This window comes from Macaca nemestrina, chromosome 9 (genome assembly GCF_043159975.1).
Source record: "Macaca nemestrina isolate mMacNem1 chromosome 9, mMacNem.hap1, whole genome shotgun sequence".
Lineage (NCBI taxonomy): Eukaryota > Metazoa > Chordata > Mammalia > Primates > Cercopithecidae > Macaca > Macaca nemestrina.
Window position 1 is genome coordinate 17,314,228 of NC_092133.1, and position 72,089 is coordinate 17,386,316.

The 72,089-nt window shown below is 35.4% G+C and overlaps 1 protein-coding gene across 5 annotated transcripts; it reads right to left on the reverse strand.

Annotated features, from left to right (window-relative positions):
• Positions 1-800: 800 nt before the first annotated feature.
• On the reverse strand, positions 801-57,493 carry LOC105467319 (coiled-coil domain containing 172). 5 transcript variants are annotated; one of them, XM_071069062.1, is made up of 9 exons: positions 57,238-57,493; positions 56,566-56,709; positions 56,269-56,354; positions 40,209-40,325; positions 38,580-38,745; positions 23,165-23,266; positions 22,707-22,809; positions 2,335-2,422; positions 801-1,515 (listed from the first exon to the last, which is right to left on the reverse strand). In XM_071069062.1, the coding sequence occupies exons 2-9, from the start codon at positions 56,642-56,644 to the stop codon at positions 1,480-1,482; spliced, it is 777 nt and encodes a 258-aa protein (XP_070925163.1). In that variant the 5' UTR covers positions 56,645-56,709; positions 57,238-57,493; the 3' UTR covers positions 801-1,479. The 5 variants fall into 5 exon arrangements, with proteins under 5 accessions (XP_070925163.1, XP_070925162.1, XP_070925164.1 ...); XM_071069061.1 differs by lacking the exon at positions 57,238-57,493 and adding an exon at positions 56,916-57,225; XM_071069063.1 differs by lacking the exon at positions 57,238-57,493 and having other exon boundaries at positions 40,209-40,289; positions 56,566-57,225.
• Between the last annotated feature and the right edge of the window lie 14,596 nt (positions 57,494-72,089).

The following is a 72,089-nucleotide window of genomic DNA, read 5'->3' on the forward strand; positions in this document are numbered from 1 at the left end:
ACTTCACTTAGAATAATATTCTCCAGTCTCATCCAGGTCATTGTGAATGGCATTAATTCATTCCTTTTTAGGCTGAGTAGTATTCCATCATATATATATATATATATATTCCACAGTTTCTTTATCCACTTGTTGACTGATGGGCTGGTTCCACATTTTTGCAATTGCGAATTGTGCTGCTATAAACATGCATGTGCAAGTATCTTTTTCATATAATGACTTCAGGAGTAGCTATTCTTATATCAGTCAATACACTTTTAGACAATAGACTTTCTGTCTAGTCAGAAATGGTAACAGAAGAAAGATAAGTGATGTTGGAAATTTGGTAGCAACACTAAGTATGATCTAACCCTAACTACACTGTTTGCAGTTGCAGTGTTTCATGCGACCAGAGAAAATGAATCCTGATGGCTGTTAAGGAGATTATATACCTCATTATCCACTGGGGATTCATATCTCCATGGATAATTTGTTTCCTTATAACCAACATTGGCATTAACCAGAAAATGGCTTCAGGTGCCCCAGACTTTATGGGCACACAGTGAAAAGTAGGAAAACTTTTACACATGAAGGTCCTCAGAGGAACTCTGTCAACAGACATTTTATGATTAGAGAAGAATTACAATGAAAGCAAGCACCTTTGTTAGTGGAAGAGGCACCAACATAACTGGGCCAATAAACTGAATGTTTCTTCCTATGTGTGTTTCATTGGACCCAAGGTAAGCTACAACAAAAAAATGAAAAGTATAGTGTATCAGTCCGTTCTTGCATTGCTATGAAGAAATATCTGAGACTGGGTGATTTATAAAGAACGCAGGTTTATTTGTCCCATGGTTCCGCAGGCTGTACAGGAAGCATACTGACTTCTACTTTTAGAGAGGCCTCAGGAAGTTTCCAATCATGACTGAAGGCAAAGCGGGTGTGAGACATCTCATATGGTGGCAGCAGGAGCAAAGTGGATTAAGTGCTATACACTAATAACCAGATCTCAGGAGAACTCACTCACTATGGCAAGGACAGTACCAAGAAGAATGGTGCTAAGGTATTCATGAGAAACCCACCCCCGTGATCCAGTCACTTCCTATTAGGGCCCACCTCCAACAGTGGGGATCACAATTCAACGTGAGATTTGGGCGTGGACACAGATCCAAACCAAATCATATAGATTAGAAAGAACAGGACAGCTTGAGGTTCAGGGGCATATAAGAAGCCTGGGAGCACGGTATCTACTTCTTCTCCTTTTCCTTCCTTTTAGAAACAAAATCAAACCACAGAAGAACTCTTAAAATTTGAGTAACAAGACAAAAATTACCTTAAAGGGCTAACACACCATTTCTAGATATTAACAATTTGAATATTTTAAAACTCGTATTTTCCACAAGGATCTGTTGTAACATGTACCATTCACATATGTATCACTAAGATTTGATTCTAAGATATTCTGATCAAATCTCAGATGGCTGATCAATTCTCTGTAAGTTATTTGCTTTCCTGAAGATATTTCTGTGCCAATGTCTGAAAAGAAAACATAGTAATTACTCACGAGGAAAAGTAAATTCTTAATAAAAGAACTACATAAAATGTACCTAAATTTAATATGACAGTAAATTCTGGGCATTTCTTAATTATATTTTTGAATGCTTCTATAAAAAATATAAATTCGAACATAACTTATTGAAACATTTTTGAACAAGAAAATGGTTACATAAAATAAACACGTAACAACATGCAATGTATCAAATTAAAACTACATTTTAAGACAGTTTAAAGCTATTCGTGCCTTTCACTAAAATAGAGTATAGCAAATACTGTGTTCATTTTATAAACAACCAAAGTAAGAGGTTAAAGCAATTTAAAGTGCTCCTACACAATCTGAAAATACGTTTCCAATAATTGAATTCAAGGTTTTTGAGATCATACAAATATGCAATAAGAAAGTTTTAGGATCAAATATAGTAAAAGTATAATTTATGCCTATCAAAAACAAAAAGCTTTTAAGGCATTATGATAGTTAAATTTCCTTCAGTGCATTAATCCTCTAATAACAGTTTCAGTCAAGGAAATGTTATGAGGTCAGATCTGAAGTTTTTTTAACTTAGCTTGAAATCATACATATTCTCTTTGAATATAATTTGCTTCGTGTAGCACCTAACTCTCCAGGAACTCAAAACACTTCATAGATTTATATCCTGATCTTAGTTATCTTCATTACTGCTTTTTTGTTTTTTGTAGCGGGATGAAACACTAGTTCAGTGATTTGTACACCAGTAAAACCAGTCTTACCAGTAGGTAAAAAAATGCTGAACAAAAGTTAAACAATCAATGATAACTTACCAACTCTAAAAATTCTATTTCTGTTTGGAGAGCTTCATAAACACTTTCCATGTCATCTTCCTTATAAAGTTCTAATTCTTTTTTAAGTCTATTTTAAAAGAAAATTTCACCTATTAGTTTAATAATAAACTGTAATTTTATTACTGTACAGAGAGGGACAAGCTTATAGCTTCTATAATCAGAATTTCAAGACTAAATAATTTGCATATTTTAATTGTCTATAATTCCATGAAGACTATATAAAATTTTGTGGTAAAAATTTTCATAAAGAAATTAAGGTAGACTGACTAATAGACATTTAATATTTTTGTTGTTGTTGTTTTTTGAGAGGGAGTCTTGCTCTGTCATCCACACTGGAGTACAGTGGTGTGACCTCTACTCACTGCAACCTCTGCCTCCTGGGTTCAAGCACTTCTCCTGCCTCAGCCTCCCGAGTAGCTAGGATTACAGGCACCTGCCACCACACTCAGCTAATTTTTGTACTTTTAGTAGAGATGGGGTTTTGCCATGTTGGCTAGGCTAGTCTTGAACTCCTGACCACAAGTGATCCACCTGCCTGAACCTCCCAAAGTGCTGGGATTACAAGCATGAGCCACCATGCCCAGCCGACATTTAATAATTTTATCATAACTAAAAGAGCAACATGAGCTGGTGGATAGCAAATATATAGTACTATGTCTTAACATCTGTTTGAGTCCTGGCCACTAGCAAACTGAATAAGCTTAGTTGAAACATTTAGCTTCTCTGAACCTCACCTGAAAACTTTTAAGTGTAGGAAAAAAAATGACCCTTGAGCTTTCTTCTTGATGTAAAATTAAACTATAACTTTATAATATACATGCATAATTAAAATATACCTTAATTTGGGAGTGAGAAAGCAACATCTTTCTTTTCCCCAATTAAGTTTCCTTTCTCCAATTAAGTCTTTAATTTTTTGAGTATTTTGAATTTTTTAACATGAAAAAGCACATAAATTTTATTAACATGCATTGGGAATCACAAAAGAAAAGGTTGGTTAGAACTGAAGAGGTTAGATTCAGGTTTATTACCCTCTTAATGAAGGAAAGAGGGTTTGGAGTTGGTAAAGTTTACGAGAGACTGTCGTTTGACATGATCAAACCAAAATGGAGTTTCTGGAGCTAGGTGCCACGTGATCTATCTTGAAAATGGGTCAGTTTCCCAAAAAATAGGAGATTCATAGCAAACAATCTAAAGGGCTTGAACCAACATAAGGCAGTCTCCTCTGAATTATGACTGTAAGAAATGAACTTTGAAATGATTCTAAAAAAATCCAATTAAATGTTTATACTGTTTTTTTTGTATCTTTGGTTTTTCTTTTTTATCAGACTTTTAAAGGAACTACACTCTATGGAAATATATGGGTATAGTAATGGAAGATAAGGGCTATTTTTATTAAAATCTATTTATGCATACTCATCTTGGTATTGGCTCTGTCTTCAATGGTAACAGTAATTCCTCTCTCTCTGGTATCAGAGTGTCACCCTTCTCATGCCTTACTTTTAAGCAGATAGAGCCTAAAAGGGTAGATAATTTTTCCTGTATTTATTGAATATCAATTGCCAAGATAATCCTTAAGAAAATGTGGCATAATTTCAGGGTGGTATATTCTGGTCCCTTCAAAGCAGCTCCAATAGGCAATAGAAACAATAAGTTTAAACAAAGAGTCAACAATTGTACTAATATCATACAAGTTTGATGAGTACAAATGTGCTCTGGAAATTTATTGCCAAATCAGCATGGACTTTGAGGAATTTTTTAAAAATTATTTTATGCCTGTATTTAATGTGGAAAATAGTAAAAATAAGTCTTCCATTTTTGCCATTATGACTAACGTTTTTTCCTGAAAAGAAAAACATAAAAGCTAGGAGCTGTGATTGAAGAGGTACAAAGCTAGAGGCTGGAATTGGGCAGCGAGGAGGTTAAAGCTGCCCTGAGAGGAGATATGAGGAACATTGCTCTCCCAAACCTAAGCAACTCCTGGGCCAGCAACAAGGTGAGAAATATAGATCGACTTGAACCTTTGCTGAGCCCTGACCCTCAAGGGGAAGCGGAAGGAGTTGTAAGATCAGTGGCATTTCCTGGATACCAGCAGATGCAAAAGAAAAATCTCTATGACTGCACAGTATTCCATGGTGTATATGTGCCACATTTTCTTTATCCAGCCTATCATTGATGGGCATTTGGGTTGGTTCCAAGTCTTTGCTATTGTGAAGAGTGCCGCAATAAACATATGTGTGATGTGTCCTTATAATAGAATTATTTATAATCATTTATAATCCTTTGAGTATATACCCAGTAATGGGATTGCTGGGTCAAATGGTATTTCTAGTTCTAGATCCTTGAGGAATCGCCATACTGTCTTCCACAATGGTTGAACTAATTTACACTCCCACTGACAGTGTAAAAGTGTTCCTATTTCTCCACATCCTCTCCAGCATCTGTTTCCTGACTTTTAATGATCACCATTCTAACTGGTGTGAGATAGTATCCCGTTGTGGTTTTGATTTGCATTTCTGTAATGACCAGTGATAATGAGCTTTTTTTCATATGTTTCTTGGCTGCATAAATGTCTTCTTTTGAAAAGTATCTGTTCATATACTTGGCCCACTTTTTGATGGGGTTGTTTTTTTCTTCTAAATTTAAGTTCTTTATAGATTCTGGATATTAGCCCTTTGTCAGCTGGGATGAGTTCATGTCCTTTGCAGGGACATGGATGAAGCTGGAAACCATCATTCTCAGCACACTAGCACAAGAACAGAAAACCAAACACCACATGTTCTCACCCATAAGTGGGAGCTGACCAATGAGAACATGTGGACACAGGGAGGCGAACATCACACACCAGGGCCTGTCAGGGGTTGGGGGGCTAGGGGAGAGACAGCATTAGGGGAAACACCTAATGTAGATGATGGGTTGATGGATGCAGCAAACCACCATGGCACGTGTATACCTATATAACAAACCTGCATGTTCTGCACATGTACCCCAGAACCTAAAAGTATAATAATAATAAGAAAATATTCTCTAAAGGAAACCTTAACAAATTTAGACCCACAGGCCTCTCATAGATTGAGAACAATGAGTTTGCAGCAAAATTTCGTGAAGCACCCAACAAGGAAAGCCATTATAAAGTAAAAGCAGAGACACGAAGCAATAGATTACACCCAGGTTATTCACAAAACTACAGATTATTCACAAAATAAAATGTCCAATGGCTAATAAAAATAGGAAATGGTATTAAATTTCACTCTAAATCCAGGAAATACAAAGAAAAGCATAAGGAAATACCATTAAACATTCACCAGAATAACTAAAATGAAAGATAGGCAATATCAGGTATTGATATGAAGAAACTACAACTTCCAGACCACTAGCACAGGATATTGCTTTCCATTCTTTTTTAACCTATCTACATCTTTATATTTAAAGTGGGTTTCTTGTGGAAACCATGTATTTGTGTCTTACTCTTTTATCTAATGTAATAATCTTTTACTTGGTATATTTAGACCATTTTCATTTACTATAGTTATTCATATGGCTGAATTTAAAATATAAGACTTTTCTAATCATTTTCTATTTGTTCTATCTGTGCTTTGCTCTTTTCATTCCCTCTCTTTCTACCTGCTTTTAGATTTAATAATTGCATTTTATCTCCTCTATTGACTTATTATTTATACTTACTGTAGTCCCCCTTTATCCATGGGGGCTACATGCGCCAATACTCTCAGTGGATACCTGAAACTGTAGACAGTACTGAACCCTCTATATGCTATGATTTTGCCTATACATCTATACCTATGATAAACTGTAATTTATAAATTAGGCACAGAAAGGGATTATTAATACCTAATAATAAAATAGAACAATTATGACAATATACTATACTAAAAGCTATATGAATGTAGTCTCTTTCTCTCAAGATATCTTATTGCACTGTAGATCTTAGCAACCTCAGCATACAGTTTTTTTCCTTTCCTTATTAAGTCAAAAACTTTCATCTTTTCACTTACAGGAAGCACTTTACACCTTCTTTTGGGCATATATGCATTGCCAGCATCACTACTCCTGTGATTTGGGCCCATCATTAAGTGCAATAAGGGTTACCACAAAGACTGTGATTGCACAACAGTCGATATGATAACTCAGATGGCTACGAAGTGACTAGCATGCAGGTAGCATATACAGTGCAGATACACTGGACAAAGGGATGATTTACGTCCACGGCAGAATGGAGCAGAACTGCACAGGAGTTCATCATGCTACTCAGAATGGTGTGCAATTTAGAATTGTTTATTTATGAAATTTTTCATTTAATATTTTGGAACCATGGGTGAATGTGGGTAACTGGAACTGCGGAAAGAAACTGCAAATAAGGGGGGACTACTGTATTTTTTAAAAGTTGTAATGCTTGCATTTGGGTTAACACACATCTTCACTTTATTGCTGTATACTTTCAAATAGTATAACACTGCTTTACTTGGCCAGACCACAGTGGCTCATGCCTGTAATATCAGGACTTTGGGAGGCCAAGGTGGGCAGATCACTTGAAGCCAGGAGTTCAAGACTGACCTGGCCAACATGGGGAAAACCCGTCTCTACTAAAAATTCAAAAATTAGCCGGGTGTGATGGCACACGCCTGTAATCCCAGCTACTAAGGTGGCTGAGGCATGAGAATAGCTTGAACCCCACAGGCGGAGGTTGCAGTGAGCCAAGGTCGTGCCACTGCACTCCAGTCTGGGTGACAAAGAGAGACTCTGCCTCAAAAAAATAAAAATAAAATAACACTTGCTACACTTACAGGATAAGAAACTTAAAACAGTTTATTTCCAATTTCTCCCTCCCATTTTTTGTTCGGTCACCATCACACATTTTTCTTTTTACATATGCTATAAACCTAAAATATATTCCTTTTTGCTTTTATCATTTATTTGTTACATCAATTAAAAGTGAAAAAGGGGCCTTTATATTTACCTTTTCATTTTCAATTTTATATTTATCTTCATTATCTTTAATTAATTAATTTATTTTTAAGTAGAGATGGGGTCTCTCTATGTTGCCTAGGGTGTTCTCAAACTCCGGAGCTCGAATTCCTGAGCTCAAGCTATCTGCCCACTTCAGCCTCTCAAAGTACAGGGATGAGAGGTGTGAGCCACCATGCCCAGCCTATTTGAACCATTTCTGAAGTTTTATTATTTCTTTGCATAGCTCCAAATTTCTATCTGGTATAGTCCTTCTTTCTGAAAAACTTACACAGCCCTTTTTTGTAATGTAGTCCGTTGGCAAGAAATTCAATCAACTTGAGTTTGTCTAAAAATATCTGTATTTGCCTCCATTTGTGAAGGAGATTTCACTGACAATTCTGAACTGGCAGCTCTTACTTTCACTCTTTAGGATGTCATTCCCTTGTCTTTTGGTTTTCATGATTTCTGATGAGAAGTCTTCTATATTTATTATCTTCATTCCTTTGTATATATAATGTGTCTTTTTGTCTTTTCTCCTTCTGCCTTCCTTCCAGATTTTCTCTTTATCTTTGTTTTTCAGAGGTTCGAATGTGATGTGTATAGATGTTTGCCTTTTTTCTTTAATGCTGCTTGGGGCTCTCTGAGCTTCTTGTATCTGTGCTCTAAAGTATTTCATTATTTTTGCAGAATTCCCTAACATTATTTCTGACATATGAAACAATATAATCTCAAATACATTATGCTAAACCTAAAAAGCCAGACTGAAGAGGATACATAGCATATTATTCCATTTGTATGACATATTGGAAAAAGCAAAACTAGGAAAACAGATCAGGGGCTGGGGCTGGAACGCAGGCACTGAGTATAAATAGGCAGGAATGCAGGCACTGAGTATAAATAGGCAGGAGGGTACATTCTGGGGTCATCAAAGTATTCTATATCTTGATTACAGTGGTGGCTACATAACTGAATATTTTTGCCAATTCACTGTATACTAAAAGGTAAATTTACTGTATGTAAATTTTTAAAAAGGCAATGACAGAAGTCAAAGTTCTTATAAAATAACAATTAAATTTTTTAATTTAAAATTTTTTAATTAAAAATTTTTAAGTTTCCAAAAGGAAAAATAATGTAAAAAAGACCTCTCAATACGAAAACCAAATAAAACCACCTATACCTTATGTATACAAGCTAAGAAGGAAATAGAGGATTTTGCAAAACTTGAAATTACATGTAAGTAGGGAAATAAACATCCAACTTCAGCTCTGAAGCCTACACCAACGCAGAAAGAGTTAAGTAACAATTCAATGGTAGAGAGAAGAACCAAAAAAGGGTGCCTAAGGGTGATGAAATACAGATTAAATGACCTTCAGAAAGTGAAAGTCCTTCCCCGTGTGGGGAAACACTGAGAAAAGGTCGGAGGCCTCACAGTTGAAAGTAATGGCTTCTGTAGGGCGGAAGAAGTTTGTTTCAATCAATGGCTCTCTTATCTTTTGGGGAGAGACAGTTGTGGTGTTTTGTGGTTTAATGATGTTCTTTTTGTCTTTCCAGTGCTTTTCGTTTCCATTTCTTGATTCCTCCTTGTCTTTAAATGTCACAGCCCCTGCAAATTTGTCTATTTCTCACCCAATAACCATATCTGAAATGAAGAAAGTTTTTGTTCTGTTTTGCTGATGAAGTTTTTTAAAAACGGTATTATGAACAAAAAGCAAAACTACTCTGAGACACCAGATAATCCAAAAACTATATAAATTGATCTAAAATATAAAGATACAAGGAAAACAGTGAATTTCTTTTCCTGAAGCATGCATAACATTGATACCAAACTTGATCAAGTTAGTGAATACATATACACACACATGCACATGTCTATGAATACTAATGCAAAAATTATAAATAAAATATTAGTAAAAAGAATCCAATACCACATTAAGTAAATAATATACTGAGATCTATTAGGATTTGTTCCAGGAATTAATGTATGGTTAAATATTAGAAATTCATTAATATAATTGGCCATATTAATATTTCCAAGGGAAAAATAATATGATTATCTTCAGAGGTGCTGAAAGGGTGTTTAAAATATTAAAACTTATCCCTGATAAAAAAAACTTTCAATAAAATTAGAATTAATAGATATGTTTTCACCCAATAAAAAAATACATATGTCAATCCCAAAGTAAGCATCTTATTGCTGGGGAAACACTAGAGTCAATCTCTTTAAGGTCAGGAATAAGGACGCCCATTACCTTTATTACTTTTTAGTATTAAGTTGGAAGAACTGGCCATTAAAATTAGTCTAGAGAAAATAATTAGAGGCACAACAGTTTGAGAGACAAAATAAAGTTATTTTAATTTTCAGGTAATATGACAATATAACTGAAAACTCAAAAATATCAATGAAAGAAAGCAATTCAAATAAAATAATTTAGCAAGGTGACAAGATATAAAATTAGCATACAAATATAGCCTTAATTTTCATCAATAATAACTAACATGACTTTTTGTTTCATAGGACATCATAAAAATGTTAATTATTTCTACATTATATCAGACTAAATATGATCCTGATAAAAATACAAATTTTTTCCTTGGTGCTAGGCAAATTAATCCTAAAGTTTATATGGAAAAAATAAACATTCAAGTAAGGTTCTTTAACATTTTTCTTTTTAGAAAAGCCCTGAGAAAGAAAAAACAAAAAGGAGTGACTAGCCCCACCAACCACTAAATCCTACTATTTATCTTTTATAATTAAAACAGTGCAATACTGGCATATAAATAGAACAGTGGGATATAGTAGAAGGCAGACAGAGTCAAGTATAAATGGAAATATAGTAGATAATAGAGGTGACACCTCAAACCACTGGGAAAAAGAGATAGACTTTTCATTAAATTGGGTTGAGAAAACTGGATAGTCATTTGCAAATGGATGTAAATGGATTGCCAAAGCTAAAATTGGATCTACATTACACAGCATATATAAGAATACCCTAGAAACGGATCAAAGATTTAAATGTAAAAAATGAAACCATAGAAGGTCAAAGTGAAAGCATCAATAAATTATTTGATAAACTGGGTGTAGGTAAAGACTTTTAAACTATGGCTCAAAACACAAATGCAATAAAAGAAAAGAGTATTAAATTCAATTATGTTTAAAAGGTTGTGTAGCAAAAACCACCATAAGTAAAGTTCAAAGATAAATGACAAGCCATAAGAAAATATTTGCCACATATGTCACAGATAAAGGACTAACCTCCATAATATATAAATAAATTTTCTAATCAGGGACAAAAAAAGGCCAAAAGCCTGATAGAAAAATAGGAAAAAATCATACAGAGGTAGTTAAAAATTTTTTTACAAATAGTCCTTAAAGGCATAAAGAAACACTCAAATTCACTCATAATAAAGAGCTGCAAATATACTACATGGGAATATTGTTTCTCATCTATCACACTGGCAAAACTTCAAAATCTTGACAACAAACGCTTTCGGCAAGATTATGGGAAAAAATTGTGCTCAAACATTGCTAGAAGAAATTCAAATGGTAAGACCTCAATGGAGGAGAATGTGGCAAGATCCAACAAAACTACATTTGCATTTTCCCTTTGACACTGCCACTCCATATCCAGTAAGATGCTGTATAAATACAAAACAACATATACACAAGATTATTTATTGCAGCATTATTTGTAATCACAAAATATTGGAAACAATGTGTCTGGTTGCATAAACTGTAGTACATCTATTACAATGAAGTATTATATAGCTATAAAAGTGAAGATAATCTCTTTTAACTATTATAAATGAATTACAGGATATATTGTTAAATAAAAAACAGAAAGATACGAAAGACTATATACAATGTGTTGACGTTTGTGAAAGAGAAAGGGATATGAGAATATATTATTAAATATCGGTTTATTTTTGGAAAAAGAAACACAGGAAGGATGAATCAAAAACTAGCAAAAACGGTAACCTACAGCAGTGAGTGAAAATGCAGCAGGATAGAGAATGGAATGAAACGTCTCTGGACATATCTCTTTATATACTTTTGCTCTTGAATTATGCTGATGTTTTACTTATTTATCAAATAAAATTCAATCAATAAAGCTGAGAAAAAGAGCCCTAAAGTTAGATGAAAAGAACACTTGTGTTAAACACAAATAGAAAAGCATAAACCTAACTGCATTTCAAATTTGTAATCACAGGAAAAAATAAAAAAGAATTAAAGTAATTTTTTGAACACAATAGTCTATACACCCTCAGTGGGATGTGTAGTAAGGCACTAAGAATTACAGAGGAATCTCGTATTTTATTTAGTAGGCTTGTTGTTAGTGGGGGTACACGGCTAATAATTCTAAAATTATTTTGTGATATTTGTAGGAGTCAGGATATTAATAATTACATTGATATAATTGAGAACCAGAGTTTTAACTAGAAAGAAGATACACACACAGAATGGAGGGAGGAGAAGAAAAATCAGTCATTGTGGATTTGAGTTGGAGGAGACTCTGTAAATTTACCATTTAAAAATGGTAATTTTAGTTGTGTCCACTTAAATTGCTCAGAAGCAATGACATCCAGTAGCAATGAGCACATCTAGTACGGTGGTCTGAGTTTCTAAATACTATTCCCAACTCAAAGATAATAGGGCTTCTTGACAAAAATAATTGGTTCCAGGATTGAGGGAGGTCTGTATAAGAAGAGCCTGGAACCCCTTCTTGCACCAGAAAGAAAGTGGTTTTTAAAAAATCACACAGAAATCAATTTCAGAGGGATTGCCTCTGGCCAAACTTGGGACAATTGGGGTATCAAAAATAATAATAACAGTAATGTTACAGTTACACATGTAACTTTAAAAGGTGCATGAGTACATAATTTTTTTAAAAGGAGAAATAAAAAGAGTGGGGGAAGGAAGGGAAAAGGAAACCTCTTTTTAAAAGAATTTTACCAATAAATAAATAAATAAAGAATGCCATGAGTAGAAATTACCATTTTGCAGTCACCATTGTAATAACTGATTCAAGGAGGAATCATTAGTGGATAATAAATGATAGAGAGAAGGGTTATTGGGGAAACGATATGTACAAGGTATCAAAGGGTCATCCTATATATTACTTAGCACTACCAATGGAAAAATAGTGCTTTCTCACCAGAGAAATCTGGCAGACACAATCTCAACTAAGGGATCAAACTTAGCATTACCAAAAATGAAACTAACTGACATTATGTGCCTCATGATATAACGCTCTGAAAAAGACACAGTATCACTTACATGATATTCTTGCCAAAAAAATTTAACTTGCATATAATCTCAAAGGAACAAATAAGTACAAATTGAAGAACATTGTATAGAACAACCAGCCTTGACACCTCAGAAAAAGTGTCAATTTAATGAAAGGAGAGGAATTGTTCTTGAATAAAAGAGCTTAGAAGAAAACATAATTTGTAATCCTCAATTAGTTCCCAGGTATAAGAAGGAGAGAGAGAGGAGGAAGGGAAAGAAGACAAGAAAGAGACAGAAAAGAAGTGAAAAAGAAAGAAGAAAAGTAACTACAATGAACACTATTAAGATAACAGAGGAAATACTAATATAGACTATTAGGTAACCGTACTGTACCAACGTTAAATTTCCTGTTTGTTAATTTTCTAATTTTTTTTTTTTTTTTTTTTTTTTTTTTTTTTGAGACAGAATCTCGCTCTGTCGCCGAGGCAGCAAGCTCCACTTCCTGGGTTCACACCATTCTCCTGCCTCAGCCTCCCCAGTAGCTGGGACTACAGACGCCTGCCACCACGCCCAGCTAATTTTTTTGTATTTTTAGTAGAGATGGGGTTTCACTGTGTTAACCAGGATGGTCTCGATCTCCTGACCTCATGATCCACCTGTCTCGGCCTCCCAAACTGCTGGGATTATGGGCATGAGCCACCGTGCCCAGCCTCTAATTTTGTTTTTAATTGACATAATAATTGCACATATTTTTGGGATACAGTATGATGTTTTGATACATGTATACAATGTAAAACAGTCAAATCAGGGTATTTTGCATATCCCCATCACCTCATACATTTATCATTACTTTATCATGAGAACATTCAAAATCGTCTCTTGTGGCTATTTTGAAATATACAATAGAATATTGTTAACCAAGAAACAAAAATGCTAACTATAAAAAATGATTAAAAATGTCAACCACAGCGAAAGTAGGAACTCTTCAACTAGAACAGCCTAAAGCAAACAACAAAACCCCATCAACTTGGAGAAGATATTTTTAATTCGTTACCAGGCAAAATTCACAACTATTGAAAGACCAAATATTTAAAACTTCTGGAAATTAATAGGAAAAAGACAAATTACTCAAACAATCTAGTAGAGAAATAAGAGTTACTTTCCAGAAAAAAAGATGCATGGGTCATAAACAAACACAAAAGATGCTCGATCACATACGTAGTCAGGGCAAGGCCATTAGAGACCATGAAATACCATCTTATGTCCACAAGATTGGCAAAAACTAAAAAGTCTTTAAAAAGCATTGACAAGGGAGGAGATCAACAGGAAATTTCATAACGTGCTAATGAAAATATAAACTGGCTTAATCACACTCGAAAATAGTCTGTCATCATCTCGTGAAGTTCAACATTCACATGCCCTACACTCAGCAATTCCAACAGGCATCTATCCTGGAACAACTCTTGCATATGTGCACCAGCATGTACACAGCAGCATGTACACAGCTCTGGGCACACATCTACACTCACCAACGTGGGTAAATCTTAGAAAAAACATTGAATAAACTACAAGTCCCAGATAGTATAATTTTTACACAACTCAAAAACAAATAAAAATAACCAATAGATTGTGCATGTATATACAGATGATAAATGCATGCTGTAAACTAAAGTTAGTTATATAATACAATAAAGAAAAGTATACATACACAATAATTCAAATTATATAATGAATCACATTATAGAACGACATGCACAAGAAAATGAAATACAATATAGGACATCAACTATATCTGGGGTAATGAAGGGAGTATGGGATAAAGGAGAAGCCATAGCTAATGCAAGTTATTGGTAATATTCTAGTTTATTTCATGGACGATCATTTTTAGCTCATATTTAGCTCATATTTAGTTCACAGGCGCTCATTATATTAGTATACTTTAGAAATTACATATAGTTTACATATATTATTTTGAGGACCACTGGGGAATAAAAGCATAATATTTATAATAAGGGTGGATGGTGAAATACCCTATTCAGTCATAATCGCTAAACAACAGGAATATATTGTGAGAAATGCATAGTTGGTGATTTTGTCATTGTATAAACATCATAGAGTGAACTTACACAAACCTAGATTGGATAGCACACCAGACACCTAGGCTATAGGGTATAGCTTATGCTCATAGGTTACAAACCTGTACCGCATGTTACTGTACTGAATACTGTAGGCAACTGGAACACAATGGCAAGTATATGTGTATCTAAACATAGAAAAGGTGGAATAAAAAGTGCAGTCTTATAATCTTATGGGACCACTGTTAGATATGTGATATGCTGCTGACTGAAATATCACTATGCAGCACATATGTATATTGAAGTTCATTGTGTTCTGTCTGAACTTTTAGGAATTTAATAGTAAATGAGAAATCTAAAGGAATGCTTAATAAGGAAAGATAACAAGTAACTAATTTTAAGCATCAGATATTTACACATGTATAAAAACCCTTGTAATAAATATTTTTAAAGAGTAAGTGGAAAATTAAATGGAGAGTTACAATACACTATGGATGCTGCTATTGAAATGTACATAAGCCTTCATTTTAATAAATTTATTTTTCAAATGAAATGGTAGAGATATTCCCACCATTCCATCAACACGTGCTCATCCACCTCTTCAGTTCAAATGGACTACAGGTTCTGTGTGACTTCTCATGCCTATCAGAATTAGGTGGTGACCACTCACCCATTTAGTTAACTAAAAATAAGAATGAGAGACTGCTGAAATTAAGGAGGGCATTCAGAGCAAATTATAGGAAGTATTTCCCGATTTAGCATATAATCAAGCTGTAGAATTTAGATCTGCACTTAAAGAAAAGATTGCTGTTGCTAGCTTCAAAAGAGGCCAGATGATAATAGCATGAATATTAATACATTTGCAGCTAGCCAAAGCAATATAATGGTAAGTAGATCTCACGCTTCAGTGCATAGACTGATTGCCTACAGGAGTCAAGAAGGACTTCCCTCACTCACCGAACTAAGGGCACTTTGCGCTGGTTATTGTCACCTTTCTCTGAGTCATCAAATAATGACCATGATAGGCCAACATTGCTAATTAGTTTAGAAAAACTTGTGTTCCATGTATTTTTATAATTTCCTGCATGATTATAATTTTTTTTTCAGTTACCTCTCAGAGATATAGAAAACCCTTAACTAACAACATACTCATTCTAGCTACAGAATTGTACACACTACTATTTAAAGTAGAAAGGACAGATTTTACCCAAAGTCCTAGTGCTCAAATGCAATACTGTTAAAATTTACGTATATTTCATTGCAGTCTCTAGTTTTCATAGAAGTGATTATACAATTTTGCTTCCTAGTTTTGCTTTTGTGTGTGTGTGTGTGTGTGCTCAATGCTATTCTATAGATTTCCCCCAGTTAAATATTAATTGCATACCAATTAATACTATTTAAGATAAATATGTAGTAATCCCAGTGGTTACACCATTAATTAACAATAATCATTTCTTATAGTAGGGCATTTCAGTTGTTCCTTTTTTTTTTTTTAACCATAAATAACATCACTATGAACACCTTTGTGAGCATAAAGCTTCTTCTGTACTTAGCATTGTCTTCCTTAGAATAGAGCTCATAAAAGGAATCATTGGGTCAAATGGCATAAACATTTTAAGATGCTTATAATAATTTGTATGTATTAAATTTCATTCCAAATACATCTAAGCATGTATACTGCTACCAGCCATGTATAAGTCATCTCTGTAGCACACACTTGCCAGTTTTGATTATGATCATTTGGTCTTTCAAAAACTGACAGAATAAATAATATTTAGTGGTTTTAATTTGCATTTCATTAATCATATAGCTCAATTACATTGTCTTACTCATTTTGGTATCCCCAGCAACTAGCATATTGTATGGTACAAAGTAGGTGTTTAATGCATGTTTGATAAATGCATGGATAAAGAACCATTACTTTAACGTTTTCTAATGGATTTTTATCAGTTGATTTTTTTAACAAGCTGTTATCCTTTATCATAATGACTATAATTTTATTTCAGTTTACCATTTAATCTTGATGACTTTTATTGACACATGAAACTTTAAATCTTTTATTATTATTATTATTATTATTATTATTATTATTATTATTTTTGAGACCGAGTCTTGCTCCTGTCGCCCAGGCTGGAGTGCAATGGCATGATCTCTCCTCATTGCAACCTCCGCCTCCTGGGTTCAAGAGATTCTCCTGCCTCAGCCTCCTGAGTAGCTGGGATTACAGGTGTCCGCCCCCAGCTAATTTTTTTTTTTTTTCTTTTGAGACAGAGTCTCGCTCTGTTGCCCAGGCGGGAGTGCAGTGGCACCATCTTGGCTCACTGCGAACTCTGCCTCCCGGGTTCTCGCCATTCTCCTGCCTCAGCCTCCCGAGTACGTGGGACTACAGGTGCCCACCACCACGCCCGGCTAATTTTTTGTATTTTTAGTAGAGACGGAGTTTCACTGTGTTAGCCCAGATGGTTTCGATCTCCTGACCTCGTGATCCGCCTGCCTCGGCCTCCCAAGTGCTGGGATTACAGGTGTGAGTCACTGCGTCCAGCCGAAATTTTAAATCTTATATGTTAAATTTATTAATCTTGTCCTTTTTGGTTTTCTTAATCACACTAGAGGTTTAATAAGTAGTTCTTTCTACTTTCCACTGGTTTTTCCATGGATTGACTTTTTACATATTATTTCTCTATCTCTATATTAATTCGTATAAAATTATTTTAGTGGCATTTAAACACAAAATTACTCTTTTTAAAGTACTATCAGTAATCCAATTTCATATATAATTTATTCTGAAAGTGGGTATAAAAGTTGAATGTGTGATAGTAGAATTATCAGTTTTCTAATTCTGCTCTCCTTCAGTCCAGGCCACCAGCCGATAGGTAAGAGCCTTCACAGGTGTGTAAGGCTAGACCAGAGGAATCTGCGGAAAAATGGCTAGAAGAGGGAGCGGTCCTGCCAGCATCTCCCTTCCTCCGAATCCTGTGTTGGTTGGGGTAGGCATCTCCTTTTACCACATATTTTCTGTCATCTTCCCAAACCCACACCAAAAGGGGTTGATTTATAAAGACAAACACAAGAAAATGAAAAAAGAAATGTGTATGATATTAAAGATACCAATGAATTTAGAAAATAATCACTGTAACATTTTGTATGGCTTGTATCATAAAATTATTTCACAATTTAGGGGAAAAGTTCCATTTATATCAGAATATAACTTTTAAAATAATCAATTGAGTCTACCATAAAAATTTCCTCTGTATTTGCTTTGAAGCTTAATAACTCTAGTATGTGCCAAGGATTCACAGAACAGGGGATCTCTATTAGCTTGAAGGCTACATAATCAATGCTGCAGAGACACTTCTGTTAGTGAATAAATGATGAAGTTTTACCAGAAAAGATGCAGAGTCAACAGAAATATTCAGCAAAATATAGAGCTAAAAAATAATCCTGGAATTAAATGGGGATTCTCATATTTTATAAATGTTAAAAAAGTTGGAGATAATACAGGTAGGGCACAGATACACAACTATTTGACTAATATTTTGAAGACACTGTAGAACTGAGATCTTGTTACTCTTGTCTACTTTGAGCTTTTTTGTTGTTGAAAACAAAGAGCAAAGATAATGTAGACTATTTTACAAATGGAGCCTGGATAACAATTCGTATTACTCTACTAAATGCTGCTTATTCTAAATAATGTTACAGAAAGACTCTTGCAAGTATTTAAGGATACATTTATAAAAGTGTGCCTAATTATGAATATTTAGAAACTATCTTGTACATCCATTAATGAGAGACTGGTTATATAAATATGGCATCTCCATATAATAGCATTAAAAAGAATGAAGATTAGTACAAACTAAAATGAAAACGTTTACATTTTGATAAATAATCAAGCAAACTGCAGACCAGTAAGTGTGATCCATAATCCCATTTTTGCTAAACACACACAGACATATCTATGTACATGTGTTTACACACACAAACAGAAATAAATTCTGACAGTATACACATCAAACTTTTAACAGTGGTCACACTTACGGGTGTCAGAGCAAGGGTATGAAAAGGGAGATTTTGACACTTCATATCTCTGGAGTGTTTAAATTTTTATTCAATCAACATAGGCTATTCTCATAATTTAAATATATATATATTTTGTAAAATAAAAAATATATACATGTGTAAACATACATATTTATCTATGTATCCTTGAAAGAGTTTGAAAACATGTTAATACCATACTGAGTTTATGCCTTCTTACAAGTCTAAGGACCAACAGTGTGACCTCTATGACCAACTTAACTAGATGACTTTTTCACTGAAGAGGTCACTGCACTGCTTTACCACATGACATTAATGCATTTAGAGTCTCTTGTAGCAGGGGTATATTAACTTTTGTGCAGCTTACATTGCAAACATGCTCTTCACAAACCATACTATTTTTTTTTTATTTTCTTTTTGTTGTTGTTGCCCTGTCTTGTGGTGCTGAAACAAAACCACACTACCTTTAAGTGCTCAGAAAGAAAATCTCATGCTGTTGCCTATGCAGATTTATTCCCAAAACAAGCTTCCTAATTGCATTAAACAAACACAAATATCAGTAATACAAGATATACAAGCATTCTAGAAAGAAGTTTTGTGGTGAAAGAAAATTCCTGAAATGTTTAAAGTTGTCTGTTATGCTATAATTTGGAGTAAATAAAAAAAAATCATGATGAAGAACTGTGCATTTTGGTAACCCTGGTGTTGGGTAATAATAAAAAATAATAGGTTTGTGGCCAGGCGCGGTGGCTCACGCCTATAATCTTAACACTTTGGGAGGCCGAGGCAGGTGTATCACTTGAGGTCAGGAGTTCGAGACCAGTCTGGCCAACATGGTGAAACTCTGTCTTTACTAAAATACAAAAATTAGTCAGGTGTGGTGGTGCATGCCTGTAATCCCTTGCTCTAGGATACACAGCAACACTTTGTCGCAAATAATAATAATAAGAATAATAGGTTTGGGGGTTTACAGAGGCCTAATATATAACACTCTTCTTTCCTGCCTAAAATCTGCCCAATCAAAAAATAAGAAAGGCAGAAAGCATGCAAAAATTCCACATGTATTACTGATATAGCAGACACTGGAAAATGTGGCTTAAATATGTAGGAAAGGGTTTGCTAATATCAAACTCCAATGTTAGACTAACTTAACTCACACCATTAAAGGTAGCAGTGGACTCCACAGGCTTTCTCTTGTGGAGTCCAGCAACGATAAAACTTAAGAGATGGAGAAGCAGAGTGGGAAAACACGCTCTCTGAGGCAGGCCATGTTCCAAAGAGACAGGGAAAAGAAAGGGGCTGGGCTCCACGTTTTCCAGTTTGCCTTTCCAAATTCACCGATCAGACTGTGTCACTCCTCTACACATTAGGATAAGAGAATGAGGGACTAAGGGGAGGTCAGCATGATTAAACTTGTAAAGCTTTTTCCACATTGAAGAAAAACATAGGAGTGAAAACAATCCCTTTGAAAGTGGCACTATCCCAGTGGTTGGAATACATCATGTCTTTGCAAATAACACTGAAAATATATGAAGAAGAACTTTAATCTTTTCATAGTGAAAATTCAATTATATGTAGACTCAATTACCGGAACAAATATTTATTGAACACCATGTGCCCTGGACTGTGCAAGATGCAAAGACTGAAAGAAAGATGAACCAGAAGTGGAGGGAGACCTGGGATTCAAAAGGGTTTAACCACTATGCTTACTGCCTCTTAAGACTCTGATCTTTATTATTTCTGTTCTCCCTACACTATATGAAAAAAAACAGATCAGTCATAATCAATCAGTCACACCTCTTTGGGAGGTTTCTGATGAATTAACCTAACCTATGGCTTAAGTGTTAATCATAGCAATATTCTGTAAGTTAGCTGCTTAAATGTGTGTTACACATTTACTCTTCAAAACAGAATTTTTAAATAAACAAACATCTTGATACTTATAAATAAAGACAGATTATCTAAAGCAGAGACTATTAAATCATTCTGAATGTGAACCATTAAACCATTGTGAATGCAGAGGTTACCTAAAGCAGAGACCACTAAACTGTGAAACACTGGTTCTCTACACTAATACTAATGGATGACATCAAGATAGAGTCCAACAAATAACCTGAACATGGCATACTAAGCTTTAAAATATGAACCATAATCATTATAAAAGAATTTCAATATACACAAAATAAAACATATATTAAAGTTGTCTAATTATTAAAACTGGAAACAATAAGCTCATAGAGATTAACTAATATTACAGATTTCCTCTGTAATTGCTGTCTTACTGGTTAAAGTTAATGAACATAGAAGTCATAATAACCTTAAAATAAAGCTGGTTCTCAGGTTGGGGGGACTTTGCCACCCCCTCCCCCAGCGGACATTTTGCAATGTCTGGAGACTTTTTTGGTTGCCACAACTGGTGAATGCAGAGTGCTACTGCATCTAGCGGGTAGAGGACAGGGTTGCTACTAAACATCTCACAATGCATAGAACAGCCCCTGACAACAAAGAATAATCTGGTCTAAAATGTCAACAAGACAAAGTTTGAGAAATCCTGCTATAAAAATAACATCTACTCCATTAGAAGTCAAACCTGAGAAATTAAGAGAAATGCAACTATTATGGAATTCCATATACATTTGAACACAGAGATGAAAAAGACTATTCTATCCCAAAATTCACTAACAAAGTCAACTTAATTTTGGCCTTCATGATGAAGCTGAATGTCTTATTGTTTTTTGACATCATTAGTTTCTTGTTATTGCATTAATTGTAAGACTGATAGTCTTCTTTCCTAAAATATTTATACTCAGTACTTTGACTTCACTCTTCACACTTGGGAAAACTTATGAAACATGCTAATTGGGAAACTAAGTACACATATCAATAAATGAAAAGTAGGAATTCATAAATATTGGCATTTAATTTAATAACTGCTAAAATGCAATTAATGGACTAAATACATGCACTGATACTTCTTTCTATCCAAATTTCCTAAGTCGTCATTTGTGAAGGAAAAAGCATTCTCTAACAGACTTTGTGTGTTTAATTTTAACCCAGAGCACATTTTTATGACTGAGTGATAAACCCGCAAAACTGGAGTTCAGATTGGAAGCCCTCACACTACTAACTTGAATGATACCAGTGGGCATCACCATTTTTAAAAGTGCAAAAAAAATCAATGAGCAGATTGTCATTATTGAAACCCATTTTGCATCACACATATCACCCAAGAGATTGATAGTTTATGCTTATAAAACTTAATATAAAATTAAATTGCAAATATTTTCTCACAATCTACTAAAATTATTGCCTAAGGTAATACACTGCTAATATGAAGCATCTGTTCGGCTCTAGTGGACATATTTCCTATACAATTTATGTGAAAGAAGCCTTCTTTTGCTTCTTCATAGATCCAGTAATGAGGTTTCTTTTCTTATATGAAACCTAGAAAGTACAGGAACTTCTTTAAAATTAAGCCAGCAAAGGTAACACTAAATTGTTAATTAATGAGAGTCAAATTTTAAAACTTGAGGTCTTTTCTCCTTGTGTTTATGACTATGTCATTTCAAATATCATATATTTATTATCTAAATGCACAAAAATCATCTAAATAATTCATACAGAAAATACATTTTCACTTTTTAAGAACAAAACCAGAGAAACAAATGTCAAGTAAAATAGCAGTCTGATTTCCTCACACCGCTGGAATCTAGAAAGATGAAAAGTAATTTCAATCATTTGCCGCCAAAAGTTAGGAATAACAGAAAGGAGAGTTGTCTTATCTCTTGGGATGTGAAAAATACTGAGTCTCAAGAAAAGATAAAATTAATTTCACTATTATCAATCATCAACCCAATGCGTCATGAACTTATGTGTAGCACTTTCTAGCCCCGAAGTGTTTCCTTATTAGCATGCGTCAGAATACACAGAGAAAAAAATAATGTCTTCATCTGGAACTTTAAATTAATAATTGATGCACTTAGCTTTATACTGAAATCTATTTAACTTGAAAAATTACCTGATTTATGCCAAATATAATAGGAAACTCTTACCTTAAGCATTCTGCATCATTTTGAGGCTTTTCATTGATTTTTATTTTTTCTGCCTCTAGATATTTGGTAGTACAAATGGATTCATTCTTTTCATCTTCAAAAACTAAACAAATTAAAAAATAGTTGCAATCTTTTGAAAATTAAACATAAAGATTATCTTTATTCACTCATAAGAAAAATACCCTAATTTTTGGTGCTTGCATATAAAATTTATATACTAATGATTTTTATTTTCTACGTTAATATAGCAATTACATGCACAAAAAAGATCTTTAAAAGATTTGCAACATTAAAAATACCAGATCTCACACTGATGACTGTTTTATCTATTTCTTTTTTAGTACCAATAATAGCACTATATCACAACAGGTTAATATATTTTAAAAGAATAATATGCCCTTACCATGTGTATATAACTATATTTATCAGCAAAATAAGCTAACTCATGAAGGTAATACCTTTAAGTTTTCTTTGGAGAGTAAATAATTCTTGTATCAATTCACTCTTTTGTTTTTGAAGTTCATTTAGCTGGCTACTATCATGTTCCATTGACTTCATTTCTAGAAACAGATACAAAAGCATCAAAAATAAAATACTTAGAAATAAATTTAACCAAGAAAGTAAAAGACCTGTACACTAAAATCTATAAAACATAGATGAAAGAAAGTGAAGGCAACACAAATAAGTGAAAAGATATTCATGTCTACGGATTGGAAGAATTAACATTGTTAAAATATCCATACTACCCAAAGTAATATACAGAGTCAATGCAATCCTCATGAAAATTCCAATGGTATTCTTCACAGAAATAGAAAAAAATCAATCCTAAAAACTCTAAAAAGAAATAGAAAAATAAACAAATGCAAAAAATCTATTTTAAGCATTTAGGCTTTGCCTTACATGTCAGCAATTATTAACATTTTCTCATGTAGTAAAAATCTAAGCAGTGTATGGTTAATTTTAAGCCCCAACTAGCTTCCCCTGGCCAACTAGTAACTCTTTTTAAGAAACTGACCAGAACTTATTAATCACCAGCTGGATACAAAAAAGTTAGCAGATGGTTAGTCTACCACAAGAGAATTCAAAATATGTAGTATCACTTAGTGAAATAAAGTTCCAAATAAGAAAATTATCCTTCATAACTAAAACACATTTAAAATGACATTGCATAGTACTCACAATATGGCTACAAGCTTTCACAATATTGCTAATATTGTTTATTCTACCTAAAACGCCCTTGCTCCCTTTATTCTCATGACAAATCCCAATTCATCCTTTAAGACTCATCTCCTAAATTTTCAAATATTATTTCTCTTCTGCCATAATTTCTGGAACTCCACTTACACATTTATTAGATTCTTTTATATTGTTCCACATGTCTCTGAGGACCTTTGTAGTTTTTTGAAGTCTTTTGTTTCCCTCTGTTTCAATTTTTTAAGTTATCTGTAAATTCACTGGTCTCTTCTTCTGCAGCCTCTGATCTGCCCTTAATCTCTTCCAGGAAATTTTTCATATCAGATTGATTTCCTTCCTTCCTTCTTTCCTTCCTTCCTTCCTTCCCTTCCTTCCTTCCTTCCTTCCTTCCTTCCTTCCTTCCTTCCTTTCTTCCTTCCTCCCTCCCTCCCCCCCGCTCCTCCCCCCCCCGCTCCTCCCCCCTTCCTTTCTCTTTCTTTTCTTTTTTTCTGAGATGGAGTCTTGCTCTGTTGCCCAGGCTGGAGTGCAGTGGCACCATCTCGGCTCACTGCAACCTTTGCCTCCCGGGTTCAGGCAGTTCTCCTGCCACAGCCTCCTAAGTAGCTGGGATTACAGGTGCTCGCCACCATGTCTGGCTAATTTTTGTATTTTTATAGGCATGTGGTTTCACCATGTTGGCCAGGCTGGTCTCGAACTCCTGACCTCGTGTTCTGCCTGCCTTGGCCTTCCAAAGTGCTGGGATTACAGGTGTGAGCCACTGCATCTGGCCCAGATATTGTATTTTCTAACTTTTAGAGCCCCTTTGGTTCCTTTTACAAAGAATTTTTATTGATATAATTCACATACCACATAATTCATCCTTTTAAAGTGTACAATTCATTGGGATTTAGTATTTTCACAGATATGTGCATCCAATTGCCATTATATAATTTTGGAACATTTCACTCCCCCCACCAAAGAAACCCCATACCTGTTAGCAGTCACTCCAAATTTCCTCTAGCTCTGCCAGCCCTAGGCAACCACCAATCTATTTTCTGTCTACACAGATTTGCCTATTCTGGACATTTCACAACAATGGAATCATACAATATGTGGTCTTTTGCATCTGGCTTCTATCACTTAGCATAATGATTGCAAGGTCTACCCTTTTGTAGCATGCGTCAGTGTTTCATTTATTTGATGCCTTAATATAATTCCACTGCATAGATATGCCCATGTTTTGTTTTTGGATTCCTTAGGTGATTGACATTTGGGTTGTTTCCACTTTTTCGCTACAATGAATAATGCTATGAACATTCATGTACAGCCATGTGTTGTCTGACAACAGGGACATGTTCTGAGAAGTAAGTCCTTAGGTGATTATGTTGTTGTGAGAACAACATCAAGTGTACTCACACACACTTAGATGGGATAGCCTACTACACACATAGGCTATACTGTATAGCCTATTGCTCCTAGGTTACAAACCTATACAGCATGTTACTGTACTGAACACTAGAGGCGACTGGAACACAGTAATAAGCATTTGTGTATCTAAACATATCTAAGCCTAGAAAAGGTACAGCACAAATACAGTATAAAAGATAAAAAATGGTACTCCTGTGTAAGATACTTACCATGAATGGAGCTTGTAGTACTGGAAGTTGCTTTGAGTGAGTGAATAAGTGAGTGGTGAGTGAATGCACAGGGCCCACGACATTACTGTACACTGCCCTAGACTTTACCAACACTATGCTTAGGCTACACTACTTTAAAAATATTTTTCTTTTTTCAATAATAAATTACTTTCACTTTAACTTTTTAAAGAAACTTTTTAAAAACATTCTGACTTGTAATAACACTTAGCTTAAAACAAATATACAGTACAGATGTAAATATAGTATTTCTTACTTCTGAAACTTTTGTTTTGTAAAAAACTAAGACACAAATACACACAATTAGCTTAGGCCAACACAAGGTCAGGATCATCAATACCACTATCTTTCACCTCCACATCATCTTGTCCTGGAAGACAAGCCCCTACTGGAAGGTCCTCGGGGGCAATAACATGGGGCTGTCATTTTCTTTTATTTATTATTATTATTCTTTTTTTGACATGGAGTCTCACTCTGTCACCCAGGCTGGAGTGCAGTGGCACGATCTCGGCTCACTGCAACCTCTGCCTCCTGGGTTCAAGCAATTCTCCTGCCTTGGCCTTCCAAGTAGCTGGGAGTATAGGTGCATGCCACCATGCCTGGCTAATTTTTTGTATTTTAGTAGAAACGGGGTTTCACCATGTTGCCCAGGCTGGTCTCGAACTCCTGAGTTCAGGCAATCTGCCTGCCTTGGCCTCCCAAAGTGCTTGGATTACAGTCATGAGCCACCAAACCTGGCCCGGAGCTGTCATCTTCTATGATAACGATGCCTTCTAGAATAATTCTTACAGGACCTGCCTGAGGCTGTTTTACAGTTAACGTTTTTTTAATAAGTAGGAGAAATATACTCTAATAATTATAAAAAGTATAATAATACATAAACCAATAACATAGTAATTTATTATCTTTATCAAGTATTATGTACTGTTCATAATTGTATGTGCTATACTTTTATATGACTGGCAGCACAATAGGTTTGTTTACACTACAATCACAAAAACATGTAATATGTTGTGCCACAATGTCACTAGGCAATAGGAATTTTTTCAGCTCCATTATAATCTTATTGCACCACTGTCATACATGGTCTTTTATTGACTGAAATGCCGTTATGTGGTGCACGACTGTACAAGGTCTTGTGTGGACATGTTTGCAATTGTCTTAAATACCTAGAAGTGGAATCACTGAATCAGATAGTAACTCTAGGTTTAATGCTTTGAGAAATGGCCAAACTGTTTCCAAAGCAGTTGCATCATTTTACATTTCTCCAATTTCTCCATATTCTTGCCAACACTATTACTGTCCACCTTTATTATAGTCACACTAGTGGGATCTCACTGCGGTCTTGATTTGCCTTTCCCTCATAACTAATAATGTGAGCAACTTTTCATGTTGCTCAAAAAAATATGTCATACAGTTGTATAAAAATATTGTTTTCTTTTTAAACTTTGTTGTAAATAAGACTCAAACACATATAATTAGGCTAGGCCCACACAAGGTCAGGATTATCAATGCCACTGTCTTCCTCCTCCACATACTGTCCTGGAAGACAAGCCCCTACTGGAAGGGGCTTTGTATAGCTTTTTTGGGAAATGTCTATTAAATTCCTTTGTCCATTTTTAAATTGGGTTATCTTTTTATTAAGTTATAAGAGTTTTTAGTATGTTCTGGATACAAGTCCCTTCTATATGATTTGCAAATATTTTCTCCCATTTTGTGGTCGTCTTTTTACTTCCTTGATAGTATCCTTTGAAACACAAGAGTTTTTAACTTTAATGAAGTCCAATTTATCTATACTTTATTGCTTGTGCATATCTAAAATAAACCATTCCCTAATCCAAGCTCATGAAAAGTTACACCTGTATTTTCTTGTAAGAGTTTTTCATTTTTAGCTCTTATATTTAGGTGTCTGATCCATTTTGAGTTAATTTTTGTGTATGGTATGAGGTGGATGTACACATTCATTCTTTTTTTTTTTTGGAGACAGAGTCTCACTCTGTTGCCCAGGCTGGAGTGCAGTGGCGTGATCTTGGCTCACTGCAAGCTCCACCTCCCAGGTTCATGCCATTCTCCTGCCTCAGCCTCCTGACTAGCTGGGACTACAGGTGCCCGCCACCATGCCTGGCTAATTTTTGTATTTTTAGTAGAGATGGGATTTCACTAGGTTAGCCAGGACGGTCTCAATCTCCTGACCTAGTGATCCACCCACCTCGGTCTCCCAAAGTGCTGGGATTACAGGCATGAGTCACCGTGCCTGGCCTTGTTTATTAGCTCTAATAGTTTTCCAGTAGATTCCTTATGGTTTCTATATACAAGATCATGTTATCTTTGAATAGAGATAGTTTTACCTCTTCCTTTCCAACATGGATTTTTTTTTCTTTTTTGATTCCTAATTGCTCTGCCTAAAACCCTCCATTATAATGTTGATTAGAAGTTGTAAGAGTAGATACCCTTGTCTTGTTTCTGATCTTAGAGGTGAAACATTCATTCCATTGTCATTAAGAACGACATCAGCTGTGGGTTTTTCTATAGATGCCATCTATCAGGTTGACGAAAGTTCCTTCTATCCCTAGTTTACTGAGTGGTTTTATTATGAAAGTTATTGAATTTTGTCAAATGTTTCTTCTGTGTCTTTGGTTATTTTTATATCTTCCATTTAGTTCCTCATTATGCTCACGTCCTTGAGTACATTTAGAATATTTCTAGAAGTTTTAATTATTTTTCCTTCTAATTGCATCATCTATATCATTTCTAGGTATGTTTCTATTGAACAAATTTCCTCCTTGCTCTGAGTTATAATTTGTGGCTTTTTTACATGTCTAGTAATTTTTGACTGTATACCAGACATTGTGTTTACTATTTTGTTAAATGAGTTTTGTTATCTTCCCATAAAGGATGTTGATGTAAGCTACTTATGGGTCATGTGCAAGTCTTGTTTATAAGAGTTTTTTAGGGTAGGTCTAGAAGAATATTTAATTTAATTTAATCCTGCTATTAAGGCAGAGCTCTTCTGTTTAACGAAATATTTCTATTATGACAAGATGGAACATGAATGTCTTCCATTCCCATATGAGCTCTTAGAATTGTCCACCGTATTGCTCCCCAGTAGTTTTTCTTTACTCAGCTCAGTGGAGTTTCCCATCTGTATACGCAGGTTCAAGTACATCCAAAGACTCAAGAGGATCTCAATCCAGACTTCTGGAGCTTTTTCTCTGTGTAGATCTGTCCTCTCAAGTACATTGTCCTGAAAATTCTAGCTAACTTGGCCTCCCTAAATTCCAGTCTTTGTTTCCACAACTCAGACCATTTTGCATTGCTTAAGTTCCTCCTCCCAGTGCTACTATCCAAAAACTGTATCCAGTGAGAAGGCTTGCACAATTAGGGCTTACCTCATTTGTTTCCCTTCTCTCAGGGATCATGCTCCTGTACTCTCTTGTCCTCAATATCTAAAAGTAATTTTTCATATTATTTTCTTCAGTCTTTTAGTTATAACAGAAGGGAAAATTCCATAAAATTATTCCTCATGACGATAAGTAAAAGTTCTCCACATAATATTTAAATTATCCTTTTACTTGTCTCTCTTCCACATTAGATCACAAGCTCCCTGAAAACAGGAACTATGCCTCATTCAACTTTAAATCCCAATTTCTGTACAGTGCCTGATGTAGTATATACAGTAGATGCTCAAGAAAGCATGTTGAACAACACTAAAATAAATCATTTAATTGACTTTAAATATTTTTGATTATTCACAATGTTTTTGTCCACTAGTATAGGTAACTGAAAGTGGACAATTCAATGAAAAGAAAATACATTCACATTTATGCTTCTGCTCCCTTAATAAACAAAAGTTTAAAATATAAATATAACTACACACTAATATTTAATAGAGGGAATCCAGAATACCATAACACAATATTCAACAGATTAAAAAAGATACAATATTTTATTCATTATTAATCGATTTATCAGACATTCTATGACAAAAATATCTTTCTAAAACTTAGGCAAGAATAATGGAGAAATACTGGATTTAAATGTTTCTGAAATATATTTTTCTTAATCCTGACACTTTAGGCTAAATGAAAAAGGTAAGTCTAAAGACTAACCCTTTAAAGAAAAAAAATAAAACAAATACGCCAATTTCTTATGAGGCTTACAGAACAGAAAAGAATAAACACTGTGTTTGTGCTGATAACTTTTTTCCCACTTGTTTATTGTCTCACTATTATTTTGTTGTTATTTTTATTTACAGCTTTATTTAGGTATAATTGATGTGATAATCACGTTTTAATTTCTTCCACAGCCTAAAACCCACAACGTTCTAATCAACAGCTAGCTTTTATGGTTATGAATATTAAACCAACTAAGACAATCAAAATTAATTTACATCTTTTAACATGTAAGTTGTTTTTCTCATATGTACATTGCCAATCATTAAAGGATATTGCCAAGCAAGGAAAAAGTGTCATATATTGCTTATCTCACATCTAAGAAAAATGAATTCAACAACTGGGAGAAACGAGTAAGAGGAACATTTTGAGAAAAACATTATGACCAACATTATTTCGAAGCCAAAAGTGATGAACTTTTATCTATGAATTACCAGATGTTTAAAATAAATATTCAGTCATTTTACAAACAGATATATTGAATATCAATTATTCCACCTTTCTAGTTTCTCAGGTCAAAAACCTTAAAGTCAGCCTTAACACTTCTTTCTCTCATGTTCCACATCAAGTGCGTCTTGAAATCCTGCTTGCTACCTTCAAAACATATTTCGAACCTGAATACCACTTACCACTTCTATGCTGCATCCCTGATCCAGCTACTCATCATCTCTCAACTGGATTATGGCCACCGTTTTCTAGGTTTCTGTTTCTGCTTTTACCTCCCTTAAGTGTGTTCTCAATAGCAGTCAAAGTAATCCTATTCAAATGTGAGACCCTTCGCTCCTTTGCTTGAGTCCTCCAATGGCTTCTGATCTCACTTCAGTTAAAGTCTTTAGAATGACCCACAAGGTTTTAAAATATCTGGATTCCCGTCACCTCTCTGATCTCATGACCTCTCTTTTTACTCTAAATGTCTTAGGCTCTGCCTTTCCTCAAAAACAATTAGGCACAATCTCCCTTCAGGTGATTTGCATCAGATATTCCTTCTCTGTGAAATGCTCTTCCCCCAGGTATTCACTTGGTTTATTCTATTACCTCTTTCAGGTCTTATTCAAAATTTGCCTTATCAATGAGGCTTTTCCTGGACATCTATGTAAAACTGTACCACACACCCCACTGCACCCCACCCCTTATCTATCCATCCCTCTTCCCTCCCTTATTTTTCTCCTGTCCCTCTCTTTCTTCCATCTCTCATACTGGACAAGGGCAGGGATTTTTTTCTTCTTTTCTTGGTCACTACAGTAACACCAGGTCCTATAAAAATGCCTGATACACAAGAAGTGCACAAGTATTACCGAATGAGTGAATAAACTAAGCACGTTTCAGAAATACATTTGTAAGCAAATGTAGTTCCTCTCTCTGTGAAAGTTTATACTTTAGTGGAAGAAACAGACAGGAATAATCATACAAGTGTGTAATTACAATGCTTTGAAGAAAAAGCACAGAGGGCAATGAGAGAATATAACCAGAGGAGCTGACCTAATATGGAATTGGGAGGGTGGAGTATCACAGAAGTATTTCCTGAGGATGTAACATTTGAGATGAGATCAGAATGACGAAGTTAACTAGATCACCAGTCCCCAACCTTTTTTGGCACCAGGGACTGTTTTTGTGGAAGACAATTTTTCCATGCACTGGGGGAAGGGGAGGGGGTGGCTTCAGGATGATTCAATTGCATTACATTATTGTGCACTTTATTTCTATTTTTATTATATAATAATCTATAATGAAATAATCACACAACTCACCATAATGTAGAATCAGTGGGATCCCTGAGCTTGTTTCACTGCAACTAGACCGTCCCATCTGGGGGTGATGGGAGACAGTGGCAAATCATCAGCCATTAGATTATCATAAGGAGCATGCAACCTACATTCCTCACATGCACAGTTCATGAGAGGGTTTATGCTCAAGAATCTAATGCCACTGCTGATCTGACAGGAGGCAGAGCTCAGGTGGTAATGTGAGTGATGGGGAGTTGCTGTAAATACAGATGAAGCTTTGCTCACTCACCCACCACTCACCTCCTGCTATGTGGCTTGCTTCGTAACAGGCCATGGACCAGTACTGGCCCAGGGGTTGGGAACCCATAAACTAGATAAAGGATTAAAAAAGTATTCCAAATAGAACACAGTCAACGGTCCTGAGGCAGGAAGAAGCAGGGTACAATCTAGGAACACAAAAGAGGGCAGCATGCCTTTAGCACAAAGAAGCTGCTGCGTGAGGCTGGAAGGTGGAGATGCTGCAGGGATGGCAAAACAGGTTGAAAAGCTTGGTTTGCCATATTTAAACAGAACATAACCTAAGAGGCTTAATACAATAGTACAGCATTAATATCTTCATAAAAAATGGATGTTCACATTTTGGCAACCTCAAGGAGTAAGAACAGGCACTACTCCTGTAGTTAAAAAATAGTAAATCAAAGATAACATCTGGCAGTGGGAAAAACTACTGAGTAGCAGAAAATAGTATTAATATAAAAATAGCTATGAAGTTAAAAATGGAGATTATTCAAAACCAATGAAACTGGCTGACTAATAATCACAGTTGTGGGCCTCAGTGGGCAAGGTCAGAATGAAGGAAGAAAGAGGAGAAAAGTCAAGTGTCAGAAAATAACAGATGTGGCACAAATTAGAAGTGGGAATGGAAGAGCAAACACTGACAGGTAAGAAGACAAATGGAAGCTAAACTGCTCTGGGAAGTCAACAGCTCTAATATCTGCTTAAAATTTGAACAACTTATTTCTCCACCACCACCACCACCACCACCACCACCACCACCACCACCACCACCACCACCGCCAAGAAGAGTTGCCACAAACAGTTTCATAGGTTAATTTTTTTGAACTTTGAAGGAATAGGTAATTATAGTATGTGCATTTTTCCAAGCAGAGAAAGAAGGAAGCATCAGTATGCTTTTTGTGAAATCAACATAATATACACACAAAGATTAATCTCACATATACTGATGCAAAATCTTAAAGAAGATATTATCAAATAAAATTTAGTAATACATTAGAAGACTAAGAGTGCACAGCTAAGTAAGGTTAGTGATAGGATATATCTAAATAAAATTCATTACATTAATAGATGACAGTTGGAAATACGAACATCTCAAAAAGGAGATGTAGTGGGAGGGAGGGAAGAATGGTGGAGGATACAACTACACATACAAAACCCAGTGAAATCAAGTTATATCAGCTTCAACTAATGGCAATTTTGTCTTTGTTTTCCAATATTTACTGTGTATCTAATTTTATAGTCTGATACTTTTAGAACACTGTTATATAACAGTGATGATATTGGATACCCTCCCTTATTACTGTTATGGAAATACTTCTAGAGTTTCACTGTTAATCATGATGCCAGTTTGAAGCTCGCTCTCTCCCCTTCTTCCTCTCCCTTCACCTCTCCTCCACCATTTTTCCCTCCTTCCCCCTACATCGCCTTTTTTAAAACAATCACAAGCTTTTCCAATGGTAATCTATTAATATAATGAATTTTATTAATAGATATCCCATTTCTGCTCTTCCTCCTGCTCAACTCCTTATAATTTGTCTTTTGCCCTGCTTATTATCTCAATCTGCTCCTTTTCCTGAAGGCCACCAGTGACTTCCGATTGCTGCTTCTTAGTCCTTATTCTAGTTGACAGTTCAGCAGCAATCAACATGGGCTGATCATGCCTTCAAATACTCTCTCTCTAGGTAACGTCAGCTCCCGCCCATCTTTCATGAAGCTTTCTTAGACTCTTCACTCACGTTTTTGAAAATCCTGAGGTTCTGCAGTTTACTGTCCATTTTCTTTCAATAAATTCTCTCTAGGTGAGTCCCAAAATGTAATAGCTCTAGCCCAGAACTATCTCTGAGCTCTTGACTTAAATTACAACTATCTAACTGACATCTATACCCAAATCTCTCACTTGGCTAATCAGTATCATTCTTCAGACCTCAGTCTGAAGGCAACTTGTTCAGGGAAATCTTCCTTAACTTCCTAGCCAGTTTTAAGTCTACTTATATGTGTTCTCATATCATCTTGTGCTTCTCCTTTTGAAGCAGTCATCGATTTATTATTATCTCATTCATATTGTTGGGGCCAGCACATTAATCAAAATAAAGTCCCTGCTATTAAGGAGATTAAAGTTTTATATGAAAATGTTATGAAATATCTAGAAACAGACTTTCTGAAAGAATAAAAAACCAACAATATCAGGTACTCTGAAAACAAATTCTTTTAAAATAAATCCGTATTTCTGGAAAAAGGGAACCAAACTAGAGGGCTCCTATAGTATTTGTGATATCAGGGACTTTTTTTTTCTTAATTTTATAGAGGAATAACTTACATAAAGTATATTCATTTAGAGCATACAATTTCATGACTTTTGACAATCACTGACACCTATGAAATGCCCACAAGCAAGGAACTGTACATTTCTATCAACCCCAAAGATTCTTTGTGACCCTTCACATTCATCCATTTTGACCCAGGCAACCACTGTTCCGCTTGCTATTACTGTAGATTAGTTTGCATGTGTCTAGCTCCTTTTAATCACCATATTATTTTGAAATGGGTCCATGTAGTGTGCCAGTAGAATTAGTCATTTTTACTGCCAAGTATTTCGTTCCACAGGTATGTCAATTTTGTTTAACCATTCACTTCTGGTTTTTTTTTTTTTTTTTTTTTTCCTTTCTTTTTTGAGATGGAGTCTGACTCTGTCGCCCAGGCTGGAGTGCAATGGAACGATCTTGGCTCACTGCAACGTCCGCCTCCCAGGTTCATGCCATTCTCCTGCCTCAGCCTCCCGAGTAGCTGGGATTACAGGCACCTGCCACCATGCCTGGCTAATTTTTTTTTAGTTTTAGTAGAGACGGGGTTTCACTATGTTGGCAAGGCTGGTCTTGAACTCCTGACCTTGTGATCTGCCCGCCTCAGCCTCCCAAACCATTCACTTCTTAATGGACATTTAAGTTATGTTCAGGTTTTGACTACTGTGAATGAAACTGTAAAAATGTTAGGGTATAGGTTTCATTTCTCTGGAGTATCTCATTGTGGAGTGGCTGGGTTGTTTGGTAAATGTACATTTAGCTTGTTAAGAAACTGCAAAACAATTTTCTAAAGTGATTGTACCATTCATTTTACATTCCCATCACTGCCATATGAGTATCAGATGCTCCACATTCTCATCAGCATTTGGTATGGTCAGTCTTTTTAACTTTAATTAAGTGGATATACAGTGATATATCACTGCCGTTTTAATTTGTATTTTCCAAATCACTAAAGATGTTATCTTTTCACATGTTCATTGGTCATTAGTACTCTATTGTGAAGTTCAACTTTTTTCCCTTTTATAATTGGCTTTTTGCCCTTCTTGTTTTTTAAGTTGTTAGAGTTCATTATGTTCTGGGTAACAGTACATTGGAAGATGTATTAGTGCAAATATTCTCTCCAAGACTGTTGTTTGTCTTCTAATTTTCTTAAGTGTCTGTTTTTCTTTTTACGGTTCATGATTCTTGTGTCCCATCTAAGAAATCATTGCCTATTCCAAGATGGAAAAGATTTTCTCCTATGTTTTCTTCTAGGAAATTCATAATTTTAGCTTTTGTGTTTAGGTGTATGCCTATTTTGAGTTAATTTACAATATGGTGTGAAGAGTTAAGGATCATTGTTTTGGAATGGATGTCCAATTCTTCTAGCACCACTTATTGAAAAGACTTTCCTTTTCCCACTGAACTGCCTTTCCATCTTTGTTGAAAACCAGTTGACAACATGCATTTCTATTTCTGGACTCTCTTCTGTTCCAGCTATTTATATGCCTGTTTTTAAGGCAGTGACATGTTATCTTGATTACTATGGAATTTTAGTCTATTTTGAAATCACAGAATATAAATCCTTAAATTTTATTCTTTTAAAAATTGTTTTGACTTTTGTAAGTCATTTGTATTTCCATATACAAAGGCATTGTTCTCATAGGAGATAACAGTTCCATGTCCCTGAAGACCTTCCAGTGGGACAAGATGTAGAGGTGGAAGACAGTGATACTGATGATCCTGACTCTGTGTAGGCTTAATGTGCATGTTTGTGTTTCAGGTTTTTTTTTTTTTTAATTTTAAGTAAAAAAATAGTTTCTAAGATAGAAGAAAGTTATAGAATAGGATATAAAGAAAAAATTTTTTGTATATTCATACAATATGTGTTTTAAACTAAGTGTTATTAGAAGAGTCAAAAGTAATAAAAGGTTTGTAAAGTAAAAAAGTTCCAGTAAGCTGAAGTTAATTTACTTTTGAAGAAAAATTCTTTCTACAAATTTAGTGTAGCCTAAATACACAGTGTTTATAAAGTTTACAGCAGTGTACAGTAATGTTCTAAGCCTCTACATTCACACACCATTCACTCACTGGCTCGCCCAGAGCAACTTCCAGTTCTACAAGCTCCATTCATGGTAAACACCCTATAAAGGTGCCCTACAGAGATTTAAAAAATCTTATACTGCATTTTTGCTGTACCTTTTCTAGACTTATGTATGTTTAGGTAGACAAATACTTGCCATTGTGTTCCAACTGCCTACAGTCTTCAGTATAAGTAACATTGTGTACAGGCTTATAGCCTAGGAGCAATATGCTATACCATATAGCCCAGGTGTGTAATAGGTCATCCCATCCAGGTTTGTATAGGTACAATCTATGATGTTAACACGATGATAGTGACTAAGAATGCATTTCTCAGAACATATCCCCATTATTAAAGTGATGCACTATTGTAAATGGATTCAACTGTATCATTTTATTATTAGTTTTCTGTCTGTTCTCTGTGTTTTTGTTCCTCTCTTTCCCTTTCCCACTGTCTTTCAGATTAAATGTATATTTTAGGCTGTCTTTCTAATTTCTATATTGTCCTTTTAGCTATTTGTTTTTCGATTATTTCCTTAATGGTTGTTTTGGAATTAAAATAAACAACTTTGGTAGCTTTTCTACAAGATGCCCTCCCTGCCTTCATTCTCACGACTAAGAAATGTCTTGAGGGTAAAGAAAAAATCCAATATTCTTAAGAAATCATAAAGACTAAATCTAGCATGTAAATTAAAAACCCTTTCCTAAGACCTCAGAAAAATCCAAGGTGATGCCTCAGAGAACCATTCAGTCAAACTATAGGGCCATTCAGTCAAACTACAGAGCCATATAGGGCCAAGAAGTTTAAGAATATTGTCTCAGTAGTTTTAGCAGAAGGCCAAAGTATAAAAGGGCTTATCTCAAAGAGATTTGTAGTTGTGGCTTTTCCCTAATGAAATGAGCCTCAGTAGGATTCATGTGAGACCCACAAAGTTTTTAAGAGAACCGTATTTACATAAACACAGTGAGCTTGGACTGAAATGGACAGAGGCAGTAAAAAAAAGAATGATACCCAACTTTTACAGAATGGAAGTAGGCAGAGAAGGACAATTGCAAACACAAGCTATCTTTTATATATATATTTAATATATATATATAAACACAAGCTATCTTTTATATATATATATTTAATATGTATATTAAAAAAAAAAAAAGGAATGACAAGAGAAGGGAAATAGGAGCACAAAGAGTGGTACCAAGAGTAATGGGGAATCATTCCCAGGTGGGAGGATGACTGAGTCCTAATCAAAGAATGTCCAGTACTTGCTTGGCTCAATTTCAGAATTGCTATGTAACAATGACTCCAGTTTTTCCGCTTTCTGAACAGAAGTATTGCTAGTGATTATCCTATGCCTATCTCACCATAGTATATTGGGAATGTGAAGGGCAACTGTTTCTTTGGCTAAGGTCTTCAGATCAAGAGGACATGTTCTCAAGGAGTTACATAAAGAACTACATCCAAGGAGCCTCATGTGCAATTGAACCTAGTTTAGATGAGGAAATACTAGACGTTAAACTAACGCTATAATAGAATCTCTGAAGTTTGAAAACTGATTTATCCTTGACTTTCCCTATTTGGCAACTGCTTTTATTCAGGATCTCATCAAAGACTGCAATAACCCACATACTAGTTGTATGTTATATTAGTCCATTCTTGCACTACTATAAAGAACTACCTGAGACTGGGTAATTCATAAAAAAAAATAAAAATAATAAAAAAAAAAGAAGTAGAAAGATTTACTTAGCTTATGGTTCTGCAAGCTACAGAGGAAGCATGGCTGGGGAGGCCTCAGAAAACTTAAAATCATGGTGGAAGGCGGTGGGGAAGCAAGAACATCTTACATGGCCAGAGTAGGAAGAACACAGAGAGGCAGGAGGTGCTACATGCTTCCAAAGAACCAAATCTCATGATAACTCACTCAATCTTATGAGAATAGCACCAAAGGGGAAATCTGTCCCCATGAGTCAATCACCTCCCACCAGGCCCAACCTCCAACATTAAGGATTACAATTTGACATGACATTTGCTTGGGGACACAGACCCAAACCTTACCACTAGTGTTCCTGAAATAAAACTCTCTGCACTCCACTGTGTAAACTTATTTCCTAGCTTATACTGGATTGTTGGAGGATTATGGCGCCAATCCTAACCCCTACTGTAGCTTCCATCACAATGTGCTGTAAATGTCTGCTTACATATTTTCTTCCTCCACTGTTTACTTTTATATCTTCAAGACCTAGAACAGTGCCTATCACATAATAGATATTTATTAAATGAATGACCAAATGCTCATGTCACATTTACTTCTAAATCATTTGAAACTGCTCACAATAGAAGATACATTCTTCATTAGATCAATTAAAGTAAAAGAATCGCTATGCAGTAACCCAATTTGCTCATGAAAAAGTTAAATTTTTGGAAAATTCATTCATTCAAAATAAATTATTTTCATTAATGCAAGACAAATGAGGTGATAATATTTATTCATACCACTTTTCAAAGTGTTTGCTTGGTTTTCTAAGTCAGATATTTCAATCTTGATATTTTCTTTCATCAAAAGCTCTCTTTTCTTTGTTAGTTCATACTCATTATTAAAGTCTGTAATTTCCTTAAAAAATTTGTCTTCCTCCTCTATCATTTGTTTCTTTATAGCCTCCTGAAAAACATAAATAAAAGATCAAATATAGGTGTTAGTTGTAATAATATTTTTCCTGAATTATTTAAAATATAATCTTTTGGAATTATTAACAATGAAAGTATATAATTATACTTCCTGGTATTATGGCAAAAATGTTTTTTTCTCATAGTAATATTAATAAAAAACTGAAGCTATTATATAGTAACAACTATCTTCAGATGAAAGATTTAACCTTAAAGTTTGGGGAGATTTATTGAGGTAGATATCCTACCACTCTTCATTATATCTGTTATTTGTATATTAAAATTCAGAATAATATTACATTTTATAATTATAACATAAAACTGGAGAGTAAAGTAATTTTTTTTTTTTTTTTTTTTTGAGACGGAGTCTCGCTCTGCCGCCCAGGCTGGAGTGCAGTGGCCAGATCTCGGCTCACTGCAAGCTCCACATCCCGGGTTCACGCCATTCTCCTGCCTCAGCCTCCCGAGTATCTGGGACCACAGGCGCCCGCCACCTCGCCCGGCTAGTTTTTTGTATTTTTTAGTAGAGACGGGGTTTCACCGTGTCAGCCAGGATGGTCTCGATCTCCTGACCTCATGATCCGCCCGTCTCGGCCTCCCGAGAGTAAAGTAATTAAATGGCCAAACTGAAAATTTAAAATCTACACTTAAAGGAATTACTGCCTTACAGGAAAACAAACAAACAAATAAGGATAGCCAAGAAAACCTTTTAAAATGTGGATGATGAAGGCAAAATTATATATTCACTTCAAAATCAGTTTTAAATAATAGTTTACATTTTATGAAGTATCAACATGGCGGAGAAATAAGAATTTTCAAAAACTGTGGACAATGCAAAAACCTAAACTCTTTGACAATGCTAGAATCTAAACATCACCATATTTTTCTAAGCTATGTCAATCAATTTTAAGCCACATTTTCAAAGTGGCCATGTCATTTCAAACCACCAAGTGTTGGTTCTGACTTCAGATATGTATTTTTAATATCTTTAAATGTATTTTCTTTAAAATGTCAATTAATCACAAGTCATATTTCTAAATTGGCACTGTCATTCAAAACTATTGCTCAGGCTGTTGGCTCTGAGTTAATAAAAAAATATTAACAATATCCATCCTTTTAGCCACATCCATAAATATGCCTAAAGTGTGAAACTTTCTGCCTTTCAAAAGGATTTTATCCAAAGTCTCAATGCTTGAGCAATTCAAATCAGTTCCACTGTTTCTTTTGTGCTTATTACAACTGCAAATAATTGCTATATTACATCCCTGCCCATACACTTCTTTCAAACTGTATTACTCTACCAACTGGTTTTAAATAGCACTTAATACTTTCCTGTATCTGAGCAGGACTACCTGCTAATATGCACATGGATAATTTTCTAAAAGCATACTTAAGTATATTTGAAAACTTTTTTACATAATTAGTGTAATAGATTTTTCTAGGTGGCTGGAAACTTACAAAGGTTTGAAGAAGCATATTCCTGTGGTTTGTAATTTCACTGTACTGTTTTTCTAAGGCATTTTCATGAGTTTTCAAAAGCTGTAAGAGGAAGGATTTTTCAAAAAACTGTTGAACCTTCGAAGTACAAAAATAGAAATCAGAATAAAACAATTAATTAGACATTTTAGAGTGCCTTAGGTAACAGATTTGTCTAGTATAAAATATATTCTGTATTAATCTTTAAAATGCAAAATAAAATCAGCATCAAACATCTTATTTTATATATACTATCTTGTATTATTTTGTAAGTACTTTATAGTTACAATTTTATAATCTCTTCCCCCAATAAGACTATAGGCTCCTCAAGGGCAGAGAATGTGCTTTCTTTTTCCTCTCAATACCTAGAAAAATTCTTAGCTTAGGTACTAAAACTTTTTCAATACACACATTGAAATCTGCTTTAAGACTGTTTTTAAATAACAAGTTTCTATTTTCACAGATTATAAGGAATATATGAATGAATAAATCATGTACATAATATGACTAATAAAATAATAAGATAAAATTTAGAAAGCAGAGGCAAAAACCCAGTCCCATTATTATAGTTATATCAAATGGGTTTTGAGAACTCATTTTTTATTTTAATACTTCATTTGGTTCTAAGTAGCAAAGGGTATAATAAACATTAATGTTAGACATGCAACTGTTATTTCATTTGGACCTTAAAAAGTAACATATCCTGAGAGATGAATATTGAAACGAAGTCAGGAAGCTTTAATATATAAAAACTAAAAATGATGCTGGACTGGAAATACTGTAATTTTTCTACTATGTTCAGTGCTAGCCCTCATAAGAAAGCATCATTTCCAGTTTGGGTCTGTTCCCATCTCTATAGAGAAAAGAAAAAGGATATAAATTCAACTTAAATTGCAGAAAGCAAGATTTATGGTAGTTATAAGAACTTCCTCAAGGTGAGAGACAGGTTGTGAAATCTCTGTCCCAGAATATATTGAATAGTAAAGAGCTTAGAAATAGTCTAGTCCAGAGGCAAAAGGGTTGGCTTAAGAGACAGTTTGAAATATTATGGCTAAAACGTCCGAGAAATATTGACATTTAAAAAGTAGCTGAAATAAAACAGAAAATATGATCTTACATTTATGTAAGATCGTAGCCCATCTGCCCATGTCTTCAGTACTTGGTACTGTTTTCATTAACCGGATTTTAAGAAAGGCATCAACAGAGAAAGATTAGAGAGGTACAATTCACATAATCAAAGGAACTGAGATCATATTTTAAAGATTAGGGGAAGGGATAATAGGGTGGTTAGTATTTTCTGTCTCAGAAGACAGAAATTAGAAAACATATGTCCAAATCTATAAAATAATGTAGAAATTTATAACAAGGGTAAACTACAGTATGATCTTGAAATCCACCACATTTATTTAGAATAAAATATATTTCGTGACTATTTAATACTTATTAAGTAAATGAGAATAAAATGAGGTCCAGAGAAGTTAAACACCTTAACAAAGGCTGTATAACTAGAGGCAAATCTAGGATTAAAATCCAGGTCTTCTGCCTTTCTTTCTTCTAAATCATGATGTTAACATGGAAATGTCAGAACTATTTCAAAGTAATGAAAAGGTAATTCTAGAGCTAAAAAGGGACTTCAAGGTGTGATAATGAGTTGAAAATATATAAGTTTAATAAACATTTAAGGAAATTACCAAATCCTAGATCCACCCGAGCTTACTGAGAAGGGTGTTCGCAGTATATACCTAACTCTGAGTTACTGTTGTGGACATTGCCCAGGGATGTCCACAAAAAATGCTTTAAAGACCAAATAATGAGCTGGATAAACGCGGGTTTAATCTACTAAGGTATTTCAAGTATGATGCCCTTTAGAAACACAATTCATGAATTGTAAGTCCATGTATACCACTGGTCGGTTGTAAAAGACCTATGCCAAACCTAGAACTCAAAAACTAGGAAAATATTACTTATTAAACTAACAAATTTCTAAATCAGACTTAAGCAAATCTATTATTCAAATTCAGAAAAGCCTTATGTTAAGGACTCAGAAATTAAGGTGCTATGTTTCAGCTATCAATGATTGAGAGCTTAAATTACCACTGAGCCCATATCTTCTTTCTTAAAAGGGAGAATAACCAATATTAAGAAGAGCTAGGTGACATATTGGCACTTAACCAGAATATTTTACCATTACCTAAAAAATGAAATCTATATACCAAAAGCTAAAAAGTAGACAGCTGTTCTAAAGATTTATAAAAAGGGCATATCCATAATTTTCCTCTTCCCTAAAATTTTATATAAATCATCCATTTTAAGTTCTCTGCTTGTTTTTATTTTTAGTATTAGTTTATCTCCTCTTCATTCCCTTTTTGTCTTACCTTCCGTCTTTATCATTTACTTCCATATTTGCCTCTTTTAATCCAGATCTAAAGAGGCCCAGAGAGTCAATAATTACAGAAAGATTATGGTATATTAATCTTCAAATTTACATAGGATCTATGGTTAAAAAATGTTAATACAAAAAGTCTTGGTAAGTATGAGAAGTAGAATGATGGAGAAAGCGGCAGGAGTTTGGGAAAGTTAAAGTCAGGAAGGACAAGAATAGAGGCCTATAATATACTGCTTCACATTGTTAAGGACATCAATAGATCAAGGTTGCAGAAGCTAGATAAGGCCTATATTGTTAATACATTGCCTTTATATTTTAGTGGAACTAAGAAAACAAAAAGAAAAACTTGAATCTGCCCAGTTCCTCCTTGTTAAGTATAAGTTACTAACTCTTCAGAAATAAAAGAGCTTTTCATAGTCTCCTATTCGTAGAATGTTTCAGATGGTTCTTTTTGTTCTTATTGTTGTCCCAACTGATTTATTTTTTATGTTCCTGTGTTTGAAAACTAAATCTACTGATATGTAAAATTTAAGTAAATATTCCAAATATAACCCTGAATGTATTGATAGGATCAAAAGATGAATAAATAATCATCAGAAAATCCTCTTACCTCTTTTTTGTTATAAAGGTAATGGGTGGAGATCAGAGTTGGGGAGATAATACATAAAATGTTAGAGTGTGATATAAAAATATTTCTAAACATATCTGAGTCAGGTTTGAACTAAGGCATATTTTATGTCTATGTAGCTTGAACCATTTATTTTATAGTAAATAAAAACTTAAAAATCCATTGCTTCTGTGTCCTAAGTTATCCACTAAGATCCCAAAAGAATACAGACAATATAAAGAAAAGGGTGGGAAGTTCCTAATGACGGTGATAAAATTTTCTCTTTTTCATTTCTATCTGATCTCCTACTAGAAATGAAAAAATATATTTGCGTATAGCCTTAAAGTGATAGGCCGGGTGCGGTGGCTCACACCTCTAATCCCAGCACTTTGGGAGGCTGAGACGGGCGGATCACCTGGTCAGGAGTTTTGAGACCAGCCTGGCCAACATGGTGAAACCTCCCTCTACAAATCAGCCAGGTCGGTGGGGGCACCCGTAATCCCAGCTACTCAGGAGGCTGAGGCAGGAGAATCTCTTGAACTCAGGAGGCAGAGGTTGCAATGAGCCAAGATTGTGCCATTGCACTCCAGCCTGGGCAATGTGAGTGAAACTGTCTAAAAAGAGAAAAAAAAAAAAAAAAAAGTTATATTCTAGAATCTGGAATCAAATAGCCAAGCTTTGTCAGAAAATATTACTGTTTTGGGAAATTCTAATTTACAGTAGTGCCAACTCCCTGGTTAATTCTGCTTCTCTCAGCAATAAAGACTGTTTTTCCTTTCCTTGTTTTATTCCTCTTGGGATATTTAATTTTTTAATGGCACTTATAGTTTTCCCAGTGAGCTGACTTATCTGGTCAACTAGGTCAGTTTCCAGCAAAGCCATGATTTGTGACTTTTCACTACTCTTGCTGCCTGGGTGCCTTTAGGTATTTTTCTGCCAGGAGAACTTAAAAATTGAAAATGACTGAGGATTTAAAATTAATGTTAGGGTCCAAGCTAGCAAAGTACATAGGTCCTCTTTGTTGTGGTTGGTGTTGTTAAAAATAACCTCAGCCTTGAGGAACTGACATTTTGCTGATTAAATACTCTGCCCCATAGCATAATAGGCAACTTTACATTTTAAAAAACTAAGAGTTATGTAGAAAATTTCACATTCCTAAAATCACAACAATTAGGAAAAATATATCATTATTATGACTATATGATAAAAGACATTCTAAATACTAAGGTACATTAATGAATACTGTATTGATAGCAGACATTAAGGTTTTTATAAAAAAGATCTCTCTTTATACTTTTCCAAATCACAGAGGCAATGCTTAAAGAATAACTTACTATGACATAGTAATCCTAATATAGTTAGTAAGGAAGGAAATAACCGCTTGACAATGGCTTATAAGGCTTTACCTGATTTTCACCTCCTCACTCCCCCTCCAGCCACCTCTCCTGTCACCTCCTCACTTGCCCCATTCCAGCCACAGTGGCCTTATTATTACATATGTACCATATATAATATATATAATATCACATATAATATATACCACATACTATTATATATAATATAAACTATAATACATATATTTATACATATTAAATATTATATACAAATAAATATTTTTGTTGTTGTTGAAATGGAGTCTTACTCTGTCACCCAGGATGGAGTGCAGTGGCATGATCTTGGCTCACTGCAACCTCTACCTCATGGATTCAAGCAATTCTCCTGCCTCAGCCTCCAGGGTAGCTGGGATTACAGGGGCACACCACCATGCCTGGCTGATTTTTCTATTTTTAGTAGAGACAGGGTTTCACCATGTTGGCCAGGCTGGTCTCGAACTCCAGACCTCAGGTGATCCACCCACCTAGGCTTCTCAAGGTGCTGGGATTACAGGCGTTAGCCACCACACCTGGCCCCATTATTATATATTAATCCAAGAAAATATATAGATAAACTGTGAAGAAATAAAAAAAGGGTTTAGTAAAGAAGCTATTAACAAAATAAATACCAAAATCTATTCTAGTTACCAACAACAAACAGAAAAAAGCATGGAAAATATCCCATTCGTGACAGCAAAACCAAGACAAAATACACAAATAAGAAATATCTGAGACCTGTATGAAAAACTTCTACTGAGGAACATAAAAGAAAATTGGAATAAACAGAAAAATATGTTATATTCTTAAATGTGACTCAGACTTATAAAGACATCAATTCTTCATAAATTACAACATGAAATTAGTGCAATCTTAATGAAAATTCCAATGATTTTGGTTCTTTTTTAATTTGACAAAATGATTTTCAAATTTATCCAGAAATATAAACCACGAAAAGAATCAGGAAAATTCTGAAAAAGAAATTACCCTTCCAGAGAGTCAAAGATATTTTAAAGCTAATATATTTAAGCCAATAATACACTGGTGCCAAAACAAAGAGATTAATAAAGTAGTATAGAATATATAACACAGATACAAGTATAGACATACACATGCACATGCACACCACTGTATCATAAAGACAGTGTATGTCTGATCAATGGGGAACATGTGACATTTACTCAGGTGACAACATTTTTCTTTAAAATATTTAAAAAAAGAAAACCACCATAAAAGTATTAGAAAAAGATACTGTTTAAAATCTTGGAATGGGACAGGCTTTCCCAAGCCTAGAATGGATTCAGAAACTAAAACATTAAAAATTCTAGCAACACAAAACTCTAAACTTTTACTAGAAATCATGTCATAAAAAGCCAAGATACAAATAATAAAGTTTGCAACAAATGATAAAGAAAGAATATCTGTAATAAAAAGCTAGATGCCAACCAGAAAAGACTAGAACAGGATAGAAATAGGTAAATATACATACAAATTAAAAATACTAAGTTAAAAAATTCAAATTAAAACTAAAAAGATGTCATTTTTATATTTATAAAACATATTAATTTCTAGTGTATGAGTAGTAAAACTGTGAGAATAACACTGGAACAACTTTTCTGGAGGACAATTTAAAAATAATCAAAGCCTTAAAAATTACAGACCCATTGACAGAGCAATTTGATTTCTAAGGCTTCACCCTAAAAAGCTAGGATAAGTGCACAAAGATGTACGTATACAATTATCACTGCAATGATGACAGAAAGAAATAGTAATTTATTAATACAATAGTAAATACTTATCACTAGGAAATTAGTTAAATATAGTATACCATATAATGGAATACTATGTAGCAATTAAAATTGCTTATATATATATATATATATTTGCTCAAATGTCTAGGTTACAGTAAATAGAAAAAAGCAAATTATTTAAGAAAAATATAAATGCATTTAAACAATTTTGAAAGAAAGCCTATGAAAATGTTAACTGTGTGGTGGAATTATAGATGATTTTCACTCTGCTTTTTGCCAATTTCTATTTTTGGAATAATTTGCAATAAATAAACACTACTTTTATAAAGAGTTAAAACAATAAAACTATTTTAATTTTGAAAAGTAATCTACTGCATGTTTACCAAATACAATGGTAGAAGGTCTCAGAATTTTGCAGGAATAAAACCCACTCTTCCAGTAGGAACATAAGCAAGAAATCTCAGTAAAGATGGGGAGAAGCAGGACCTCAGAATGAAAGGAATATTTTAGAGTAATAATCTGATCCATTTGCTCACTGTGGTGGTCACATCTCTCCCTTTCCTTCCTCTGTCTCTTTTGGGAGGAATTTTTAAGCAGAAGAAATTAGACTATATTTGAAATCATGGAACTCATCTGAACAAAGGGAAGTGAGGTATACAGCCTTTCAACTTATCTTGAAATATTAATTCAGGCAGTAACAATCCATGAGACCATATATGCAGCAAAGCCTACATGAGAAAGTCTTCCTATCAGCATGAGCTCACAGGCACAACTGTTAAGTCGCCAGTTGCCTTTGATCCTTTCCACTCACCTTTTCAGAACTCACCTCTTGTTCCAAAGTCCAAAGTCAACTCTTTTCAAAATAACCCCTAAACTGCAAAAATTATTATTCCTCTTTTCCTCAAATAAAACTCCTATTCCTCCAAAGCTGCCCATCTCAGTGAAAGAGTAATCTGATTAGGGAAAGATGAGCAAAGCACAAATACTGACCGGTCAAGAACATTTTGTAATACTTTTTAATCTGAAAGACTCTTCCTGGGGAGCAACTTTAAAGTAACATAACTTCTGTGTATTTGGCAAGTCAGGTGGCAGTACCTTACCTTACCTATCACCACACATTTTAGGATATAAAACAAAGGGATGCTGAGGTAGAACATGTTTATTCATGCACTTCTTTTAATGGAAGAACTATACAATGTCGCACATTCTTTAAACCATACATCTTCCTCAACAAATAAGAAAACCTGGCACATGTGCAAGAAATAATCATATCTCAGTCAAGTAAAGCTATACTACAACAACACTAGAAATTGGGCTGGGGGTACTCACATCAGCTTGTCAATCAGCTTTAGCTCTAAGAAAGTAGTTGATTCTTCCAGTATTCAAGAAAATGAAAACAGGACGAAAAACAATTTATACATTGCATTTATGGGCAAATTGCAGGTCTGAACAAATCTCACAGAATAACAACATGAACCCTATGAAAAACACTGTTAATAGAAGAGATAAAGAGAATTATCCAAAAGATTACAGTGAAGAGTACAGGATGAAAAAAAAATTGTAATCAATTACTTACTGTTCTTAAGAGGATGCAAACAAAGACATGTCCACTAGTAAACAAGAGCAAGGAAGGACATAGCAGAAAAAGATAAAACAAAACAAGCTGAGACTTTTTAAAAGGCAGAAAATTAAAGTGTTAAAAAAAGAGAAGACAACACATGATTTAAATTTGCAGAGAGCATTAAATAACTAAACTAATATTGCAAAAGATAGAATCAGGGATGTAAAGTATACAAAGTTTTCCCAGACTTCGGAGGACTCAACTCAGAGAAAAGAGAAAAAAGACCTTCTAAATTATAAGAAATGGGTATATTGAAAACAAACTCTATGTGGCCGGGCGCGGTGGCTCATGCCTGTAATCCCAGCACTTTGGGAGGCCGAGGTGGGCAGATCACAAAGTCAGGAGATCGAGACCATCCTGGCTAACACAGTGAAACCCCATCTCTACTAAAAATACAAAAGTATTAGCTAGGCATGGTGGTGGGTGCCTGTAGTCCCAGCTATTCGGGAGGCTGAGGCAGGAGAATGGTGTGAACCTGGGAGGCAGAACTTGCAGTGAGCCAAGATCGCGCCACTGCACTCCAGCCTGGGTGCCAGAGCAAGACTCCGTCTCAGAAAAAAAAAAAAAAAAAAAAGGAAAACAAATCTATGAAATAATAGCTGAGGTTAAAATGGAAGGCTCACCCTTGTTCCAAAAAAAAAAAAAAATAGATATGTCTGTATCAAATTTGGAATTACAGATTGTTTAAAATCATAAAAGCAATCAGGGAAGAAAACGAAACCTAACAGGTTACCTTAAAAAAGGATTTTTAAAAACGAGGTTGACTTCAATACTTCTGCATTAACAAATTTCAGAATATGATAGTGCTAGATCCACAAAATGTTGCAAAAAAAAAGGTTTGACTCAGTAATTCTGTATAGACAAGTTTTCATGCAAGTGTGAGGATAACAGAAATTTCAGATATTAATACCTTAGAAGATATATTATTCACAAATTCCTCCTACAAAATTACTTAAACAATTACATAGACTCATCAAAACACATAAAAAAAATAAGAACTCAAGAATGACAATGTGAGGCATTGAAGAATTTTATAGTGCAGAATTATGGTTAATATGGCAGTAAAAGTGAAAGTAGAAAGGACTTACTTTTTACCCCAAACACAGAGAAATGCTAGATAAAATCTAACTACATTTAAAATATTATTTACATAGCTAAACAAAAAGGAAGAGAGGGAAATCTTCATGCAAGAAACAAAGAGACAGCTCAGGGTAAGGATGATGTGTTAAAATTCAAGCCCACAGGAGCATCTTTCAGAAAGGATACAGGCATTAGGGATTAGGCTTTAAATGCCCACATAAGAACAAAAATCACAGGCAAAGAGAGCCAGGGCTGGACTCACTGTACTGTCAGGAATTGAGAAATACCTATGCCAGTTACAAAAGATGGATAGCAAAACTCCACCTATTGCCCTAGAGATGCAGCGTATAAGTGAGCTATATCCCATTGAGCCGTGAGGGGAAAAGGACTCACATCCTGTGAATCTGAACCCTGAGCCTAATCTGTGGATGGGTGTAAGATTCAAAATCTCTTATCCATACAGTGCAGAAATCCTGAGCTCAGAATTTAACATAAAAACTGGTCCTTAACAGGGAAAACTTGCGAGGCCCTGGCAGCAGGGGTGAAACTGCTTCTTAAGGACATCTTTTCTATCAAAGGAATAGGTCGAACAGCCACGAAAGATAAGTTCTTCTAAAGATAGGTTCAATAAAATAAAATCAATAAATTCTTAAAGTTAATAAGAAAATCTACCACCATGTAAGAAAGGCATCAAATCAAACAAGTAGAATTCAAGGCAGAGGAAAACAGAAAATAGAATTCTTTTTTTGTTGTTGTTTTTTGTTTTTTGTTTTGTTTTGTTTTGTTTTTTGAGACGGAGTCTCGCTCTGCCGCCCAGGCTGGAGTGCAGTGGCTGGATCTCAGCTCACTGCAAGCTCCGCCTCCCGGGTTTACGCCATTCTCCTGCCTCAGCCTCCCGTGTAGCTGGGACTACAGGCGCCCGCCACCTCGCCCGGCTAGTTTTTTGTATTTTTTAGTAGAGACGGGGTTTCACCATGTTAGCCAGGATGGTCTCGATCTCCCGACCTTGTGATCCGCCCGTCTCGGCCTCCCAAAGTGCTGGGATTACAGGCTTGAGCCACCGCGCCCGGCCCTTTGAAAATAGAATTCTATGAGAAAAATTTTAAATTAATTTATTCATTCACTAAATGTCTGTTTAATACCTACTATTATTCAGGCACTGTTCTAGATACTGGGAATAACAGCAGTGAACAAAATAGATTAATTTCTATCCCTTGTGGAGCTTACATTCCACTGGAGGGAGACAAATAATAAGTAGATCAATATAAAATATGCCAAGAGGTGGTACGTATTACACAGCATAGAGATAGGGAGAGATGGTAATGCTATTTTACATAGGAAGGTCAGAGAAGGGCCTCTACAGAGAGGGGGACTCAAATTTTTGGTCTTTTGACCTCTTCATAGTCTAAAACATTATTGAGAATTTCTTTTTGTTTGTTTTCATGAATTATATCTAGAAATATTTTCTGTATCAAAATTAAAATTGAAAAATTTTTAAACATTAATTTAAAAATAACAATAATCCTATTGCATTTTAAATACCACATTTGTATTTAAAAATGACTTTCCAAAACAAAAGCAAATTAGAAAATGGAGTTGCACGTAGATTTTTTACAAATCTCATTAACATCTGGCTTAATAGAAGACAGCTGGGACCAGGTTTGGTGGTTCACGCCTGTAATTTCAGAACTTTGAGAGACCGAAGTGGGAGGATCACTTGAGGCCAAGAGTTCAAGACAAGACTGGGCAAAATAGCAAGACCCTGTCTCTAGAAAATAATTTTTTTTTAATTAGCGAGGTAGGGTGGCAGAGGCCTGTAGTCCCAGCTACTCAGGAGGCTGAAGCAGAAGGATCTCTTGAGACCAGGAGTTTGAGGTTGCAGTGAACTGTTACTGTGCCGTGGAGCTCCAATCTGGGTGACAGAGTGACACTCTGTCTCTTAAAAATAAATAAATAAAAACAAATTAAAAATTAAAAAAGAAGATAGCTGGACTCTCATATCTACTTCTACTCAATCTTTTGTAGTATGTTTTTCAATTGCAGAATAGGGAGTGCACAGATACGTAGTTGGAAATGATTGTGCATATTCTTCTTTGATACTATATCAAAATTCACCATGTGGCGGCTCCTTAAAGGTTAGTTGCAATGTGGAATCTGAAACCATTTCAATGAACTTTTCATTCTATGTTATAATAAAATCCATTGGTCTAGATTGCACTTTGAGTCTACCTTTTCTCTATGCACAGTTTTGTAACTATGCATTACTTACTGCTTCCCTGAATTATGCAGATCCTCCAAATGTTGATATATTTCATAATATGCTTTCAAAAGTAACATTCTGAAACATTTTGAAACATACTGTTTCAAAAGTAACATTCATATTCATTAATATCACTAACCAAGTCACCAGAAAAATCTTTAAGTACCAGGAAGCTGCCAAGCTTATGGTGACAGATAGATAGGAATCCTCCAAAATTCTAATTTTTGTTTGAAAGCTTGCATATTATCATTGGCAAAATAATAAGAACAATGTCAGATGTTTGCCTTGACATTTTAGGCTTACTTCATTTATTTTTGAGAAAATTTTTGCCAAACACCCAAATCTAAATAACTACAACTTGACTGTCAATTATTTAAGTAAAAATGATGTTTCAGAAAAAGAATAGCTAGCTCATACTGCATCTCGAACAACTGCACACATGCTCTCCCTTGAGACAATCGTAGCACTTTGGAATATAAAAGTACTTTAGGTATACTTCCCATGTAATCGTACACAATATTGAAAATGAATATACTCAATGATCAGTTTCAATAAAATATCTTTGACAATTCAATCAAAGCATTAAGTAAAACTAGCGGTTTTTGTTTTCTTACTGAGGGTGTACGGCAGTGAAGAATACAATGACTACTAGTACTGTTTGGTGCCACTGCCTCGATTTGTGTTAAGGCGCTAGCAGTTTTACTCACCACTGTTTTTGCACTGTCAATGTGTGCATTAGCACAGTGAAAATGGCAAATGGTACCTTTGTATAGTATTATCATAAAAATAGCTTGACCTTACAAACTCCCTGAAAGTGTCTTGGGGACCCCTTTAAACTCAGAGATCACACTTTAAGAAAAATACTCTAAGGTGACAACTGAGCAGAGACTTAGGCTAACCAACCATCAAGATTTGCATGGGGCTGTCCTAATGTTAGCACTAAAAGTTCCACATGATTCTACTGGGAGAGATCTAAATGAAGCGAGCGTGCATGACAGAATAACAGCTAAGGGAATCAGCATTTCAAGCAGACGAAACAGCTAGTGCAAAGGCCTTGGGGTCAAAGAATGATTGGCATATTCAAGAAATAAACAGCCCAGTACTAAGGTTCACACCCCTATAAACCTGACTGTCCTGAGGCAGGTGAGCTACTGGACAATGCCTAATACAATAGTCAAAGGACACTCAGTGACCTCTTTTGCCTATTTCCAAGTTTTGGATAATTACTCATGACAAACGTGATAAGGCTTTCTCTATAGAATTTCATAGAGAAAATGGAAACAAGTTTTTTCTTTAAATGAAAACATCAAAAATTTTGAGTTTACAGTTAGGTTTATATAGTTGAAGTTGCTTGATGTTAATCCTGTAATTCAGGAAGACAGATGTTATATAATTTATTTGCCAAGTATTCATACTGTGATTTAGCAGTTGCTCAATGAATGTCTGTTGAATGAGTAACTGCCGACAATAAAATTAAATTTAGGTAGGATCTAAATTTTTTTATTAAGTTTAAAGAAAGAAAAAAGTACTTCAATTACAAAACTCCATTTCAATATTATAAATGATAATAATCTGTGATTTTGTTCTTTCTCTAGGTAATACGGTACTAAAGGATATGACTTTGCCTGCTGTTCTGGAGGTTTCCTAACTTTTACCAATTAAAAAAAAAAGAACACATACATATTGAGGTTAAGAAGTAGAAGTAAATGGGGCCAGCTTAAGTTACTTTTTTATTTCAATACAATTTTCCTTTAAAATTTCATGAAATTTTTTTTTATTATTGTTACGGTGTTTACACAACAAGTGAAAATTGGAAACAGAAAAAGTAAACAAAATATTCACAAAATAACCTCAGATTTTTCTGCATTTACTCCCTGTTAAGGGAATATGGCATTATATTGAGTTTTATGTAATATGTTTATACAAACTAAATGTCAAAATTTTAACTATATGCCATTTTTAAAAATAGAAGAACCTCTTTTAGACATTTAAAAGAAACTACCAATGTTCTGTGAGTCCTTAATTTTGGTTTGCCCTGTCATCAATACTATACAACTTCTCCTTAACTATCAGAAGTTTTATGTGTATTGGTAAGCACAAATGCAAATCCAGGGCATGTTCTCATTTTTTTGTTTTCATATTACCAAACCTAACCAGGCATAGTGTAGCTGTCCAATTCATAAAGTACTCATACTATATAACCTGAGATTTTTGCAACCATATATTTTAAAAGACTCATTGAGCCCTGCAAGGCAAATGCTATCATTCAAGTTCTAATTACATGCTATCCAGGTTTTACATAAAAGAAAAAAAATGAATACTGTACTTCCAAAATGCATTTATTGACCAGAAGCAACATCCAAAATAAATGCCCCCCAAATTTTCTGAATGTATCACTGTACAATAGCACAAGCACTACTCTATTCAAATTATGTTCTATTAATAGCTTCTCCTTGTGCTGCTACTGTTTGATAAATGGATCAATAAATGCCAAGTCAAATATTCAAGTAAATATATTTTCATTGTTATTGGCAGACATATAATTAACTCAGAATAAAAGAATCAATTTAGGATTAGTTCTTCAGTTCTTCCCATTAGTCATTTGCATTATAATTGTGATTCCACTTTTAAAATCTTTATGCACATATACATACCATCTTGACTATAATATAAATCAAACTATTTCAATTATAAATCAGTATTGTATGAACAGTAACCCTCATATGTTAATTTTATTAGTAAGATACAAATGTATTATTACCCACATATATGAGCTGGTTAAAAAGCAATGCATGCTTATGAAACTATATTAATTAGTAAGTTCAACAAATGTTTCTAAACAATGGTAGGCCTTTTCTCTGTCTTCTTTCTATAAAAAACAACTGAATCAGCATTTTTTAATGTATGTGTATATATCAACGAATTATATTTCCATTTGCAGACAAAACTTTGCTAACAAAGAAAATACTACAGAGTAACATCAAAAAATATGTTATATCAGGTCAATATCCTCACCAATCCAGGAAAAGTGCATTTTGTACAAAAACTTGTACAAGCAACATTTTAAAAATATTAACCTAAACAAAATACAAAACTTCAGATATATTATTATACATGAATATCACGAAGAAAAATGTTTAAAATGAGCTTAAGAAATCTACTTTAATAAAATATGCTGTTATTGTTACTTTCATTATGGTAGTTTGTTTCTGAATTATATATCGTGGACAAGTCATTTACCTCTCAGTTTCCTCACTCATAAAAAGGGGATAATGATGGGGTCTCATCACAAGATTGCCGTTAGGATTAAAGGAGTTAACAGGAGAAGCATTTAGAACAGTGCCCCTGCATACAGTAAGTGTTTTGCCCATTTTGCCCATTACTTCTATTAGCTTCTAGGTACCAATCCTGAAAGTGTCTTAATTCTTTTCCAAGAAAAAGAAAATTGCACCATAACATTCTTAGTGTTTTGCCCATACCACCAGCTTTCAGCATTGCTGGTAGCAGCTAGTTTACCTGCTATTCACAGGCAAAACAGGTAGGATCTCACTGAACAAGTTACAAATCCTATTTCAAAAGACTCTCCTTATTATCTATCAAACTATTAGTACTCATTAATTCATTCAACACACTGCTGTATACTATATACTGTTAGATAACAAGCAGTGGGAATAAAAGATGGATAAGGAAAAAATTCCAGATACGTTGCTCACAAAATAGTGGGGTATACAAACACAAATCAAGTATGTATCATTGTTTAATTTTAAAATTTTACCAAGATGTCTATGGGAAGGCTTTATTGGTGATGTTTTAGCAACACCTCGAAAGAAGAGCTGAAATTTGCCGGATGGAGAAATGTTCTCTGTTTCAGTCCCAAAAACTGAAAATTCCTCACAGTGATAAGTTAAAATAGACATATTTGAAGCAAACAGACTTCATATTACATAGTGTTTGTTTAGTCCATCATTGGGTACTTAATAAATATTTTTGAATAACTCTGTCCCCACTCATAGCGAGGCCTTCACTGTGGCACACTTAAATAACGTTCTTAGCTTTCTAATTGTCTATTCCCATCTTCCCAATCAGAGCTCAGAAAGATCCTCCTAAAGCTACCTTTTTTTTAAAGACAGGGTCTGGCTATGTTGCCCAGGCTGGCATTAAACTGAACAACTGTCTTCTCACCTTAGCCTCCTGAGTAACTGGAACTGGAAGCATGTGCCACCATGCTAGGCTACCTAAACCCACTTTTACTGCTCCCTGATCAGGAACTTGCAATGGTTTCCTGCTATTCCCAGATATCAGCCCTTGGCTTTGACTAGATTCCTTTCCCAATATGCGTTGCACATATTTGCCTCCTCCCTCTGTCTGGAATGCTTTTCTCCTGCTACTTCCTTCTGTTTGCCTCTTCAAAATTCTACCCATCCTTCAAGAAGCCATTAGACTCTCCTGCTTCTTTTTACAATAACAGAACATTAAAAACGCTGCAGGAAAAAGAAACGCTAATGGAAAAGGGATACTTTGGACGCAAAGCATGTCTAAAATGTGGTGGAGAATTTTAAAACGAAAGGCAGGGGCTTGTTTGAAATTTACATACAATTGTCCTATCAACATAGCACACAAATTATTTATCATTCAAAATGTATATACTGCACCAACTACTTATTAAATAAGTACAATAATGATTTTTCTAATGACATTGTGCTCTTTTAAAACCTTAACCATCCCACAAAATGGACAATTAATTCTTCATTACCTTAGTTTATTTAGGGCAAATTCATATTAGAACTGAAGGTGTCACTGGATTCAGAACTCTAAACATCACCAGGCACCATGGAACCAAAACAGCCAGCACAGAGTAATGTGCTTCCTACTTGAAGGACAACTGGTTAAACAGTGAAATATCCCCCAAAAGTCAAGTTAAGGCAGGCTTTTTCAAGTGATAGTTTGTATGCTCTACATTTCCATACCTTAGATTCCAGCTTGATTTTCTCTTCATTCAGCTCCTCCGTTGCTTTCTTTATTTTTTCACGACATCTGGTTACTTCCGACCTCACTGTAATAAAAATTAAATCTTTAAACACATCAATCTTTCTAAAGTCCCCATTTTGGTGGCGTCTGACAAACCACCTTTCAGCTGTCTTTCCCTCAGCATGGCAAGCAAGCTCCCCTAACGGCTCTGACCACTGCCTTCGGGATTTCCTTCTCCTCCAAGCACCCAGCACCAGAAGACAAAAGCCCCATGCAAAGTACAGAAATACCCCGACCTTCTCGCATTAAACGGCGACTCTCCTCCGCCTGATGCTCGGTGAAGATGATGTGCTGAAACAGGGACTCCAAACTCATCTCAAGGCCTGGCTCCTGCGATCCTTTTCTCGCCCTTAAATATTTTATAACCAACCCTGAGGATCCTGGAAAGCAGAATAAAGAAGATGGCTTCTTCTAGAACTATTCCCAGCTAGACCTGTCTCTAACTCTCTGTCGCCAGCCCAGCGAGAAGACGGAGGCCGACGCCGGACGGGGTCTGAGAGGTCTGAGGGGTCTGAGAGTCTAGGAACGCTGGCCGCGGCTGCCCCTTCCTGCCCTCAGCCTTTGATTCCCGTTACAGTTTACAAACCCGGCTTTTCTCCTTCACGCCCTAAGAGGGCAGTTTCAAGGTCTGCCTTTTTCCCAGGCGGAACCCCTGACCCAGGCCCCTGTCCCTCCGTGGGTTTGTTTTTTGCTTTGGCGGCAAATAAAAATGGCGGCCAAGGCCTTGGCTTTTGAGGGCGTCTGGGCAGCAGCCATTTCTGTAGTTAGCCTTTCAATCCGAGTCCGCTCTCATTTTAGGGATAATGTCCTCAGGGTGCTCTGTCTTTCAACAAAATGGTACGTGCCAAGAAAACCCAGGGCCAAAACCTTCCCTACGGCTAGAGGCAGTGCTTCAGGGCGGGTCTTACCTGTGAGAACTTAAACTACGGCGGCTCACTGGGACCATCCTGTGGTGGGCAGGTTTGCCCTGGGCATGTGAGCCCCAAAGGTCTTAGGCCCAATTGGAGTTGGGATGCCCAGTAGCCAAGGCGCAAACACTGAATATTATAAAGTACAAAGTAACTGTGATTCTAAATATAAACTTTTACAAAGTCTTATCCTTTGACGATGGCAAAGACTGCTATAAATGTGCAATGTCTGACATTCCGCCTTAATCATTCCTTTGTAATCAGGGCATATCTTTTTTGTCTGCTTTAAAATTAATCATTGCCTTTTGTAATCAAGCTGCAGTAATATTAACGCTTCAATATCTGCGCAATATGTGTCAGAGACCAAAGTGGTTGCTAATTAAAGCTTAAACATGAAAGGCACCTTTGGGACTTTTGCGTGGGATTTTTTAAATCAAAAATTAAAATATTTTTAGTTTTAGTAGGTTGAAATATTGACATTATAATAAACATTTGACTTTATTTCTGAATGTAAAATTGGCATTGGTTGAACTTTTAAAAGTAATTTGTTATTAGAATGTTTTTAAAATTAAATAAAATAAACATTTGACTTTATTTCTGAATGTAAAATTGACATTGGTTGAACTTTAAAAAGTAACTTGTTAGAATGTATTTAAAATTAAGTGAAATAAGGTAAATGTTAATTCTGTCACATCACAATAGGCTTGATTAATATTTCATTAATGCTGCAGTCTAATCAGTTATATATTTTAACCTATTTCAAATTTCTGCCTTAATTTCCATCAAGCTGTTGATGCATAAAACTTAATTCTTTGACTTTATTTTAAAAGAATAAATACTGAAAAGTAACAAAGAAGAAAAGAACTGCCCATAATCATGTCATTTAGAAGTACATATTAGCATTTTACCAATTCCCTTCCAGGTAACCCTCCTCACTCTTCATTTTTCCTTTATAAACTTGAAATTATTGTGAATCAGTAATAATAATAATAACTTGTTATTGATTATTTGCTAGGCACTATTTTGAACACTCCTTTTGAGATGACTTTTGCTGTCACCTTCATAGCATAGTTGAGGAAACTGAGGCACAGAACAATTAAGCATATTGCCATAGTTGCGTACCTCATATATGGCAGTGAGAACTGAAACCAAGAAATCTGGAATCAGAAGCCACGAATTTAATTTGGGATTCTGCTCTTTTTTCCTCTTATTACATCCCAGACATTTTACCATTTCATTAAAAACTCTTCATAAATATATTTTTATAACTTCATAATCCTCCATCATAGAGAGGCATGTGTAAAATTTAGATGTACCAAAATAAATTTTACTGTTTATCTGTTCAAGGGTGAAAACAAAGCTTAAATTGTGGTTTGAACCATTTTCTTTGAGCACTTGTTTAGAGGCTTATAAACTGTATCACAGCGGCCATCAAAAGAAAGGGCTTCCAGAAGATAAATTATGTTACTAATTAATATCACTCCCTTCAGAATTATTTCCCATGGACTTGCACAAGGAACGTCCTCACAAGGAGGCTGGTTTTCAAAAGCATGCTTCTATTTAACATTCTAATTTTATTAGTTACACTCAAATTCACATGTATTATTTAACATGCTCTTTCTGTGCTGAAACTTGGCAGAGTAAAATTTGGGCCGGTCTTTGGGGAGTTCAGTTGCCTCACTTACACAGGAGTATGAAAGAAAGAGCTGCTGGAAATTCAAGAAAGCGGGTATGGGGAGAAATGGCTTCTTCATCTTCTGCAGTCATCTTGGCATACCAGAATATTCTGGTGCTTTTAAATCCAAAGCTACACTCTTCTTAGAGGTATCATAACCATACATGTTACCAGGAATTTTACATTTTATTTTGTTTGTTGAAGCAAATAGGATTTATATGAGCTCACAACGCAAAGTTTAAGTGTCCTATAATAATAAAAGTGACATATTAAGATAATTAAAAATACTGTCATTGTGTATCTAGGTTTATTTATACATTTTCTGTAGTGTTAAGATAGTTTTTCTTATAGATATCCATGCTCATTACATTTTATAATGTTCAGGGCAAGAGTAGCATTACTTAAATTTATGCCAAATAAAAATGGTATACAATGTGGTAAAACTTGGGCATACAGTTTTCTGAAAATGTGCCTTATAAGTCTAAAAAAAAGAGATGATTCATTCAACAACTGTTTAATGAGTTTCTGCTATTCATTCAACATATATTATTGAGCATCTCCTATGTGCCATATTAGAGAAAAAACAACAAGATTTAATAAAACAGAGCTACATAAAAAAGTATTTTTCTTCCCCCGGATATTTCTAACCTCACTGGAGAATTATTATATTTTTTAGCGTTTTGGCAGCCGTATAAACAACTGCTTTCAGATGTTTCAACAGATGTTCTTTAGAAGGAAGGCCAATTATTTGCATTATAATACACAGATATGATTCTCAGATCTACAGCTTCCATCTGTACATGTTTCATTGAATTGCATACCTATGGAATATAAAAGCTGATATCACTCATTGTTTCTCACCTTTAGACTTTTGTTCATAATAACACTAGCACCTGGGTTATTGAGCCATTGATAATTGCTTTGCTAGAAGGCCTTATATAAGACTATACTGCTCTTGTGATTTAAAATGTATTTCCTCTCCTTTCCTAGATTGATGACTTCCCTAAGTTCTAAACCAGGCTTGCAAATACACACTAGCCCAGGGCATATATATTGCAATGGAAATAAGAAAAGTAATTCATTTATTTTATGTTTTGTCTTAGGGCATCTGCCACAAAGAAAAAAAAATTATGTGTGTTCAGCCAAGTTTAACAACCATTTATTGAGGATCTACTAAGTGTAAAATTCTCTGCTGGGTACTATGGGGGATACAAAGTTGAAAAGATACAGACCCTACTCTCCTGGAGGTGATAGTCTACCAAATGGGACATAGTGCACACAAATAACTCCAAGGCATGCTGTGTTTAAGAGACACAGTATGCACAAATAAAGCCAAGGCATGCTGTGTTTAAGAGCATCACCCTTGTGCTTTGGGAATATAGGGGATGGAGTGAGAAGAAGTCTGACGTGGGTGATCTAGGAAGACTATCAGTAGGATATAAAATATGAGCTGAGTTTTAAAGGAGGGTGGTACTTCAACAAATATAAAGTAATGGAGAAAAATAGCAGAATGTTGGATGGGGTCAACAGTTGGATGATGTTTAACATGTTTATATATGTGTTGGAGGACTACTTAATGTTTGTGATCAGGTAAGTGATGGGTCAGAGTTGTTTTTTGCAGTCTATTCATGGCAGGAAGTTAGAAGCACTAAAAGGAAAGAGACTAATGGGTTGATGGGTGCAGCAAACCACCATGGCACATGTATACCTATGTAACAAACCTGCATTTTCTGCACATGTATCCCAGAACTTACAGTATAATTTTTAAAAAAGAGACTAACATGTAGCATGTGTTGAATAGCTCACTGGCAAAGTCCATTCAGGATGCTATAACAAAATGCCATAAACTAAACAGCTTAAAAACAATGGAAATGTATTACTTATAGTTCAGGGGGCTATGAAGTCCAAGATCAAGGTGCCAATGAATTCAGTGTCTGGGGAGGGCCCATTTCCTTGTCCATAGAAAGGGTTTTACTGTGTCTTCACATGGTGGGAGGAGCTAGCTAGCATTTTGCTATCCCTTTTATAAGGACACCAATCCTAATCATGAGGTCCCTGCCCTCACAACCTAATCACCTTCCAAAAGCCTCACCCCTGAATACCATCACCTTAAGAGTTGGGATTTCAGTATATGAGTTTGGTGTGGGGGTGACACAAACATTCAGGCTATAGCCCTTGCTATGAGACAATAACCATCTGAGACTTTGACGTGTATTAATTCTTTTAATTGACCCAACAACCATAAGAGATTAATGCTTTTATTATTTTGGAGACTGAGGAGACATAGCCAAGTAACTTCTCTAAGGTCACATATAGTAGCTAGGAAGCAGCAGAATGAGAACTTGAATCCTGATGGTCTCTTAAAGCAAAGGCCTTAACCACCTCCCTTTACTGCCTCTAAAAACTAGAGGCAGGAGAAAATAAGACAATTTAAGTAGCTGTGTTTTGTTTCAAGGTAGATACATTTTCAAAAAAATGCCCATTACCAACAAATTAATATTTTTTCTAAAGAAATTTCAGACTTCTAGAATTTGGATTAGTAATGTGGTATATTCGTAATGAATTAAAATAAGATGTGATTTAAGGAAAAATAATTGAAACTAGGTTATGCCTTGTTATAAATGCTTATTCCACCAACCGTATATCTAATACATAAAGCAAAAAATGCAATTCATATGCAAAATATTATATTTGTTTCCTAATATTTATATTTGTTTCCTGAGGCTGCTATAACAAAGTACCACAACTGAGTGTTTTAGAACAGAAATTTATTCTCTTACAGCTCTGGAGACTGAAAGTCTAAAATCAAGGTGTCAGCTCAGTTGGTTCTCAGTGGGTGCTCTTAAGGAGAATATTCCTTGCCTCTTCCCAGCTTCCGGTGCTTGCTGGTCAACCCTAGCATTCTTTGGCTTATAGACAGTCACTCCAATCTTAGCGTCTGTTGTCATTTGGAATTCTCCCTGTATGTCTCTGTCTCTTTCTCTCTTCTCCTCTCTTTATAAGGACGCCAGTCACATTGGATAAAGGGCCTGCACTAATCCAGCATGACCTCATGTTAACTAATTATATCTGAAAATGAACCTATTTCCAAATACGGTCATGTTTGGATGTACAGGGACTGTTCAAGTTAGGACTTCAACATTTCCTTTGGGGAACATAAGTCAATCCATAACCAACCTTAAAAGATAAGTTGCAGGAAATAGATATGATTTTAAACAAAATTTTAAGCAAGACTGATTTATTTCTATTATGGTCAAAGCATTTTTAGTGATTTAAGGGACTGTAGAAAACATCTTGCACAATTATTTTCTTTTATAGGTGTTAACATAAACCCAGGGAGGTTGATAAATTTCCCCAGTGTTGTACATGCAGTTAATATCAGAGCTAGGTCTAGAACCCCCCACCTATAATTTTTCCGTTCCAATGAAAGATATTTGTTGTTCACCAGTGGCTTTGAACCACTTCAATTAAAGTAACTCCTCTTTAGTCTGTTTTCTATACTGAATTTTCTTATAAGAGTTTGAAGAAATGGTATATAACCAGGGTAAAGGGCTGGCCTGGAGCAATTCATCCTCCACAGGGACCCTTCCCCATTAAGGAGATTAGGGAGATGATAATATTACTAGACAGACAGATAGATAGAGATATTAAGAAAAACACATGAATGCATACACATATACATATACATACATATATACATACAAACATGTATGATAAAAGCATCCATTTTATCTTCAGTATTATACTTCTACATAAAAATGAAGGTAAATGGCCAATTCTTAATCACTGATTAAGAAATGCAATCTCTTTTTGGTCATGAAATGCATTGCAGGAAGACATTCCATTCACTTTAGGAATCATTAAGTATCAAAATATTTGGAAGAAAAATCTGCAGTGTACCTGGTGAACTTGGATTTTTACATTGTCAGAGCCCAGAGCCCGGCACAGGAGCCAGGAAGGCTATCTCAGGTACTGTAGCCAAGACAGTAGATTGTCAGCCCCAGAAAACAAAAATAAAACAAAACTTGGAAAATAAAATTATCTACCATGTGTAATTCATTTATGTATTCAATAAATGTTTATTGAGTATATACTATATGTACAGCAAGTAAGAATTTGGCATTACAAGGATGAATAAGACAAGGGGCTTAAAATCTAGTTGTTATGAAGTTGTAGTTTACATGGCTTAAAATCTAGTTGTTATCAAGTTGTAGTTTACATGACAATGGAATGGTTTGAGATTATTATATAAGAATAATTAAAAGATAATTGTAAGACAGTATTTTAGTCATTAAATAAGTAATGACATTTAATCATTATTTGTCTACCTAATTAACACATGATTACTTACCCAGTAAATAATTGACTCTTAGTTGTTGAGTAGGTCTAAACTTAAACCAACAGTTAACATATTCTACTCTGTCTAATCACATATCACAATTTCTATGAATGAAGATTTCTCTTAATTTAAGTGAATTAGTCATACCAACTATTTGGAAATTTGGGATAAATTGCAATATTTCTGTTACTTTCTATGAATTATTTACAGTGACTGGAAAGCTTGAAAAATATTTAATGTACATATACACATATATGCATAGATAGAGTGAACCATAATTCTGTTTCTTAAAACACTTTGCTAAATTGCTCATTTATCAGGATAAAACTACTTTATGCTGTCAATGTTTGAAATGACTTTAGTGGCCTTAGTACAATAGCATTGCATTATAAAAACCAGACACTGCCATTATTTTCCCGCCAGGATGTCATAGACAGTTCAAAATGTTTTATCATAGTTTACATGGCTCATAAACCTTATCTTTTATTTGACATTGCAGGTGTGCTGTTAATAGAATGCAGAAAACCCCTTAAGAAGCTTAAAGAAAATAATTAATTAGCATTTAGATAAAAGAGCTCACTAAGAAACATTTTAAACAGAAAATAAGCTGATTATTTCATAGGTAATAGTAAGCAGTTCTGGAAAAGAACTAAATGGAATGAATAAAAAGTGGAAGGAATTGAAATTATCTGAAGACATATAACGAAATATTGCAAAATTCTAGAATTACTGAATAAATGTATATGTCATCATTTGAAATTTGACCATCTTATAATTTTGTGCTCGTTATATCTCATTATTTTGCTTACAAAATGTGTACATGCACAGGTTTTGTAAGCCATTAGACAATCTATCCTTTCCTTTTTCAAGGTGTTAAGACAGAGAAAAAAGCAGGAAATGGGCTGAGATCCCACACTGTTTTGTACCATAGCCTCAAGTGAATAAATGCAAGGATTGTGCATGAAAGATCCAAACACTCATAAAAAAGATTCATGGTGATATTCTTAGAAGAAATTAATAAAACCTAAGAGAACTTGTCAGAAAAATATCCTGAAGATGATTTTATTTCAGTAATTGTTGTATTTTAAATGCTTTCATTTTCTTTTGTGATGTCTTTCATCTTACTTACAGTTATTATTACTCATAAAATATGATATTTTGGTCCAGAAGGCTGTAACTGTAAATGAGACATAATATTCTCATCTAGGAGTAGATAAGGGGATTCAAATCTCCTGCTTCACCATGTAAGCTGATTACCACAGAGGTCAGAAAGCTAGTTTCCACTTCCTTTAAGTGCCAGCTGTGATATTTAATGTAACTAACCAGACACCCGTTTTTCTTTTTTTCAGTCCCAGCCTCTGATTGGCAGCCTGTCTCAGTGGTTTGTAAAATGGATTAGGAATTCCGTGCTTTGACAGTTGTGTTAGGGCTTGAGGGTGAGTCTGTGAGGAGTGACCACAAACATCTTTTAGTGTTTATTGGAGATCTACTGTGTGCCAGGTCCTGTGCCTCAACAATGAACAAGATAAATGAGCTCTCAGAACTCAAAGAGCCTGCAGGAGCAACAGGAAACAAGGCTTATTAGTTCATTCTCACGCTGCTAATAAAAACATACCCGAGACTGGGTAATTTATAAGGGAATGAAGTTTAAGTAACTCACAGTTCAGCATGACTAGAAAGGCCTCAGGAAACTTACAATCGTGGTGGAAGGGGAAGCAAACACATCCTTCTTCATATGGTGGCAGGGAGAAGAAGAATGAGTGACCAGCCTAGGGGGAAGCCCCTTATAAAACCATCAGGTCTGCTGAGAACTCACTCACTATCACGAGAACAACATGAGAGTAACCGCCCCCATGATTCAATTATCTCTACCTGGTCCTTCCCATGACACATGGGGATTGTGGGAACTATAATTCAGGATGATATTTGGGTGGGGACACAGCCAAACCACATCATTCTGCCCTTGGCCCCTCCCAAATCTCATAACTTCACATTCATTAATTCACACTCATTAATTCAATACAAATGGAGTAAGTGTAGGTATAAATATAACAGCATAGAACGGAGACCTGCTGTGAATGATGTGAACAACACACTTATGCTTCACAGTCTCTCAGGCTGGAAGAACTTGGCATCTGCAGAGCAGAGAGGAAGCCAGTGGAATTGGGGCACAGATGGGGTTGTCAAAAGGGTCAGATCATGCAGGACCTTGAAGGCAAAAGAAGGAGTTTGGATTTTATTCAAATGCAGTGGAGGGCCATAAAAGGGTTACGTGGGAGGAACGGTTGCATTTTAAGAATAAGAAGATGACTACTGTGCACTGCTCCCTTGGTGGAAGAATGGCTGCACATCACAGTGGACTGGCTGGAGTGTGTCTACCTGGGTCCGGGGCTCATCCTTGGTGGAAGAGTGGCCGCACATCACAGTGGACTGGCTGGAGTGTGTCTACCTGGGTCCGGGGCTTATCCTTGGTGGAAGAGTGGCCGCACATCACAGTGGACTGGCTGGAGTGTGTCTACCTGGGTCCGGGGCTCATCCTTGGTGGAAGAGTGGCCGCACATCACAGTGAACTGACTGGAATGTGTGCACCTGGGTCCAGGGCTCATTTGGCTGATAACTAGCTATGTGACCTAAAACAAGTCATTGACTCTCTTTCTCCCTTATTTTACTTGTTTTCAAATGGGGATAGGAGAAGCAGAGTAAAAGAAAGGGAATAAATGGGAGAGAGGAAAGAAAAAAAATAAAAACAATACTTACAGATGGAAATTTCAGATAGTAAATTGGAAAAGAAAATCCAGAAACTAAGAATTTAGTAATACAATCCTTTAAGCAAAAAGGAGTCATCTCACTTCACTCTTTGGAAAAGCCCCAGACAGGACACATGGAAAAGAATCTAGAAATGTATCGGGATCATTGCCTTTGGTTAAGAATGAATATCACGGTCTTAGGGAAGAAAAATTCAAGATTTCTGCCAGAATTCTCTCTATATCTTTCAGATTTCATCGTGTGTAAGTGTGTACACAATAGAAATTCACTGTACTCCCATTCTATCTGTAAATATATTGAAATGCTCTCACACAGATTGGCAAATAATTGCTTCCCAGTCCTCCAAGACCAACCTTCATCACTCTGGCTGTTCATTAGTGTCTTATGGCTGCTGTAACAAATCACCAACTTAATGGCTTAAAATAATACAAATGTGTGATCTCACAGTTATGCAGGTCAGAAGTCTGAAATAGGTTCTTGTAAGCTAAAATCAAACTGCTACTAGTCTTTCTGGTGGCTCTGACAGGCAATTCCTTTCCTTGCCTTTTCCAGATTGTAAAAGCTGCCCACATCCCTTAGCTCCTGGCCTCTTCCTTCTTTAAGCCAGTAATGTAGCATTCTCAAATCTCTCTGCTGCTCTGACACTTCCACTTCCCTCTTAGAAAGACCCTAATGATCCCATTGGGCCCACCCAGATAATCCAGGACAATCTCGCCATCTCAAAATCCTTAATTTAATCACATCTTCAAAGTCCCTCTTGCTAGGTAAGGTGACATGTTCACAGGTTCCAGGGATTAAGATGCAGATATCTTTGGGGACCATTATTCTGTCTACCACAGTGGTTACACACTTTAAATATTGTATTTGAGTATATACAATAAACTACATAGAATTCTCATAAAAGTTTGTCACAGTCAAAAGGTGAAATATGAAAGGAAAGAATCTGAGTCATATAGAAAAAACATTAAAAATAGGTCCATGTCTCAAGAACTTTCTGGAACACTATAGACCTTTAATTCCCTCCTCTACTTTAATAGTTACCAGTACCAAATGGATGAAATAGTTCAAAGGAGAAAAGAGTTTGGACAAGACAGAAAAGAGGAAGAAAGAATGGAAGTATCACTTGTAAGTCCCAATCTTCTGTCAGTACTCCAGAGAAGAGGATACAGGATATAGATCCTGGCAAGGACAAGAAGAGATTTCAGAATCTATCCAAATGATCCCAGTGAGGACAAGAAAACACTCTAGAAACTGATAGTGAGTTTGTATTAGGTAATCACTAAACGTTCCAGAGTCAACTGTCTCCTAATCTAGAATATTAAAGGAAAAGAATGTGGAAAAATAATGATCAAAGGAATTAATGACAGTTTGAATGTCCTCTGCAATTAAATGCCCATGGGATTGATTTGATGAGGTTTGGAGATAGCTAATCTAACATAGTTTATCAGCTCTTGGAGGGCAGTGAGTTCTCTGCTGAGACTCATCATATTTGATGGGTCTTTGTATATCAAACAGTGGTGTGTATGTAATGGGAGTAAATATCCTGAAATAAAATCCAGGAGCCACCACCAAATGGTAGCTTCATGAGGCAGTCTTGGGCACACCAGTGATTCCCAGCCCCTAGAACAGTATCAGGGAAATAGCAATTTCCCAATAACTCTGCGTTGAATGAATGAATAAAGGAAAATGAATGTATGAAAGGGTTGGCATGAACAATAGTTTTTGGTCTAACAATGAACATTTAAGTGTTCATTTTAATAACTAGAAAATGCTAGAAACCAATACTGAATTCAGTGTATTGGCATTGTGATACGCTGTATCAAATCCTAAGTGATCCAAAGAATTTAAAAGCCTATATTCCTGTCTGTAAATACGATTGCCAAGATTTAGCAAATAAAAATATAGAATTTCCAGTTAAATTTGAATGTCAGGTCTACAATGAATAAGTTTTTAGTGTAAGTTTGTCCCAAATACTACATGGCAACCTATCTATAATGTCATATTGTATTGTATTTTAGATAAATTATGATTTCATAAAGATACTAGCTTTGTAATGATGGCATTCTTAAGGAAGATAAAAGAGGTGCTTTCACTAGCTTGTGTTCAAGGTGGGGGTATGAGAAGGTGGAGACCTGCTGTGTTGTATTGTGCTGTTTTAAAAGCATGCTTTTCTGTGAGCCAGGGCCCATGGAGGAGGAACTGAAATTTAGCTTCTCATAAATTCTGCAGAGCTACCAGGGAACAGTAATCAGCAAGGATAAAATCTGCAGGGAAGGTCAGTGAGGCAGGTAAGAGCTGCTGCATCCATATTACCTAAAACACACAAACTCCACAAAACAGGACTAGAAAAGCAAGCAAGGGTGGAAGGCAAGAATCATCCCATGACAGTAGTGTTAGATTGCCTGTAGGAAAAAACAAAAAAACCCTTGTCAGCCCCAACAGCTACTTTAATTGTATGTGCATGTTGTATTAGCTTAGTCAGTAAAATAAGAGTTGAGCATGTTCTATGTACTTTGTGGTCTCTCTTCATAATATACTGCTGCTGTCAAAGTAATTTACTATTTTTCCTAGGAAAGGCATGGTGTTGTTGTGTTCATTTGTGCCTGATCCAAAGAACCAGTATTGTTGCTTTTTTCTTCTCTTAGGCATTTACATGCTACCTGGTTGTTAGGCCGAAAAATACCAGATGGAGCTTGGAAGCAGAGCAGATACTGTTGTCATAGAAACGAGATGCTATCCCAGCTCTACACAGCTGCCATCTTTTTTTTTTTTTCTTTTTTTTCACCATGAGGAGTTCTGATAGGAGCAAATGCTGATAAAATATAGAGATTCCCAACCCCCAACCCCCCGCTACTCATATATCCCACCCACCTTGGAATACAGGCACCATGAGTATATCCCTCAGCTTATTGAGAACCTAAAACTACAGGAAAATGATTTGATTTCCAGGTCTTTTGGTCAGAGTGTCACGGGTAAGCCCATGCTTTGACATCATCTTCTTCCCTTAAACTGCAATGATGTATTTATCCTGTCCCAAGATGAGACAATATCCTTTGTAGCCAGGGAAGCCTCAGCTTTGATATTGCTGGAAATGCAATCTAAGTGTTTGTAATCACTGTGCAATGTCAGTACTCAGCAGGAGAGAGGGCAATGGCCTCTTCTGATTCTCCAAATTCCCCACAGTGGCTAGCAGAATGCTGATCACACAGGAGGGATATGATGAATTCTGTGGCTTGATGTTCAAACTTGAGGGATGCAGTTATTGGCCATGGTCCCACACTGCTGCCCTGCCTCTTCTGGTAGCTGTGGGGCATTCCCAAGGGAGTGTAACACGGAGGGGAAGTGCTCAACACAAATGGCAAGAGGGGGCAGCAAAATTTCCAGCAGGCAATGCTGCTTTTGTGTCCCTCCATAGTTGGGAACAGGTTAAATTCTAGGGCCTTAAAGTTCTGGCTTGAAGAACTGTGTTTAGCAATAAAGGGATATTAAAATCGACATGGTTTTGGCAATGGTTCTTGTCTTAGATTCCTATTGTTGCTGTCACAAACTGCTACACACTTAGGGGCTTAAAACAAGACACATTTATTCTCTTACAGTTCTAAAGGTCAGAAGTTCAAAATCAGTTTCACTGGGCTGACTTCAAAGTATCAGCAGGGCTGCTTCCTTCTGGAGGCTCTGGAAGTGAATCCTTTTCCTTGCATTTTCCTACTTTCAAGTCCACCTATATCCGTTGGCTCATGGGCTCTTCCTCCCTCTTCAAAGTCAACTTCATAGCATCCTGCATCTATCATCACTTTACCTTCTTCTTCCACAGTCAAATCTTTCTCTGCCTCCCTCTTGTACACTTTGATTACATTTAGGGCCTACCCAGATAATCCAGGATAACCCCTCCATCCCAAGATTCTTCATGTAATCACATCTGCAACCTCCCTTTTGCCATGTTAGGTATTTTGTCATTCACAGCTTTCAGGAATTAGAACACAGATATCTTTGGGGACCATTGTTCAACCTACAACAGTTCCCAAACTTGGATGATCACCACTTGGAAAGTTTTTCAAAAATAGATTGCCCAGGCCCGCACTAGATTAGTCCTATCAGAATTTCTTAGGAGGTTGGGGGACCTGGGAATCTCTGTTTATAAGACTCTCCCAGGAGATTCTGTTGAAAACCTTTGTTAAGAGCTTTTTCAGGCTCCTTCCCAAACAGGTGCAGTGATGATTTAGTGACACTGTGATTTTGTTCTGTGTATCATGTTCAGGGTCAGTGAATGTGTAGGGGAGGTTTTGAAAAGGCATTTATTTAGAAACTTGGGAGGTCATACAGTCATCCTCTGAGGTTTACAACACTCCCACAGAACAGCTTTGGCAAATGACTGCGTCACGTGAACTGAGCCTAGCAACCCTTCAATTTAATGGTAAGGGTACCAAAATTGTTTGCTAATGCCTCCCTAGACCATCAACCATATGAAATATGTATCTTGATAGCTGGGATCAGCTGGCATTTCTTTTCCTCATGGAGACTTTTCCATATACTGCCTTGGACCATTCTTCTCCTTCGTAGATGATTCCCCATCACTCTCAGAGCCCTTGAAGTTGCCTATTTTGCCTACTTCAAGAAAAATGACTGTGGCAGAGGAAAAATCCCATACAGTATCTTTAGAAAACCTGTAAATATTTTATCATTTCTTACTAAACATACATTATTTACTCTGTAATGTAAATATTTTATGGCCTGCAACTGGCAATTTTGGAATGTATTGGTATGTTTGGAGAATTGCGGTTCAGTTAAAAATCCTACACCACCCACCCGGCTCATATTTAAATTACACAACTCTTTAAAAAGCATTTAACTCTCAGAATTAGGGGAATAATAAAATCTATTTTTCAAAGAAGGCTTAAGGACCAAACTCAGACCTGAGACAGCACATTTGTGTGAAAAAGAAAGTTGGAACTGCAACAGCCTGGGACTTCCATCCTCTGTGGGATAACAAGATACAATTACCCACGCCTAAGTGTCTAATTTCATCGAGTGACGAGAAGGGGCAAACATGCCCATAACCAACTCATTAGAGAAGAGTTTCGCCATACACAAAAAGAAAAGCTTCCCCAGCTTTAGGAAAAGCACATGGAGTTGTACATAGGACAAGAAAATTCTTTCATTAAATAAAATGCCTACGTATCAGAACATTTAAACCAGGTTTTCAAATATAGACCTCAACTGTTTGGAGAATTTTTTTCTGTTTTAATTCCAGTGACTCTCTAATACAGAGGTCATATAAGCTGCCATCATTCTAAATTACAGCCCATTTCAGAGGTTGGCTGTAATCCAAGAGGTTGCATTATTCCAAATTGCCTGTCAAAAACTGTCAAAACACTGCCATTATCCAAAAGTAGTCCTTTTAAATAATTTTCTCACTCTTTTCCCTGAAACTTTACTGGCATTGAGCTTTAATATCATAGCTTATAGGCATAGTAAGTGAAAGCCTTTCAAATGAGAAATGGCAAAAATAAAAATAAAAAATAAAAAAAATAAAACCCATATTCTAGGCATATAACAACATACAAAATTCCAGGTGGAAAATTGAGTCAAATTTGCAGATGCTTTCTGCCCCCAAAGCAATAGCCATTGCTAATCTACATGTGAAATGGTAACTAAAGAATAAAGAAAATATGAGTCCTAGCAGTATTACTGATTTTTCACATTTAACATGTGGAAAGAATTCTATAGTCGCTAGAGTCCATATTTTTTCTTTTTGTTCTTTCCTTCTATACCAAATGTCTAATGAAAAATGTTTTACCTCACAGTTTACTGATGTCTATTTTCTTCATTTTATAAATGAAGAAATTGACACCTAGACAGCCGCCTGATTTCCCCTAGGCTTCATGGTGAATCTGAACCTAAATCCTGCACTCTTTTTCCCCAGCTTTATTGGCATATATTAGACAAACAAAAATTGTATATATTTAAGGTGAACAACCTGATAATGGTGCTCACATTTGATAATGTGACATGATTACCACAATCAAGCTTATTGACACATCCATCACTTTCCATAGGCACCTTTTGCATATG

Coding starts and splice junctions, on each gene's coding strand:
- LOC105467319 (XM_071069062.1), bottom strand. CDS start 56,644: ATGAGTTTGGAGTCCCTGTTTCAGCACATCATCTTCACCGAGCATCAG. Junction 23,267..38,579: donor AGCAAACACTTTGAAAAGTG/GTATGAATAAAT, acceptor ATCTGTTTCTAG/AAATGAAGTCAATGGAACAT. Junction 2,423..22,706: donor AATGATGCAGAATGCTTAAG/GTAAGAGTTTCC, acceptor CTTTTAAAATAG/ACTTAAAAAAGAATTAGAAC.